Below are 72089 nucleotides of genomic sequence, written 5' to 3' on the forward strand. Positions count from 1 at the left end.
ACCTATTAAAGGATGGGGCTTGGGAGGACAGTGGCAATTAGACTCAAGTATGTAAGAGATGATAAGCATTTGTCTATTGGGAAAGCAGGATGTGTAAGGGTTACGGTAACAACAAACAATGTAGTAGGTAAAACATTGATACTAGGAACATAAAGCAGATAATTAGGAAAAGGCAGAGGAAGAAGGGTACCAATGCTTATTGAACAATGCATCCTTACATATGTGAAATTATGTCCTTATTTTATAAACCCATCAAGCCAAACCAATCAATAAGAAAATATTAATTGAGCAAATGTTATGTGCCGGGCTTCTCCTCTGCACTTCACATGATCTCATTTCCTTTCCCTAACAATCCAATGACATACTTGCTAGAATACCTATTTTGCAGATCAGAATCTCTGGAGGTGAGACCCAAGCACCAGTCTCTTTTAAACCTGCTCAAGTGATTCCAATATGTACCCTCCTAGAATTCTAATTTAACTGATCTGGGGTGCAGCATGGGCTTTGGGTTTTTAAGATATTCCCAGGTATAGTAGTTTGAGTAGTGTTCCCCCAAATACATGTCCTCCTGGAATCCCAGAATGTGACCTTATTTGGAAATAAAGTCTGTGCAAATGGAAAGCTAAGATGCAGATATTTTGCTTTGCAGATGTTAAGATGAGGTCATATTGGATTAAGAGGGGGGCTCTAAATCCAATGACTGGTGTCTGTTTGTAAGAAGAGAGGACACACAGTGATACACGCGCAGGGAGGATGGCCGTGGAACAATGGAAGCAGAGATTGGGGTCACGCATCTACAAGACAAAAAAAGTCAAGAATTGCCAAGCATCACCAGAAGTTAGAAAGAGGCAAGAAAGATTCTACCCTAGAGTCTTCAGAGGGACCATGGCCTTTCCGACACTTCAGATTTAAACTTCTAGACTTAAGAAGTATAAGAGCATCAATTTTCATTGTTTTAAGACACCAGTTTGTGGAAGTTGGTTATGGCAGCCACGGGAAACTCATATAATATGTAACTCTATTATGCAGCCGAATTTGAGAACTACTGCTCTAGTTAGCTTTACCCCAAAGCATATTAGGTCAGCTTGACTTCAACTTCTTCATACAGGTCATTAATCCCCTCTACGATGTCTCTCACAGCTGTCCTCAAGGGGGTAGAATTCTTACACAATTGTGAAAGGGAACATACAGGTATCCAGGTTGGACCCTCCCGCACTAGCTACTTTTGAAATCTCTCTTACGACTCTCCTAGGGCAACAGGGACACTCACCCTTCAGGAATCATGTACCGAATTCCCATCTGTCGCTATAGATTTGCTCCCCTTCCTTTTAAAATATTCCCTCTATGAGAATTCCAAAGAGAAGATTTTCAAAGAGAAAAGCACAATCATTACAGTTGAGAAACTGCTCTTGAAACTTATTAGCTCGTGACTCATACTCCTGAAAGGAGCTAATACCTTAATTTCATATTTCTCTGCTCAAATGCAGACCAAGGCGTAAACTGAAATGAAACTTTACACTAATGGCTTCTTAATTATACCCATCTAAAAGCAATTACCTGAGTTTTAGCAGATACAAAGTTAGGGTTGATGGGACCAGGAGATGAGAAATAAGATGAAAGGTCATCTGTGAAAAAAAAGATCAACGGAGAGAAGATAAAACACAGTGAGGAGAGAGGAGACAAAAATCCAGAGATAAGTGAAGGTTGATAAATTCCTAATAATAGTACTGCCTGGTTTCTAAAACAGGTTTGCCCCTTTCTCCCCTAACTGTTAGAAATGAGGCTAAAGAAGAAACACTTTATTTCAAGGTAGAAACTGACTAGATATGAGACTTGGATACCTGAACCACAATCACTTTATGCCATGTTTTGAGCCAAAATTTGCTAAATTGTAGAACCAGGATTCTAAGGCAAAAGTGATTGAATGAACATTCTTGGTATGTTCTCCATTAAAAAGGAGCATATATATAGCATGAGCTCAGTTTTCAAAATCACACAGAGCAGTGTGTGTGCACGTGTGTGTGCACGTGTGTGCACGTGTGTGCACAGGCACAGAAGGTTATTCACCAGACTGTTCAGATGTCATCCTCTGAGTGGGAGATCCTGATGGCACTCTAATTTATGCCATATGCTTTTCTATTCTGTTCAGATTATTTGCAATTATATTCGTTATAGATAAAAGAGAAACACTAAAAATAAGAATTAGATACAAATAGGCCAGTCTAGTGGAAAAAAGACACATTAAATTGATTGTGTTTATCTCCATTAAAAACTGAACTGACATAGATTCTAGGAGCAGGTTTGACAGGCTTCTCCACGTACATCAGGGTCTCACACTGAGACCGAGAGGCTGGAATCCATCCCCTGAGGGATGTTTTCTTTAGGTCTTCATTTTAAAATGTGAATACTTTGGGATGTACCCTTCAAGTTAATTTGCCACATTCTTCTTCCTTTCTCTGTCTGTCTCTCTGTCTCTCTCGCACACACATATACACACACACTGAGTCTATTTACACTTACTCCTTTTAATTTGCCTGACACTTGGAACATGGCTTTGCAACCCTCTGCACAGAAGGAGTCTCACTGTCTATTCTCCTCTTGGAGAGTTAAGTTAATATATACAAAAATGAAGCAGTCTTCGAGGAGAGTGAGTGACAGGACTCCCAAGTCCTCAAAGATTTTCCTACTTTTTGTCTCATACTTCAATCATTTGAGTCACTTCTTGGTTTAGAACTCCCCCTTTTTTTTTTTCAAATGCTGATATATAATCTCTGTGGCCAGAAAGCAGTTATAGATTAAGCATCTTGAACTCAATATCAACTTCCAGTTATTGATGTCCATTCAAACACCTGCATTTTTGCAATGATCCTAGATTCAGAGTCAGTAGGGAGTGTTGGTTTCCCCTCAGATAAGATCCCATGTTCTATCACAGCATTTAGATTCATTTTCATTTTTGCGACCAAATTCAAGAGATAAGAAAAGTTTTCTATCTACAACAAAATTAAAAACAAAGCTAACATAGGTTAGTTGTTTGCAATATCCCCTACTCTGTTGGTTGCTTTATCAGTGATAATTCATCTTAATTTTCACAAAATCCTCTGCAGCAAGTATTACTCTTATTTATAGGTGAGGATATTGACACTCATTGAGATAAATAAATTTCTGAAGATTGCACAGCTTTCAATGCTAGCAACAAATCAACAACCTATGTTAGTCTGATAACAAAGCGTGACCCATTTTCCAAGATAGATTCCTGAAACAGATCCCCCGACCACGGTGTGCTGGTGCTGGCTTGTGAGAGGTGACTGTGCACATTCCTCAGCTCAGTGACGTCGTGCTGGTAGCTTGAAATCAGCCATGGTGGGAATATTTACACCCTGGAAATGGGCACCTGCTAAAAATTAGGGCTTTTGGGGGGGCTGGTGAGCCACACTTACTAGTTACCACTGCTCCTAAACTAGACTGAAATTCATTTATTCAGTTTTTGTTGAGCCCCTGCCATTTGACAAGCTTGTGGTTAGCGCCAGAGAGAAAAATTGTACTAAAATGATCCCCAACTTCAGACATGCACAGATTAGCAAAATTGACGTGGAAGAAAACCAAAGATCACAATATCCAACAAACATCAAAGCCAGAAGTAGACAGTCATTTCCCTGTGCAATAAAGAATATAAGGACTAGGGATTTTATAAGTAAAGTATAGTTAGTAAAATTCTAATAGGAATTATTCAGTTAGAGCCTACTTATTTAACTCTTTAACTTTCATATTATAGAAAATACAACTCAAATGGACATAAGCAATAAAGGTCTTTTTTGTTGTTGCTTTTTGGTCTGTTTTTTTGCTTGTTGGTCACTAAGAACTATTCACTAGATTTTTCCCTCTGTCCAAAATAACTTTTTCCTCCTTAAATAGTCAGGTGTCATCTTTTAGTTCCATCTTACCTTTTAACTCTCAGAGTAAATGGCTTCTCTTCAGAAATGCATTTCACGATCACCCATACTAAGATACCCCTATAGTGTCTCTTAATCTCATTACTATTGTGTTATGAGTTGAATTGCATCCTATCCTCCACAAAAATGATAATCTGTTGAAGTCTAAACCCCCCACTGCCTCAGAATGTGTTCTTATTTGGAAATGGGGTTTTTGCAGATACAATTATCAATAGTTAAGATAAGGTCATGAGAGTGGGCCCTAACCCAATATGACTGGGTTATGTCCTTATGAAACGGTATGAAACGGGTAAACTTTGACACAGAGACAGATATACATGGAGAGAAGACAATGTGAAGATACAGGGGAAAACACCATGTAAAGATGAATGCTGAAATTGTGGTAATGTATTTACAGCCAAGGAATGCCAAAGATTACCAGGAAATCACCAGGAACTAGGAGAGAGGCGTGGAACAGATTTGTCCTCACTGCCCTAAGAAGGAACCAGTCCTGCTGACACCGTGATCTAGGACTTCCACTGTACAGAATCGTGAGGCAATAAATGTCTGTGGTTTAAGACCCCCAGCTGTTGGCAGCCCTAGGAAATTAATAGGCTCTATTTCAACTTTATCATTCTACCTATCTTCTTGTTTACTTATTTGTTAGTTCTGATCCTTTTCTTCTCACACTGGAATGTAGGGACCTCTTGCTTCATGCTATCGCTGGTTTCAGACCATTGACTGCCACATACTAAATACTCAGCAAATGATTTTGGAAACAATAAAAGAGAGTTTATTGACTCACATAGCTTAAGAAAATGCTACAAATATAATTTTAGACAAAGTTTGTTCAAACAACTTGGTGATGTCACCAAGATCTATAGTCTCCTCTCTCTCCCTCTCTCTCTCTCCCTCCCTCCCTCCCTCCCTCCCTCTCTCCCTCCCTCCCTCCCTCCCTCTCTCTCTCTCTCTGTCTCTGTCTCTGTCTCTGTCTCTGTCTCTCTCTCTCTCTCTCTCACAGTGTTCTGTCAGCTCCAGCCTAGGTCCAAGTTCTCTAGAACGAATCAGATGTCTCCTATTCATCTCAGACTCCATCACTCAGGATTTTCAGCTGTAAGCAAAATAAATCTCCTAAAATTAGAAAAAATTTCAAATGATTCTGGATGGCAGCAGATGTGATAGGTATTTTCTCCTTGGGGCTTCATGGGTCCACATTTAAATACAGCAGGAGAAAAAACATGAACTCCTCTGCTGACACAGAGGAGGACCTGGAACCAATTCTCACTTGCCCTCACTGCCCTGAACTGGGTGAGTCATGGGCATCTCCCTGACCCAATGACCACATTACCATGGCCAGGAGCTTGGGATGGGCAAGGTTATACTAATAAACTAAAGTCATGGATACTGGGGGTAGGGTCACTGTCACCCAAAACTCAAGGATTTTATACGGAAGGAATAGGGAGTTGGAGACTAAGACACAGCCAAAAACGTTCAGCACATTGTCCAAATATAGAAAGATATTTTAAACTTTGAGCCACTAGCCTTCTCCAACATTACTTAGGCCAAACAAAGAGTACTATGTCTGAACTAATGTCTTTGCTCTGTCGTTCTTCCAAGAATCTTTTGGATACATTGCTTCGTTTGCTCCACATAACTCAAATTCAAATTAAACTGACATTTGCATTACTCACATTCTTATTTTTTTTTCAAAATGATGACTCATTGAATGGATCTGAATGGCTTCAAACTATTTTCCATACCTCAAAAGCACCCAACTGACACTTTAAAGATAGGAAGCCCTATTTAAGAATAGATTCCTGAATATGGGTCTTAGTATATAAACCAATCATTAAACATGGCACTATCTATAATTCAGACAGAGAGAAGGCAAAACATTGCTCCAAATGTATTTTTTGTTATTGTTGCGGAGGGAGGATTATTCCTGTCACCAATTTGTTTCATGTTTTTTTAGTTTTCTTGATTGATGCTCTGGGTAAAAGCTTCAAATGAACAGATTTCTGCTAAAAGCTGTGATTCTCTCAAACCACTAGCATTTAAAGGCTAGAATGCACTGGTTTCTAGGGTATAGAATAAAAGGATTTAAGAACACAATCAGTAGCTTGTTCCAGCAATTAGAGCTGAGTTTAATTAGAGACTAACCTCTTGGTAGACCATTTGACAGTCAGTGCAAAGTGAGAGAAAGAGATCAGAAAACTGCTAGAAGCAGCAGCAAAAGAACTTTTCCGTGTATTTATTTTTGTTCACGTGATCTTTGGGCCTGGTGTTGCTTTCATGAGGGTAAAGGTAATATATTTCATTTTATAAAATGGTTTATCTCTTAACTTAGCAGCAGGGTTTTATTTTTGCCCGCTGTCTCTCCCACCTATCTGAGAACCAAGTTGGGATTCTGGATTTATTACTCATCTCACAGTAATGGTACCCAGTGTGTTTCTTTTCCATCCCCAGAGATACTTTTGTCTTCCTAGTGGGGAGGAGGGCACCAAGCATGCTCAGAACCGAAAATGTTAAAGCATAATGGAGCTTAAAGATCATCTGATCCAACTCAGACATATTACAGACATGCACGCCTGAGTTCTGGAGAGGCTGTGACTCACCCAAGGGCACAGAGTGGGAATGGTTTGACACCTCAGCCGGGTTTGTACAGGTTCAGTGGAACACAGTCGACTCTTTGGAATAAAGGAAAGGTTTATGCTTCCTGTGGATGCCTTGGAGTAATTTATTTTCTTCCTGTTAGCATTTCCAAAAATGGAGCCCTCAGAAAGATAAATAGGAGGCCATCCTTTCAACGCTGCATTTTTCCGCTTAAGTACCAGGACTCAGATCCATTTACTGGGTGTGCTACACTGATGCAGCTTCATGCAGAGCCCTGCTGGCCCTGTGCTCAGAGCCAATTACATTAGAGGCAGAGCCAAGCTGACTGGGAGAAAGCGTGTGGTTAAGAATTAGGGGAACTGGCATCATGCCCTATTCTGCTATTTACTAGCCCTAAGTAAGCCTGCTCACCTGAATCATTTATTTTTCTTGATTTCTGAATGGGAAACATTACTTACCCACTATTGCATTTATTCAGCAAACATTATCGAGTACCTACTATGGGCCAGAGATTATATTAGGTTCTAGTAATATGGTAGAAACTAAAGCCCCTGATCTCATGGAGCTTCTACTGTAATCTGGGAAGGCCTCTGGGCAGGTGGATATTTAAATAGAGAGATGAAGAAAGTAAAGGAATGTGTCATGTGACAACCCAGAAGAGAAGCATTCAAAGCTGAGGGATGAGTTAGTCCATGTCTGACGCTGCACAAGAAAGCCACAATTTTTATGTGGATTAAATATGTAGTGTCTGAAATAACAAGGAAAAAGTTGTAAACGTCTGTGCTAATAATATACTGTGTTACTTTTATTAATGGGAACCACAGTCCGTTAAAAGGATAGTTGCGTGGTTCATGGTTTTCTGAATTTTTCCCGATTTTCTGAAATCAATGCATAATACTTTTATAATTTATTTCTTTAAAAAGTTATTAAAATATAAAATTTGGATCCAGCAAACACTGGGTGAGATGGTAGATTCTTAAGTCTAATAGGCTGGGTAGGAATGTTGGCTCCATCATTTGCTAGTTTTGCAATTTTAAACCAGTTTTTATTTAAATCCTGCTAATCTCAGTTTCCTCCTCTGTGAAAGAGGGGCTGGAAAATATGTCCCTGGAGGGGTTTTGTAAGGATGTAATGATATACTGAAAAGCAAGGATATAGCATAGTGGTGGGTCCTGGGATGGGCTCCATAAAGGTTAGCTCTTTCAATATTATGATCAGGGTGGCTGGTGTGTTCATTTGTTCCCATTTCTCTTGTAACAATGCTCTCCATTCCAGTGGAAAAAGTGCCCCTAAGCCAATAAACCTGCTAGAATAACCACCACCCACAACCCACTTTCTTAAAAAAATTGCAAAAACAGGTTCCATTCAGCACACAGGTTTGAAGTGAACTACTGCCCAGACCCTGTTTCTGTTGCCAAAAGAGGGAGAGAATGGAGTGTCCTCCGCCACACTCCCCGATCCTGGTACAAACGGCTTGTTCCACTAACCCCTTATTGTGTACAGCACTATATGATTTAACCCAGTGGCGAAGGTTAATTACATTAGTCTGTTGAGTTGCAGGGGTGAGGTCAGAACTAGGTCGCAGACATTGTGACTTCCAATTCAGCACTTTTCGCCCTCACCTCTAATGTCAAAATTCATCATGAAATGATGGGTATCTCACTTAACACTGGTCCTACATCATTAGAATATACCACAGTCTCCTTAAAAACAAAATATACGAGCTCAATCAACTCATAAAGAGTACATCACATACCTTATTCCCAGATGATGCTTTCTGCTAAAAATAAGGCATGCCTAGAGCCCTGAGAGTTTCCTGTTATTCACAGGGAACTTACCCTTTTTAGAAGCAGAGCTTTTAGATATTAGGTCACAAATTCCTTTGAGAATCCAATTAAAGTCAGGAATGCTGGACAGTTCCCTGAAATGTCCTTTCAGGCAAACAAAAATTCACATGATTGCCTGAGACCAGAGTCACTTTCAAAACAAACTTGGCCCCTAGGGTAATAATTTCATGCTTGTAGTTTCTTGGTTTCCCATTGTCTTGGCTATTTTACTGTTTATAGGGCAGCTTGGCCTAATCTTCCAAGGGCTTGGGTTACTTTTAGCCTTGGAGATTCCTGAAGCAAACAAGTATCCTCCCCTGCTTCCCACCTTCACTGTCTACTCAGCAATATTTGCCAAGGCTCCAGAGTTCACAGAGTTTGCCCCAAGCTAGACAGCCTGGAAAACTCAGACTGAGCCTAGAGGGTTGAGCCTAGAGACGTTAGCTTGCACCAGCAGGAAGCAGGTCTGCATAGTCTCTTCCCTTTCATTATGAGGTTGTGGGGAGTGACACACACCACTTCCATCAAATATCTGCTTGTTTGTTCTAATCTACTGCGCAGTATGTAATAATTCTATTTAATTTAACAAATTTATATATCATCTGGTAGACATCAAAATAAAAAAGTTTAGCCCCTGTACTTGGTGAGTTGACAGGTAAATCAAATTATTCATATCACTAGTAATATTATTCTTTGCATTTAATTAATATATTGATAATTCATAATCAACGATAGCAAACATTGACCGAGGAAACAGGACATTGTTTAATCGAGTCCTCAAGGCAATTCCACGTGTTGGGCTCTGTCATTCTTAGATCACAGACGAGGAAAATGAGGCAGAAACAGGGTAAATAACTTGCTCAAAGTCACACATCTTCTAAATGGCAGAATTTCCAGCTGTTTGACTCTAGTCTTTTGCTTCAAACTACCAAGCTCCGTCACCATTCATACACGTTGGGATACTTTTCTAGGCAAGATTAAGTTTTTTATTTTACCACAGTAATCTTGGGCTATAGGTTTTCTTATGTGTCTCTTTTTAACAAATGAAGAAAGTATGCCTTGAGCAGTTAAATGACTTAAACACAAATTTAACCATTAATGAGAGGTAAACTCAGGATCCAAATACCAAAATCTTGGTTTTAATTTGAGCACACACACACAGAGACACACACACACACACCCCAACTGGGGAAAATGTGCAAAGAAAAGTATAAATTAGGAAATTAGAATCCAAGATAAGTAAGTGAATGAATACACTTTCCAGGTAGACAAGGGATTACAGGAAATATTTGGGACTCTAGAGATCTCAGGTCCAGTCCAGCTGCTGCCACTCTTACCATCACTACTTTCTTAAGCAGAGTGCTTTGGATGTAATTGTACCTTACCTTAGCATCTGACAGTCATGAACACTGCTGTGATTCAGCAAAGATCTCAGGATTCACCAGTCTGTGAAAAAGTATTTATTCCTACAATGACTAGCTTCAGACTGATCTGTTTTCTAAGTTCTTTTGTCAATTTCCACTTTGTTTGCCTTAGTTTCTATACTTGACAAACTCTCCATAGATCCTCCTCAGGGCCAGGAGTGGGAGGGGGAGGAGATATCCCCCAGAGGAGGGTAGTGTGTGTCTGTGTGTGTGCGTGCGCGCGCGTGTGTGATGGAGAGAGAGAGCGAGGGACTGTGTGTATAGTTTGAAAAAGAGTACACAAAACTGCCATTTTTTATGGTTTATTTATAGTGTCTCTGTTAGATTTTAGTTCTTTTCATGCTTTTCTGTAAGTGGAATTATTTGCTTTGAAACTTGAAATGATACGAATGAAGATGATAAGATTTTCATTTTTACCCAAAGGGGAGCAGGGATTACAGGACAACTGAGAGACGTCATCCAGGCAGCATCTCCAACTTCGCCCCAAATCTGCAGCCTGACCTGATTGTATGCTTCTCCCCTTCCACTTAGCCCTCAGGGAATTCTGTCTCCCAGGATGGGCCACTAGAACCTTATCAAACAAACTGTTTATGATATCAACAATTTCTTCGGGTCTGTTTGAGCTTATGGCTCTTGACTGTTTCAGGAGCCAATGTTTGGACTGAATGAGGTTGACAGAGCAGAGGCAATAACAATCCCTTTAATATATGCCCTTGCTGGGTTTATATTGTCTAAGCAACCACACCATCACCTATCCTACCTGAAACTCCTTAAAAAACCTGGAATTTTACAACCATCAGACTTATTTTTCATGTGACCTGTTATCCCTTTGGACAGATATTTTTATTCAAGGGATGGCTTAAGGGTCAGTTCTTTTGTTGGTTGAGTAGTTAGCCTGACTTCCACTTTGTTTTTCATCATCTATGTAAATGCTTTGTGTGGGCTGATATGACTTTAGATGTGCTATTTACATAACTGGCTTGGAGGAGATGCAGATATTTTCTTCCACCTGTGTAAAGTGTAAATGCACACATATGTCCTATGATCTCCTCCCAACGTTCTCATTCATTTTTAAGTGGGGAGTGGGCTAGGAATGGGGAATAGTAGAGAATAGATTCTATGTATATTTTCCGGTAGAGCTTAGATTTTCCCTGCTTCTAGCAGTGTTCTGTGATCATTGTACATTTGCTGCCATGTGGAAATAAGCATCATTTCTTCTAGGTCAATAGTGCCTCTTAAAATTCGTCTGTAAAGAGGCACTGTATCATTGGTAATGACGTGCATGCCAATTCCTTTACTAGATTTAAAGTTCTTTGAAGGCAGAGAGCTGGTTGTTAACTTTTACTCCTTTGGTAGTTGGTTCTTCTCCTCCTTTGATGGTTCTCTGGTGATGATAATTATAGCCACCTTATTCACACCTTGCATTGTCCTATTAATTTAACTTTTATCCTTCCCTTGCTTTGCTCAAAGTGCAGTGGTCAGATTTGCTTTCTTGATCAGGGAGGGAGGGATAAAAAAGAGTGAAAGAAATTACTATTACCAATCAGCTAGGCCTAGTGAATGATGTAAAATGCTTGCAGTCAAGCTATTTCTTGGCGCAAGTGGAATGGGATGATGAAAACAAGCTTTGGAACCTCACTGCCTGGGTTTGAATGGTAATCCAAGCATTATTAGCTGTGCAGCCTTGTCACATTATTTAAACTGTCTGTACCTCACTCTTCCCATCTGTAAAATGAGGACAAAAATAATGCCTACTTAATTAGTAGCTAAAAGTAGTAAAGGAAGTAAACTACGTAAATTGCTTGAAATTGGTGCTGGGCATATAAAAAACACTAAATAAATATTAGCTAGTGTTCTTTTGTCCTGATGCAACTTTGTGAGTTAAATGTTTACATATGAATACGATTTACAAATAATAGAACCCAAACTCCGACACATTAAGGAATGTAGCTAACAAATGGTCGAACCAGTGTTTGCACTCAGTTCTAGAGGTTGACAATAAGTATGATGAAGAAAGAACCGAGAATAACCACACGATTTGAGTGCTCAGTATGTGCCTAGTCATGTGCTAAAAGTTCTGCAGACACCATCTCAGTTAACCGGAAATGACAAAATGAGGTAGTTTCTATCACCATCTAAATTTTACAAATGATGACCTCTTGCCTCAGAGAGACACACCCTGTTAAGTTAGTGGTGGAGCCAGGAACTAAAGCAGGTGTGTCTGATCCCAAAGACCACAGACTTTGCTTCAAGTATACCAAGGTGCTGGAAATCCATTTCCTGCTCTTAAAGGCAAGGGGTTCACATAGCACTGGGGCGTGGTGGACGAGCTGGTAAAAGAATAAATGTAAACAGCATTTTGAAAGAGAGCCATTTATAAGCGAGATTATAGAATCCGTTTGAAGATTCCCCCAGAGGACACGTTAAAAAATGGCTCGCACACAACTTAACGAGAGGTTAGATGAAATGCACCGGGTTCTGTGGAGGCGGGATGCACACCGAAAATGAAATCCACTTTGGAAATGTTAATAAATGCATACACATGTTCCTGTTTGTAACGTGCAGCTTGTTTTTCTCATTTTCTCCATGTTAGAACAGTGAGGGCATCTCTGTTGGATCTCCCGGGACCGGCTTTTTGCCTCTGGTTGTTTTGCTTTCTCTCTCTCTCCCTCCCCACCCCACCCTCATGCCCTCTGAATGTGATTTCATAGCCTGATATGTCCAGGACCCCGTGGTGTGACTATGCACAGGGAATGAAGAAGGAGAGAAGATTCTCTCGGGGCTTCCAGACCATGCATCACACGGTAGCCATAGTGATGTTAAAACCAGTAGCATCACATCACTCCCTCACTTAAAGATTTCTGAGGGTTTCTTTTGGTGCTTCACGCAATGAAGTCCAGACACTTGTGCAAGATGTTTAAGGCTCTAGTGTGCTGGCCACTCTCCAGCCCCACCTGGCCATCGTGACTTTTCATACGCTCTACCTTTTCCCTGACGTGCCCTTTCCCACTGGAGACCTCCTTCTTCATTCTTCATAGCTAATTCAAATGTAATCCTTTTTGGTGAAGTATTTCCCTGCAGTTTCCTAGGGAGAGTCAGTAGCCCTGGGCTCTTAGTTTCTCTAGGACTTTATATCACCCTTTCTGTACCATTAATACCAATAATAACAAAGAGTCACCATTTATTGAATGCTTAACATGTAAGGAACTAGGTTGAACATCTTACATGAGCTTTCTAACTTAATTCACCTAATGTTAAATTCATTTTATTCCCATCTAAAGATGAGAACGCTGGGACTCTGAGACATTTAGAAAACTTTTTAGTACGTGCCGAAAGGTGGCAGAGAACAGAATGAATGCTCTGATCCTCCTGACTTCGGCACAGGTACAATTAACAATTATCCTTGGCCATCATTCTACGTCCTTGTATAATGGATACTCACATATGTAGGCTCACTTTACCACTAGGCTTGTATATATTTGATGGCAGATATATTTTCCTAGTCTTCTGAAGAAGGTAGGGTAGTGTAGTGGGGAGAGCCCTTATTTTAGACTTACACAGAATTGACTGAAATTCTAGCTCATTTATTACTGAATGTCTCTGAAAATCAATCTCTACCTCTACGCAATGTGGATAGCAATGCCTATTTTATAGGGCTGTGAAGAAAAGAGGTTACATATCTATAATACTGAAAATATTATAGCCACTTAGTAAGGGCTGGCTCCGTTTTCTTTTCTTTCTGTGTGTCTGCCCAAGATCCTGGCCCAGTGTGGGAACCCAATTAAGGACTTATTTTGTTTTGTATTTTAAAAAGGAAATAAAATAAAAGGTGATTTTAATCTCAAGGCCAAGTCAAGGGGAAAATATGGTCACTCCTTATACCAGCGATTTATGAGCTGAGTTCTCTAAAAATTGTGGGAGGTTGAAAACTGTGTCATTCAAGTAAGGGAGTATAGAGGGATAGAAAATGGGAATAATGTGGGTAAGGAATATGGGAAGAACTCGGCACAGATGGGAAGGAATGCAGACAGAGCACTCCTCAGGGAAAAAAGGAAGAAGTTAAACGTGCCTGGTGTTCAGTGCCAAGAGTTTGGTCCAAAAGACTCTGGAATTAAGATCTAGGTCCTGGCATGTCATCATTATGCAGACGGTGAAGATGAAGAAGGGGAGTATGCACTAGATTTCTAGAACCACAATGAGAAAGAGTGAAAAGTAGAATCTTTAGGTCCTGGATGTCAATTCTTATTCTGCCACTAGCCAGCTTTAGGACTTGAAACAATTTTTCTCCCAGAAAAAGGGAGAAATAATATCTATCTTTCTAGAGTCAAATGCAAAACAATACAAAACAAAACAAACAAACAAAAAACCTGTCAACATTTTTTTTAGTATACTACAAATACAATGGGTGTTTACTCAACACGTATTTATTTCGTTTGGTTTGGTTTTTTCTATATACCTCACTTCCTTTTTGTATCAGTCACATGCATGGCTAGAAAGAAAGAAGAACACAAATGCGTTTGCTGTTCTGTTTGAATTTTTTCCAGTTGTCAAAATGTTTTCTACCATTGTGCTTCCGTGTGAAGCTTTCAGGAGCTGTGGACAACTTCAAGTTGCCACTCTCTTACTAGATGGCAGAATGGACCAGTTCACCTTGTCTCCCATGACCATTTCCCTTGGTCACTATAAAAAATCCAAGCCCCTTGGGTCAACAGCCAAGCACAGTATCACTCACAGCATATAACCAGAGAACAAGGATAAAGAGACAGATCCATTAGCATTGTGCATCTAGTAGCAAATTTCTGATCATTCTCTTATTCATTCATGGTACCCACTCAGTGAAAGGCTGCTGGAGCTTGTGGAAGAACAAAATCCAAATAAAATGTTTCTCGTTCATACATCAGTACTTGGCGCAATTAATTATACCCAGCTTGGAATCTTTCTCTTACCTTCAGAAATACCCTTCTCCTTCTGGCTCTATGTGCCTCATTTTTCTCATTTGTAAAATGTGGGGAAATAGTATGTACCTCATAGGTATGATGTGAAGATTACAAGAAATAAATCTCAAGAAGTTGGCACTGTTGCTGGCACATAGCAATATTTAAAAAACAAAGGTTGAAATACCAGTGGTGATGACGATAGCAACAGAGATAAAAGTAATTGTTCTAGTGGTGAAATAGATGACCATTATTATTCTCCCCCATGTCTACTGCTGATTTTCCTGAGTCCTCTTTCCTGGAAGTAGTAAGGAGGCAAGTAGCCTACTGCTGAATAACATCACAGAAGAGAGATACCAACAGGGAAGCCGTCCCTCGAGAAAACAGAAGCCATCAGAAAGGAGCTTCTTCATTTCTCAATAACAAATCCACAGCACACCTCCTTTGGTACCCACCTTCTATCGAAAATCAGACCCTCTATGGGAGCTCTAGATGTTATCCCTTCTCATCTGTTCGAGGGCTTTTCCTCTATACATATTCCCTTTTGCCTCTCTTCTGTAACATCACTCTTCCTCTCTACTGAATCATTTCCATCAGTGTACATTATACAGCAACACCTATTAGGTAAAAGAAACCCTCTCTTGACCTCACGTTCTCCTCCAGCTACAGTTTCATTTCTCTCTTCCATTCCCCAACATTATTTACTTGCTACCTCAATTCCCTCATCTTTCATTCATTCTTTAATCCATTCCATTTAGGTTTCTATCACCATGATGCTAGAATATATATGGTCAAAGTCACCAATAACCTCCAAGTTGAGAACCAATGGATATATTTTGTCCTCGTCCTCCACAGCCCCTTTTAACACAGTCAGCAACTCTCTCTTTTATACATATTCTCCTCCCTCCATTTCCACAGGCAGTTCAAGCTTAAGGTGAAAAAAACTGAATTGAACAAGTTTGGGAGGAAAACTTAATACTTTTTTTTTTCTCAACGATCCTCTCTTTTGGTAAATGAGTCCAATATAGACCTGGATTCTCAAGCCAGAAACAGAATCTCTTTTATTCTAATTCTCTTCTCTCGCTCTCCATTTACTTTTCTATTTCTTGCTTATCACTCATACCCAACCCACTATTAATCCATCAGTGAAAGTAGAATCTCTTCCAAATGAATACTGAATCTCTTAATTTTTTTAACCTTCACTGCCACTATCCTCGTGAACCCTCATTGGAATACTGCAATACTTTTTAACTGCTCTCCCACTTCTTAACCATACTCTTTCCACCCATTGTCTACTTCAACTCAATCTAGGCATGACGGGGTCTTCCCTTTGCTTGATATCATTTAAAAGCCACCCATTACCCAGAACACAAGTTCAAGCTCCTTAAAATGGCATATATGGGTATTCATAACGTCTCACCTTGACTATCTCTCCACTTTCCTCACCTGACACCTTCCATTCCCTATTTTATGTTCAGACAACATGGTTTGCTTAGTGTTCTTGAGATACTCTCCAACTTCTTCCTCATTAAATCAAACTTAGCTCCTCTCCCAAGAAATCCTATGCGATCCTCTTCAAAAGGAGAGTTCATCATTACTTTGTCTCTGATACCATTGTATCTTGTGTACATTTCTTTTATTAATCATTTCTTTCTATACTTGTGTCCTTTAACATAGTGGTTCTCCAACTTGGCTGCACGTTGGAATCACTTGGAAAGTTTAAAAACAAACAAACAAATAAAAACAAATTCCTGGGTCCCTTATTCAGAAATTCTGATTTATGCCCAGGAGTATGGCCTGGGCACCAGAAATTTTTTTTAAACCTCCCAATGATTCTAATGTGCAGTCAAGTTGGAGACTCACTCCCCGAAGCTCAGGATGTTCTATTTTTATTTTTAATACTTGTATCTCAGATGTTCTACATTCTGTCTGGCATATAGTTGGAATTCAATTCATGTTGTTAAAAAAATGCACTTACCAATGGATGAAAAGTTTAGGATAGAATATGATATATAATTCCCAAATGAAACAGGTAAATCTAAGTTAAAGAAGGCAAATTTTCAGCAAGATTTGGAAAATGGTAAATGTCTGGGATAGACTTGAAACAGCCCAGTAGTGTTAACATTTGAAAAGGACAAATAAAAGTAAATGTCATGAGTAAATAGGGATGTTCATGGTTGAGTACGGAGAATCCTGAGGCCATCTGAAAAATGAATAGAAGGAAATGGAGAGCAAGAATTTGATGTGAGGGGGCTTCCCTGGTGGCGCAGTGGTTGAGAGTCCGCCTGCTGATGCAGGGGACACGGGTTTGTGCCCCAGTCCAGGAAGATCCCACATGCCGCGGAGCGGCTGGGCCCGTGAGCCATGGCTGCTGAGCCTGTGTGTCTGGAGCCTGTGCTCCGCAACAGGAGAGGCCACGACAGTGAGAGGCCTGCGTACCGCAAAAATAAAAAAAAAAATTGATGTGAGACTTGAAAAGAATGGGAATGTTAACAAGTGGTCAAGATAGGTATCCATAGTAATTTTATTAGAGAAGGTGGTACTGAATTGACATGAAGATTTAGGAGAAAGACACGTTCAAATCGCACAGCCCACTTTTCTAACTTCTGACAGTTAGTGGGGATTTGCATTCAAGTGAACAGAATATTTTTTTTTTTTACCAACTATGACCTGCGGTAATGATAATAATCACAGCTGAAGAAGGTGGGATTGTGTGTTGGTAAAAAAATATATATATATATAAGAACTTTGGAAAGCCATGACATGATTTTGTCAGTTAACAGCTGTGTGACTTTTGGCAAGTCACTTAACCTCTGCAACTCAGTTTCCACATAGGTAAAATGGGGATATTACTTATGCCTTTCTCATAAAATAATTGTGACAGATGTGTTCATTTATGTGAAGTACTTAGAAGAGTCCAGCACAGAATAAGTAACAATAAATGTTAGTTCTGTCGTTATAGATGTAGGGGATTGTCCACTATTTGGACCAAGCCGAGGCTTCGATATGAAAGTGTCAAAAAGAAAAAGTGATATTGTGTTCATTTAAGTTACAAGTATAAAAACTGATTTCCATTTCAAAACTAAATCTATAGCTATGTATAAAGATGTATTTGATCTCTCAGACAAACACACACACACACACACACACACACGCCACCTTACAATTGTAGTAAAATTACCAAATTAGTGAACATTTAAAATGATTCTCTTTAAACCCTTATTATCAAATTTATGTATAATCTCTACATATGCTAACCAACTGTTGCCTAGGAGAGGTCATTAAGGCTTCACTGATTAGATAAGAATAATTGCAATTAGCCTAGAAATTGTAGGCATGAAAATGGGCCCATCTAAATTTCTTGAGTGTTCTTTAAACTACTGTTCTCTTAGATAGTCTAAACACTCATATAACCCTATTGTTATGGCTAATTAATTTGATTAGAAAATTTTAAACTTCTCAAGATTTTTATATCAGACCTTCTGTGTTCAAATGATCACAAATTATTCCTGAAATAATTATAGTCCGGTTTAAGCTTTTCCAAAAGCCTCCACATTCCACTAAGTACATCAGATTATCAGAGACAACATATATATTTATTGTTACCAGAGTCTCTATTATTAACTCTTACTCCTTTTCTGTATCTCTGCAAATTTGCTTCAAGGCTGCCAAATGTCTGTTCCTCTGTGATGCTCATGAGGGTCTTTCTTCTTTGAAGCCACAGAAGTACTCAGAGTCTGAATCATATAGCTCAGTTTACAGAAAGAAATAATGGATCCAGATCTAGTCCTGGAGTCAGACCTTTGGTGAAATCCCTTTTGGTCATATACTACCTGTTTGATGCTATACAAGCTAATGAAATTCTCTCAGAATCAGTGACCCCATCTTAAAATGGAAATAATAAGAGTTCCTCTCCAGAAGGTTTTTGTGAGAGTCACCTGAGATCACGCATGGCATGGACCACAGTCTCAGTATATGATAACCATTATTAGCGCTTATCATGTACTTGTTGATTTTCTATAGAATAAACTTTGTTTGTTTGGATACATTGTAAGCTCTTAGAGGGAAGAACAAGTTTCTTCTGATTTGGGGTCTTCTTTCATTTCCGTAGTTCCTAGCCTGAAGCACATGGTTGACAAATATTTCTTGACTCTGCTCCAGTTTATTTCCTGTAGGTAATGCACTTTCTCGACATAATAAACGTTGCATATTTTACGTAGGATATGCAGGAAATGTGTGTACATGTATGTGGTAACGTTATATCTATATCAATCGAATGTATATTCAGTAACATATCTATAAATTACAGTTATGTATTAAATATTTGTGTATAAGCCATATACATAGATACATTTACATATCAGATTTTGTAAACAGATACACAGATGAAATATACAAAGAGATGCTTTAACTTGGTTAAGTGTTGTTAAGGTCTAAGCTTTAGAGTACCTATTTTATGATTATGTAAGAATGATTTGTAATTAGAATACACACACATAACAGACATATGTATATGTAGAGTAATGCTTTTAATGCTTCTGAGTTAAAAGAAATGGATAATCTCCATTTATCTTTTGAGACTACCCTATCTATAAATTGTCCCTATTTTTTGCCCAGCAACATAGTGAGCCAACACACATCATCACCACTGAAGAGAGAAAGGAGAAGGACCCAGTGGTTTGCCGTGGTCAGCTTAAACCAACTCACAAGCAGAATCATAAAATTTCCAGAACTTTGCAAGCCAGTTGGTAAACAGAACCATTAGTAAAAATTAAATTATATAAGCTGACAATTAAATAAATTATATTAAAAGCAAAGCTAATATATGCTCAAACCTCAACACTTCCTAATTATTATTTTTTTCTACATTTTGCTATTATCTGTATTCATGACATGATTTATGTCTATTGTATCCATGTGGTGTGGTGCCCATACTATACAACAGCATGCTATTGTGCACTTCTTCCCGTTTCTGCATTCCATGATGTCTTGTCACTAGCTGGTTAAGAGAGTATTTATACCATAGAAATTGGCCAATGCTTAAGTCAATGCCTTTTCTTTTCCTGGAGAGTCAGCCAGTTGTTAAACATTTGCTATCACACCCCTAGAAGAGCCTTCTCTCCCGTGTGTCGCATATTCTTGGAAACCTGAGGACCAGTAGCTAAATACAGTAGTTGTGAAAGAAAAGTAGCCTTGGTGTACAGATATATATGAAAAAAATAACCTACATAAACCTATTTAAATTACATCCAATACAGAAAGTATAGAGAGTGGAAGGGGAGAAGATTTTTCTGGAAACTGTCACACAATACACACACATGCTTTTGAATAACGAATTTAATTTCCAAGCTTCACAGGAAGCTCTTTTCTGCCTCACCTCTCCCATAACCTTCTCCTGCTGCCTTTCTCTCACCCCTCTACCTGAGCTTCTTACAGAGCTGCAGTGCTACCCTGTATCCTCCCTCTCTGTTATTCCACTAAGCTGTCTCCACACACATAATTAAGGCAATCCCCTCCTTCTGCCCCGTTGCTTTAATCACCCCTTCTGCAGTCCAGTGTACAGACTTTCAGCCTACATGATCTGGGTAGCAATTTCAGGGGGCCTTCCCACACTGTCCCTAAGCCCGCCCGCCTCTCTCTTCCTTCGTGTTCATGGCCATGTCTGCTGCTTACAAACCATTCTCCAACCTCTTAGCTGTTCTCCACCGCTAAGGTGTTTATCACTTTTGGTCAGAAAAAAATAAAATTTCTTTCCACCTATGTTTTTCTGTAATTGTTTAATCCAGTCCTTTTACAGGCTCCCGGGAGACTGAATCAATCTCATCAAAAATCATTCAAGGAACCGTTGTAGAAGTTGTGGGTGTTAGCACATGCTAATGCAATCCCAGCTCTTCAATATCCCTAAAAAGGGAGAGCAAGGGTGCTCTGTGAAGTCCACAAAGAAAGAACCAGAAACTGTAAATGAAAAAGCAAAGAATATGACTTCAAGTCCAAGTAAGAACAGACATCCCACTCTGAGCTAACCATTAGTGTAGGCTAATACCAAGGTAGTGAACTCTAAGACCCGGGATCACTTAGGAGCCACCACAAAATTATGCCAGCCTGGAGTAGGAGGTGGGATTAACGGTTCTGTAAAGTCCTTTCCACTCTAAAATCTTCTTGTTCCATGAATCTCTTGAGTTGTAGCCTGAAACATCAGCCATGGGACCAATATTTTTTTTTTTCTTTTTTTTTTTTTTTTGCGGTACGCGGGCCTCTCACTGTTGTGGCCTCTCCCGTTGCGGAGCACAGGCTCTGGACGCGCAGGCTCAGCGGCCATGGCTCACGGGTCTAGCCGCTCTGCGGCATGTGGGATCTTCCCAGACCGGGGCACGAACCCGTGTCCCCTGCATCGGCAGGCGGACCCTCAACCACTTGCGCCACCAGGGAAGCCTGGGACCAATATTTTGTACGAGCATACATCTCTAGTTTCTCACACCCCATGCCTTGTATAATTTATCATGTAATTTTGTATCCCTGCTTGAAAACAAAGTGAGGTTTCTTCATTACCAGGTCCCCAGTGGATTTTGGTTGGTTCCTCTTTGAAGTAACCCTACATTACTTTGTCTCTTCGAATGGAACAAAGGGTAAATTGTCCCCAGTGATATAGTTAAGTATTTCTCAAAGCAGGAAAAAAAGACAAAGTAAAATAAACCGTAAAACAGCCTTAATCAAACATTTCAGAGACAAAGGATAAAACAGAGGAGGAAGGATGGAGACTTGAACATGCAGAGGTAATAGCAGTTCTTACAACGCCTTTCATCCCGGGCTCTTAAACATCATGTGAAGCAATATTATTGCCCTCGTTTTTCATCTTATTATCTAGCATTTATATTCACAGGAAGTTTAGGGTTCATTTTTATTGGCAATCCCTCATAATCTCGTGGTGGGAAAGGAATAGACAGGGACTTCCTCTGGTTCTAATGAGATGAATGGGCCCAGACAAATTAAAGTCTTTGATCCAGTTTCTGTCAGTGGACTAGGGGCCACAGTGAGATTCTAGCACTTGAACTGTCTGCATTTTGAGCAGGGGACATTTAAGCCATACTCATGGGAGGAAGCATTGTGTTATGAAAAGAGCACTGCTTCTGGTATCTATTGCCTTGATTGACCTTAAGAACTTTTTTTCTCAGTGAACCTTGGTTGTGTCTTAAGTAATATATGGGAGAAATAAAACCTACATCACTAAATTGAGTCATTTTGAAAATACGTTAAGGTAAGACATTTGAAATAAGAGTTGGTATTCTGTAAAATTTAGTTCCCTTTTCCATCTCTTTTGATGTGTGCTTAGGGTGTGATTGTAATTCTACCAGCGTGTAGATTGAACCCCAGGCAGTATGGTAAGTGGTAAGTTCTTGGGAAGCAGAGATGCATACAGCCTGCTCCCTGCCTTTGAAGACCTGACTCCAGAGCTCCCAGACAGAGTACATCAAAGATGGGTGCAAATCTTTGCTAGTCATCCCATTGTGAGGTGGAGTCTGATAGATTTAATGATTTGTTTGACCAACTGAGAATGGAGGAAGTAACATTTCACCAGGTCCAGGACTAGCCTTTAAGAGGACTGGCACCTTCCACCTTGTCCCTTAGAATCCTGACGTTAGAGACATCATGTGTGTACACCCCAACTGACAGTCCCAGCTGAGCCCACACTTCCCACTGATGTAGGAGTAAAGCCATCTTGGATCTTTCATAACAACCCATCTGCCAACCAACTACAACCAAGTAACCTTTGTTGATCTCACATGGAACAGAAGTCTCAACCAACAAAGCCCTGATCAGATTCCTGGCTCACAAAAATATATGACATAATAAAAGGGTTGATGGTTTAAGCCATTCTGTTTTGAATAGTTTGTAACACAGCAATGGATAACTGGAACACCAGTTAAATTCCTACTGCCAAAATGGGAACCACAAGAATGGAAAATTGAAATTCCAATATTAGCCACTATCTACATTTTCCAACCTAATTTCTCTGAATACTTTGCATGCTTTGTGCTTCTCCAGAGAAGGGTCTTCTATCTGGAAGGTCCATCTGCATATCTTCCTTTCCCTATGGAAAGCTCATTTCTTCACTGAGTATTTTTTGATGACCTCTATCAGTCAGGAAGAGAAATGTTGTCTATTCTAACATACAGCACACATATCTCAGTGACATAGCACAACAAAGGCTTTTTCTCTCTCGTGTCACAAACTGATGTGGACCTGATTTTTCCCTGGAGTGCCTCCCCTTGAAGAGGCATAACAGGTCTCCAAGCCCTTACAGAACTCTTATGTGTCCACTGTCCCTTAGGGCCTTCTTGATATTTCCCACTGGATCCTCTACATCAGGCTAGAAAAAATAAAATAGTACATGAGCCAAGAATCTCATGGGAAATGGTAGCGGCCATAATTGAGAGTGACATATATGTTTCCCCCATATGCCATTATTTAGAATTAGTCTTGACCTGACTGCAGTGGAGACTAGAAATTATAGTCTTCCTATGGGCCCAGAAAAATGAAAGGCACTGTTAAGTATCCACACAGTCTCTGCTACTCCACTCTTGCCAGAGGCAATCCATTCTTCATCCTGCAGGCAGTGTTGAGTTAGAGAGAGTGTGAGTGTGTAAATCAGTCTGTACTAGATTTGTGCCGAGCCACTTTTCTAGCTGTGTGACCTGCACAGATTACTTAACTTCTCTGAGCTTCAGTTTCAGTTGTAATAAAGATAGCAATATCCATGCCATATATTGAGTAACACAAGTAAAATATAGGTCTCATAAAAAGTACTCAAAAATACATTTCACTCTTTCTTTCAACATGCCTCCTAAAACACTCCCTGTACCAAAGATGGACAATCTCTCCTTCTGTATGCTTGGCAGACATTGTTAATCAGTTATGACATTTTACTTTCTACCCATCTGTCATTGGACTCAGAATCCTTCCTAGTATGACTTTCCAGGCAGCCAAAACCAATATATTAAGAGTTAGCTTTTAAAACGCAACCTTATTTGTGATCTTTCATCTAACACATTCACTTGACAGAAAATCTTGCTCTTTGGTTTCCATTATGGTTATGTTTCTTTATAGGCATGTTTCCTTCTCCAATGAACTGTTAACTCTTTGAGGATAGAGATCCTGCCTTTATTATCTTTCCATCCTGTATGGTGCCCAACACAGTGCTTGGCACTTAACAGAATAACTGTCTCTGAATTGAATAGATAGTACAGGAAATAATAGTGTTGACGGTTGAAGGCTTTGCATGCACAATTTTATTTTATATGAAATAAAACCTTAGGAAGGAAGAACTCTTATTATGCTGACTTTGATGATGAAAAACACCTGGCCTTATAAAGGTTAAGTAACATTGCCGTAGTTATTTGGCTAACAAATGAGAGAACCTGGATTGAAACCCAGAACTCGCTGACCTCAAAGCTCATGACCCTGACCACAGGGATGTATCATCATCAAGTCTAACCACATGTTTGCCTACTTCTTTCAAGCTCACTCTTGGTTACGGAGAGAGAAGAACTGATTCAGGGGACCAGAAAGGAAATGAGGAACATGGTGGAAATAGACCACTAAAGGAAAATGAGTGAGGGTGAGGTTCACAGATCATTCTGAACAAAGGGAAAGGGAAGTTTGCCTGGAACAAAGATAGACGAGCAGAGGAGGCTATGAAAGATAGGGATTTTGATTAAAGTGTCGGGCCTGCACAAGTTGCCTTTAGACTAATATTCATTCCTTTAAAAAAAAAAGAAGAAAAACATTACAAATAAAGGTTTATTAACAAACTCAAACGTGGGTACCCTGTTTGGAGAAGGCTTTCTGCCGCTGTGATTTCTTTACGTAATATTTTTTCTTTGTCCTTGCAAAACAAAGACAAGAAACCAAAGTTATTTTTTTTTTTTTGAGGGCTGAGTATCAGACATAGAGCTCGATGCTTGTTGTGTTCATTTATTTAATTTTCAATAGAGTCCTGAAGGGTTGCTGGTTTTATCCCCAAGTGATAAAACTGAGGCTTAAAGAAAGGGTTCACTCATGCAGCACCCACAGCTAGTAAGTGAGAGATCCATGTTCTATCTGAGACTAAAGGCTGTTTGTTTTTTCCGTACATGACAGTTTTCTCTAATATTTATATCAATAGCCATCATATAATTATACGTTACTTGTTCACTCACTTATTTTGTATTCATAGAGAGAAGAATTCATCCAGAATGCTCTCTGCCTATAGAACAATTCTTGGCATACGGTAGGTACTTGATGTTAAACTGAGTGAGTATAACATCTGGACATAAATGGCTAAATGTTTTGTATGCATAGAGGAAGGGATACCTGCAAAATACCACCTGCTGTTGGACCTGAATATCTTGGGAGGTGCAAAGGTAGTAGTCAGTGGAGTGAAATTTCTTGGAGTTGATGTTTCTCAGTGTCCCTATATGTGCACACTATTCTTTAGTAGTTGGTCTGTAGTAAGTTCTTGATATTTCCACACATTATTTTAGGACTTTTTGTGTCCTATGCCTCTGCACTGTTCAGAAATGGAAGGGCAGTGCAATAGGAAATAATTAAAGGACTGGAAAATGGAACTTGGGATGGGAGATTAAAGGAATTCAGCCTGGAGAAGAGAAAGATGAGGGGCTGGCTTCACAGTCTTCAAGTACCTAAGAAGATTGTATAAGAAGGAAGGTGACCAAGTTCACATCAGAAAAGAAAAACTGGGCTTAGATTATAGCTTCGAGGACTTAGAGGGGAATTAACGAACACCTGCCTGGCTACAGGTCCTGAGGCACAAAAGCAAACTATATGGAGGAGGCTGTCTTTTTTCCCTCCTAGACAGTCATTAAGTGAACAGCTGTTCTTATGCCTGGTGTTGGGGGTACTGGTATTTTGTAACTACTTCATGAATTACTTGTACCTCTATTCTGTGCCAGTCATTGTGACACACTACGATAGGCATTTTTCTTGCTATTCACTCAGAAAAGAAGGGTTATCTCCTTTTTTACAAATGAAGAAGCTGAGACTTAGACGTAGAAAGTAATTTTCCTAAGTCAGACCTGCCAATAAGTGACAAGGTCGGGATTGAAAACCGGGTCTGTCTGGCTTCAAGTAACAATGACAGAAATGACAACAATGATAACAGTTAACATTCATAGATGACTTCCTATGTGGCAGGTACATCATGTTAAGGGCCTTTGTGCATTATGTCATTTTTAACTTCCCTACAACCTTATGTAGAAAGGTTTTCACTCCACAGTTTTCAAGTGAGGAAGTACTGCAGAGTGGCAATGTGACCTGCCCAAGGTAATACACAGAGTAAATGAAAAGCCTGGATTCAGACTCAGATCTGTCTTGTTCTCAAGACCTTGCTCTTCTTTCTACAACATGACACAGCCCACCAGCTTATATATGAATACAGTTAAGAGTCTCCAATGAATACTAATCAGTACCTGATATATAATAGAGTGATAATGTCATATAGGATGGAGAGAACACTGCTTTCTGGAAAACACCAGACAGAGCATAATGGAAGAAATGACATTATAATGGAGCATTTTAGGTTGGGTGGGATTTCCTCTCAGACACAGGGAAGAAAGAAAGGAGAAAGATTAAGGAAGACGTACCAACTGCAAAATTAACAATACTGAAGGGCTCCCCTGGTGGCGCAATGATGAAGGATCCGCCTGCCAATGCAGGGGACACGGGTTCGAGCCCTGGCCCGGGAAGATCCCACATGCCGCGGAGCAACTAAGCCCATGAGCCACAACTACTGAGCCTGAGCTCTAGAGCCCAGAAGCTACAACTACTGAGCTCATGTGCCACAACTACCAAAGCCTGCGTGCCTACAGCCCGTGCACCGCAATGAAGAGTAGCCCCTGCTCACTGCAGCTAGAGAAATCCTGTGCACAGCAACGAAGACCCAACACAGTCGAAAATAAATAAATAAGTAAATAAATAAATAAATAAATGTATGAAAAAAACCAATACTGAACTTCAAGGAGCTAAGAGGGTGATAGAACATAAACTGTGTTGAGTTGGAGCATGTCAGGTAATATGGGGGACAAAGCGCAGAGAACTTCACAGTGACTAGTATGGGTGAGACAGTGGTACATACGTTTCCCTTTTCTCTTAGGCATGAAGAAAAACCACATTTCCCAGCCCTCTTTGTGTCTGGATAGGATAACATGACAGAGTTCTGGCCAGTGAAACGTGGAAAGAAGTGATACGTGCCCCTTCTAGATCCATTCACGAGATGGCTCGGGTGCTTTTCTAGCTATGGTCTTTCTCTCACTGGCGAGAAGGGAAGGTCTCTGAGATAGCACAGCCACTGGATAAAAGGAACCTGATTCCCTGAGCTCACAGACTGTTGAGATTCCTGCGAGAGCCCACCAAACAAGACTTTCTTGCGTGAGAAATCAACCATTGAGCTATAGCGTTGGTAACGAAGGAGGCACATCTAGCTTGAGAGCTTATGTTTTAAATAGGCATTTTCAAAAGTGCATTTGCCATAACACTCATCATAGAAATGCTTCACCCTAAATGATCTTTTTTATTGTTGTTAAATATGTCTGAATATTCTATATATTATCAATACATCTCTTAGACACTCTAACTCGCCAACATCTCTCTAAGGAAGGGGGAGTTGCTAATCTGATTCAGAGTTCAAAACCTTGATTGACCCATGCTCACTTGTAGGAAGGGTCACTCTGTATTCACATAATGGTCTTATCCAGTAGAGTTCTTGCTTTCTACATTACAGCTCTAGAGGAGCTTGGCTTTTAGGTCAAGTGGCCAAGCGCTCTCGTTCTCTCTCTCTCTCTCATACTAGGTAAGAATTACAAGAATTTCTGACAATTTCAATTCCACAATTCGTATTTTGAAGGAAGGGGAACAGGTAGGAGTAGGAATTACTTCCTAGGTGAGGTCCAAAGAGGTAAATGACTTCTCTAAAGGCATTGGGTAAGCTAAGCTGCTGAATTCCATCATCCCAACACTTGTCCCTTAAAGTTTCATCTGAGGCAACCACTTAACTTTGTACATGGTCACGGTGACACAACATCCCCCTCAAGGACTCAGCAAGCTGTCAATTTCCTCTTTTTATTGATACTCATTTCCCCAAGATTACAGTAAGAATCAAATATGAAAGAATTTTATTGTCTTTATCATTAACATTTTCAGATATTCAACTCACTATGTTTTGCCTGCTTTCAAATAAAGCAGTCTTCCTCCTGAGTATATGTCCAATGATAATTAAAGCAAATTGGAGGAGTCATAGCTTACACATCTGTCCTCTTTGTTACACTTTTACATGAGGCAATATAACATTGTCAGTTTCATTCTTTTTAAATATAAATGATTATGAGATACATTAAGCCCAATTATGGAAAAGATTCATGTATTAGCAGAAGCTGGGCTACATAATGATAATAGCTTATGTTTGCAAATCATTTTTTGCATACATTGTCTCCTCTGAACCTCAGATTAACCTGTGAAAGAGAAAGGGCAGGGAATCATCCTATATCTGCAGATGAAAAGGTCAATATATGGGGAGATACAATGATTTTCCCAGGGTCACAAAGCCAGTAAGAGGCTGAGAAAAACCTACACTCAGGCTTCTTAGACTCATGCTCTTCCTTCACCATCATAGCTGAGTCCAGCCTTTGGTGTATAATCAGGTCCGATGGTAGATTCTCTGGCTCCAGCTCTACTACCTCTGTGCCCTTGGGGAAGTCACTTTACCTCTCTGAACCCCTATTCACTCAACTTTAAAATCAGAAAAAAAGAATACTCACTTCCATTGTTTCCAGCATTAAATGAGACATCATATGGCCAAATGTTTGGCCTATAGAATGTTCTCAGCACATATTAGTTCTCTTGAAATGTTGTCTTTGGAAGAATTCTGATTTTACTTTTAAGGGGAAATGAGCCTCATTCTGGTTGGCTCGAGAAAGACAGAGGTATTATGTTGCTTAAAATCTTTATCATGAATGGATAAAGAAGACATGGTACATGTATACAATAGAATACTACTCAGCCATAAAAAAAGAATGAAATCATGCCATTTGCAGCAACATGAATGGACCTAGAGATGATCATAGTAAGTGAAGTAAATCAGAAAGAGAAAGACAAATACCATATGATGTTGCTCATATGTGGAATCTAAAATATGTCACAAATGAACTTATCTACAAAACAGAAATAGACTCACAGACATAGAGAACAGACTTGCAGTTGCCAAGGGGGAGGTAGGGTGGAGGAGGGATGGATTGAGAGTTTGGGATTAGCAGATGCAAACTCTTATATACAGAATGGATAAACAACAAGGTCCTACTGTATAGCACAGGGAACTATAGTCAATATCCTGTGATAAACCATAATGGAAAAGAATATGAAAAAGAATGTCTATATGTGTATAATGGAATCACTTTGCTGTATAGCAGAAATTAACACATTGTAAATCAACTATACTTCAATAAAATAAACATTTTAAAAATATCTCCATTGCCAGGTACTGAGCATGCATATAGAGAGTACTGAGCACATAGTATTTTTGAAGACTGAATGGGAGAAATGGTGGTAGTATCTTCTTCAATGCCTGCTTAGTCTTATTCATATTATGATGTGTTGTTCAAAGAGCTATGTGGATAAAAATAAAAAGGCCTCAAACAAGGTCCTTGACCTCAAAGCACTCCCAGGGAGCTTGTGATGAATTGCAGGTACAATTATATCAGCACTCAAAGGCATATGCCAAAGGGGTGGCCCAACAGGAACCCAGAGCATGACAATTCAGCCATCTCTGTTCTTGGAAGCACCTGCAGAACCACTTTTTAAAAAATAAATAAATAAATTTATTTATTTATTTTTGGCTGTGTTGGGTCTTTGTTGCTGCATGCGGGCTTTCTCTAGTTGCGGTGAGCAGGGGCTACTCTTTGTTGTGGTGCGCGGGCTTCTCATTGCAGTGGCTTTTCTTGTTGCGGAGCACGGGCTCTAGGTGCGTGGGCTTCAGTAGTTGCAGCACGCTGGCTCAATAGTTGTGGCACATAGGCTCAGTAGCTGTGGCACACTGGCTTAGTTGCTCTGCTGCACGTGGGATCTTCCCAGATCAGGGCTTGAACCTATGTCCTCTACACTGGCAGGCAGATTCTTAACCACTGCGTCACCAGGGAAGTACCCAGAATCAACATTTTAAGAGGCCTCATCTGTCAAGATCCCTGGCCTGTCCCTCTGGAAGCTGTCTCTCTTGAAACTTACTCCAAAGGCAAGTCCAAGGACCTCAGCATTCCAGTCTTTGATAAATAAGCCCCTCTCTCTGATAGCCTCAGCGACAGATAAATCTGTCCACCCAAGGACGTTTCCCAAGCGGGACGGGCTGTTTAAACTCCTTACCAGATTGCAGCTGGCACCCGCCACGTTGATTTTTCCCTCTCCTTATAATCATAATGGGATCTCAGCAATAAAGATGGATTTGTTAATTTCCATCCCCTTCTCACTTTCTCTTTTAATCACTGTCGAGCATAAATTAATTTCAGCTTAAAGAGCTCTCAACAAGATTCCGTCATTGTCTAGGGCAGTAAAGGTCAAAAAACAGGAGCCTCTGAAAATACTCATCAGCTGTTTGCCAGGAATAAACTTTAGTTATTGACACTTCATTATTTCTCTTTGTCCATGGCAAGCTGGAGTCAGCAAGAGAGATAGAAAAGGAACCAGAGAGGGAACAGGGAAGGAGGGAGGGAGGGAGAGAGATCAAGAGAAAGATGCTATCCAGTTTGATCACCCACCTGCTGGTTTGTTGAGTGTTACATTTTCTCCTGAATCTTTGATGAAGCAGACTAAAGTTTCAATGTCAGGCTTGAAATTGTTTGTTTGTTTCCGTACAGTAAAATAAAGAGTCAAGTGTTAGGTCACTAGATCTGTTTAAATCCCAGTTCTGCTAGATATCAGCTGGGCTGGGATGCCTGGGGAAAAATACTTAAGTTCTGGAATTTTACCTGTTAAAAATGCAATAATTGTACCCGTCTTTCAGAATCATCTTGTGGAATGGATGAAAGAAAGGATGTAAAATGCTAATTACTGAGCCTGGAATGTCATAAATATCCCACAACGTATAGTTACAATTAGAAGTATTTCCTTTATAGGTCTGTCACTTGAGAGTCTACTGTGAGCCAGGGACTGTGATACAGGCAGAAACATGTGGAAGCACATAGGATCATTAAGTAATGCTTCTTTTATTCCCCACCATGAGTGGAGGAGGGTCAGGAATGTAGTGTAAAAAAGTCTTCCAAGTGACCTGTAAATATAGACAATCTTCCATGTTCTTTAGTGGGTTACTGGTGTGAAGTTCGGAGTTTCTCAGATCAGGCTTAATCCCCATTTCTGCCACATACTAATTATGTGGGATCTTGACGAGTTAATTATATGTGTGAACCTTAATTTTCTCAACCCTATAACAGGAAAAATACCTCCTACATTTCATTGTTGATGAGGATGATAAATGACATGATATATGTAATCAATGAACTTGACATATTTAGAAATACTGATAGCACATATATTTTATAATCTATGTTGTTAAAGAATAAAATGATAAGAAAATTATTAATAGTAATATTTAATACACATATTGTGTTCCTTGTGTTGGAGACATCTCTAAGAATTTACATATAATAACTTATTAAAATGTTACTAAAACCCTACAATAAGGGTATCACTACTGTATTCATTTACAAATGAGTAAATAGAGGAGGTCAGAGGGATTATTTAACTCGCTCAACACGATACATACAGTAAGTAGTGGAGCCAGGATTGAAAACAATGCATTCTGGATCCAGGGTCTGATCTCTTAACCATTTTGCTACACTGCTTTGATGGGGCAGAGGAAGGAGATGGTATGCTACTTATTAGATACTAATAAATGGTGTGTAATCCCCATATATAAACACTGGTATCCAGTTCATGGCCAAGAAGTACGGAGTGTAATTATAATTTAAAAAGCATGGATTGGGAACTTCTGGGACCCGGCCATACAGCAATGTAAAACTCTGTGCAGGCCTTTAACAACTGCAGGGGAGGAACTGCATGATTTAATCCTCATGACAACCCCGGGAGGTGGGTATTAATAATACCTGCATTTTGCCTATAAGGAAACTGCTGCTTAGAGGATTGAGTCACTTGTATAAGAATATACACACGAAGTGTTGAAGCTAGTTTTGGGACTCAGGTCTGTCTAGAGCAGGGCCTGGGGATTTTAAAGCCCTGGCTATATAGCATATTGCTTAATTGCAGCATTTATTCACACAAAAGCCATGGAGAGGGAGGATATTTCAAATAGTTGTTCTTAAGCCTTTAAAAATAAATTTTGTCTTTCTAATGCTTTTTCTCCTCAACCTTGGCACCATTTCACCCCCTGCATACACCTACTATCTGGAGATTCCAGAGTAAGCATTTTCAAACTATTTCTAGATATGCTTCCAACTCAAAAGTGTTGGGCACATGCATAATTTCTCTCAAGAACCTGTAAATAAGGATGTGTGGGATGGAATCTATTTCTCTGGAGCTGGTGGGGCTGGGGAGATTTATGGAAAGTGGAGATGAGAGCTTCAAAAAGGGAAATTTAAATAGTATATGGTGGTTTGGGGGTCATTTGTTTTGGATCTATCTAGACTGGGCTGGTTTTATTGAACCAGAGTCCACTGGAGAGTCCATTAAGGTTTTTAATGAATAATATACAGCATTGACATTTGGCTCAGACCAGTAAGTTCAGAATTCTAAGCCAGCCTTCTAAGGTATGTTTGGGTGATGGCCATATTCTACATTTCTGTATATGGTAAGGGTTGGTAACAATTTTTAGAATTTAAAACCTGTGTTCACATGCATTATCTTATCTTAGTTCATTCTCACAACCTTGCTGGTTGCTTATCATCATCTCCACTTTGCCAATAAACAATAAGAAAATTGAGGGACTTCCCTGGCAGTCCAGTGCTTAAGACACAGTGCTTCTACTGCAGGGGGCACGGGTTCGATCTTTGATCAGGGAACTAAGATCCCGCATGCCATGCGGTGTGGCCAAAAAAATAAACAAATAAAAGAATGAGAAAATTGAGACCACTGGCTTTTTTTTTTTCAAAAATATACTCTGTCAAACATTAGACACTGTGCTAAGCCACTCCAGGGGCCACTGAAGAAAGAAAATAGGGGTGAGTGGCTGAAGTTTCCCACTTCAGTCTCAACCAGAGTCACCCTAGTTTAAGCTTCAAGCACTATTTATTAAGTATCTACTATATGACAGGCGCTATGTGGAATGTTGAGGATAGAGTTTTGACCAAGATAGAATTGTGGGTCCTTTCCACAATTTCAAAAGTCTTTTGAGTGGGTATTAAAAAAATAGAGAAATATAGTGGAAGAAGTGACCAATCTGTGCAGAGTGTTTGCATAGAGGTTGGAATATTCCTTCAATTCTTTGAGAGACTGATGAGGGTGTGAGATGTGTAGGAGAACATTCTAGACAGGGAGACAAGGGTGAGCAGAGATACTAAGGCATATATGGGAAACAGTACAGAGGGGACAAGAATGTGGGTTGGTTAGGGATTTGGGACTTTACTAGGAAATGAAATGTTATTAACGCTTTCATGAAGTTATATGACTTACCTATGAGAATTCTTTTAAAAATATTTGAAAAACATCTGTGTGCAATTCAATGATAAATACCTTTTGGATCATTTATATAATCATCAAATAATCAAGCATCCCCACACTATTTCAATTCTTTTATTTTATCATCCTGTTTATGCCAAGTTGGTGGTGAATGATGATGTGACATGCTGTAGAAAACAGGAATTTTTGATATTTTAAAAAGAAAAACAGGCAAGGTAAAATTGAGTTATCCTATTGTGCAAATCGACTCATAATGAGCCCAAAGGTTTAGTCAGAATGATGGTCACATTTTAAATATACATATAATCAAAACCTCTTTATATGCATCAGTATTTCATTAGAAGGAAGTTAAGTAGTAAAAGTGAAATAAGATTTTTTTCTTTAAGCATAATTAATTTCTTTTTAGTTTTGTGGGAATTTTATTATTTTGATTTGGTCCTTCTATATGATTGGATATTAAAGATAATATTATATATCGATCAAGATGGCAGAGTAGGAGGACATGGTACTCACCTTCCCCCATGAACACAGAAAATATTCACCTACATGTGTAACAATTCTCACTGCAAACCAAATGGAACCTGGTAGAAAGACTCCCGTACAACCAAGACTGTAAGAAAGATCCAAATGGAACTGGGTAAGAACATAAGAGAAGCAATCAGGTCAGGACCTATGCCCCTGGGAAGAGTCTCAGAGGGAAAGGAAGATTACATGGCTGGAGATCCGCCCTGGGGAGTGAGCGGTTCAGACCACATATTGGGTGTCCCAGTCCTGGTGTCCAACACTGGGAAGATGAGCCGCCTAGGCTTGTTGGAGTGCTACTGGGACTGAAAGGAGCACTGTGGGAAGCCTGGACTCTACTCACGAGGTGCACGTGCTCTGGCTTGCTCCCATGGCGGGGAAGAGAGGGTGGATGGAGGACTGCTACAGTGGCTGCCCTGTTTCCTGTGACCAACTCAGCATGTGCCCCAGCCTGAGCAGAGCAAATGCTCCAGGCCCACTTACTTCATGTCACAGCTCTGCACAGGAGTGAAGGCTGCAGTGATCGGGGAGAGGATGTGAAGAAAAGGGAACCCTTGTACACTGTTGGTGGGAATGTAAATTGGTGTAGCCACTATGGATAACAGTATGGAGGTCTCTCAAAAAACTAAAAATAGAACTACCATATGATCCAGCAATTCCACTTCTGCCTCTATATTCAAAAAAACCCCTGAAGATACATGAAGCATTTTTACAGTAACCAAGATATGGAAGCAACCCAAGTGTCCATCAAGAGATAAATGGATAAAGCAGATATGATAGATAAATAGACAGACAGACAGACAGACACACACACACACACACACACACACACACACACACACACACACTGGAATATTACTTAGCCATAAAAAAGAATGAAATTCTGCCATTTTCAACAACATAGATGGACCTAGAGAGTATTATGCTTAGTAAAATAAGTCAGAGACAGACAAAAACTGTATATTATCACTTATATGTGGAATCTAAAAAATAAAACAAACAAATGTATACAACGTAATGGAAACAGACTCACACATATAGAAAACAAACTAGTGGTTACCCGTGGGGAAAAGGAAGAGGGGAGGGGCAAGATAGAGGTGTGGGATTAAGAGATACAAACTACTACGTATAAAATAGATAGGCAACAAAGATATAGTGTATAGCACGTGGAAATATTGCCATTATTTTGTAATAACTCTAAATGCAGTAAATCTATAAAAGTATTGAATTCCTGTGCTATATACCTGAAACTAATATAATAGTGCAAATCAACTATACATTGATAAAAAATAATACTAGAATTTAAAAGAAAAAAGCTAACAACAAAGACTCAAATGATGATCTATCATAGCAAAATCCAAAAAATAAAATCTGTATGATAAAGTAGAATTTATCACACAAACACTTCTTTCTACTGGTAAATCCTATGTTGGTAACAGATTTCAGAAGAAACAATAATCATGTTGACATTTTTTTCCTTTTGGTTTTACCATGTTGTTTGGGTTTCATATATAAATATGATTTGGTAGTAAATAGGTAAAAGCACTATTATTTTAAAAAGTATATGCCTAGATTTATGCTTGACTAGCATTATGATGAAAATAACTGAAGCATTCATGGGTGGTCCATGAAAATATTCTTTACTCTTTCAATGAGAAGTACATATTACTTTAATTTACATTTAATAAAGGAAACCACTGAACAATTTCTGGTGGAGAAGAGGGTAAAATAAAATCTGTGCTTAAAAATAAATACTTCAACCATCATTGGGATGACAGATTGAAGGAGAACTAAGGGGGACAGGGAGACCAGATAGAAGTAACTGTATTATCTGGGCCAGATAATACAGGGCCTGAATCAAGATAGGAGCAGTTGGAATGGAGAAGTAGACCAGAGACACTAGAGACATTTTGATGCAATAACAAACCCTTCTTACTGGTAATGATGATGATCATTTAGCAGCAGAGAGGTTGCACCCCTGTGCCAGATGTTTCTAGTAAAGTGCTATATTGTCAAGCTCTTTGCCTTGTAATAGTTGTCCTCAGTGGGTATTGGCTGATTTGATGTGATTACTTTGTGTGGAGTACAACCCAGTGAGGACTGGTAAATGGTGAGCAGGTGACCAGCCAGAATTCTATTTCTCCTAATACTGGCAGGTCTGAGAACTACAGAGAGAGAGAGAGAGATCACCAAAGGGAGCGGTTGCTTCCTCTTCACAAATATGAGTGAGTCAATGGCAATTCCTGTTCATTAAAGTTCTATGGCGATAAAGAATGAAAATTTGTAGCTAATTAGCCAGTTTCTCTATCTGCAGAACTCAGCCGAGCATAAATAAAGGCTAATCTTGCTATGGATGCATGTGGTCGTCACTTACAGATGGAAAAATCTGCTCATCACCATTGAAGAGCACTTTTCACGTCATCTGCTTTGAAGCATTAACAGAAATACACAATTAGAAGGAAGGATGCTACTTCTCTATTCACTGCCCTGACTTTCTTTTTTTTTTTTTACGGTACGCGGGCCTCTCACTGTTGTGGCCTCTCCCGCTGCGGAGCACAGGCTCTGGACGCACAGGCTCAGCGGTCATGGCTCACGGGCCCAGCCGCTCCGCGGCATGTGGGATCCTCCCGGACCAGGGCACGAACCCGTGTCCCCTGCATCGGCAGGTGGACTCTCAACTACTGCGCCACCAGGGAAGCCCTGCCCTGACTTTTGCCTCAGATAAAGCACAATCAGAATCGCTGCTATTTTCTCCAATTTTGAAAATAGAGTGGCAAGAGTATAAAGATCTCTGCCATGATCACTTCTAAACACCATGTCCTTATTAGTAGGTCTCAGGGCCAAGATGACCCCAGAATGAAAAGGTAGTGCCTCATTAATTTCAATCTAATCTCAAATTTGTAAAATGCCATGCACTTTCCCAGTAATATCATAACTGTGCCATGTATAATAATCAAATCTTCACAAGAGAAGGGGAGCTTTGGCTAATTCTGTGAGAGTCTCCACTCTTGATATCTTGCTTTTATTGTTTGACTCACAAATCTATACTGGGCTCCTGCTTAGTTTTCAACCTTGGCCACATCAAGATGATGTATTTTATCTGAAGCCACCTCTGGTATACCTGTTGGTGTTAATCATTGCCTTCTCTGCACTCTCAAAGTTCAAAAGTTATTGCAGACGCCTTCCAATTTATTGTTATTATTATATCTTGGCTGCTAAGAAATTGAAGGCAATGGTGGTACCTTGTCATTTTTGATTCTTTTCTTGGACACTTCCCGGCTGCAAAAGCTCAACAAGTTTTCCTGCTAACAGAGGTCTTTGGTACACCTTTTGCTTCATTTGATTCTTTCAGAAACTCTATAACACACCAGGTCAGCTATGATTTATTCCAATTTAAAAATGAAGATATAGGAGTCTCCAAGTAGTGTTATAAACCACCCCAATTTGCATAGTTTATGGGTAATATGGTAAAATAACAATTAAGTTTGTTTGATGCCAAGATGCTAGTACTCTGTCCTCTACACACTTTGTGGGAAGTTGAAAATGTGAATATCAATGACACCACAGATTTGGGCCTCTGCTTATCTTTCATCAGGTCTTTTCCAGTTCCATTACTCAGAAAGTTCAAGAGGTCTTTTGTCGTTGTTATGTAATAGGGCACATTTCATCTTTTGTATGTCTGCAACACTTCCATTTTCTTGAAGTAAGAGTTGGCATGTGTTTATTTAAGAACAGAGATAATTATATGGTAAAATTAAGATGGATCATTTAAGAGGAGTGAAGTCCTCTCAAACGCTTAGAATCAGGTCTGAGAATCACAGTTCTAATGTTCTAATATCCACTGTACTGTTTAGGATTATTCAGAAGCAAAGATACTCCAAAATACAGAGGTTTAAATAAGTTATTTCTTTCTCACAGAACATTAAGAGGTCAACAGGTGCCAAGTCATCCTTCCAATTTTCAACTTACATTTCCAAATGTTGTGATAGTCATTGCTGTGATACCACACTAGACAAGTGGGGCAGTGTAAGCTCTCATCTATGCAATGTAGAATCCCTCATCATAAAGACTTCTTGAGAATCAACTGGGATGACATTGGTAAAATACTTTTTTGGTGCTTGACACCCAATGGGCATTTGATAAACTTATCACTTAGTTTCAATGATTTTATTTGTTATAGTAATGATGGTGGTGGTTGTCCCTACCTCTTTTTTCTTCTTCTTTTCCTTCTCTATCTTTATACTTTCATTTCTTAAAACCCAACTAGATAATATACTTTCCTAGTTAAGGACTGTAGCATCAAAGACAGAGTGAGGCGTTCGATTAGATACTCAAGAAATTCTTAGTCAACTTTTACTTGAGTTTCCCACCTACTCCATCTCATAATAGGCACTACCCAGTATGTTTAGAGCTTTAGTAACTTTAATATCCAACTGGTTAGATTCTGCCTCTTTTACTAAAATCATTCCTATAGCCATTCTTCAATACTTGTTTGTTTTTAAAAAAACACACACAAGCTGTCAAAGTCAGTAAGGTTCAAGGTACAAGAGACAGTTACACATTTTTTGATTACATACTGCTTGTTCATCCAATGTATAATCACGCTGGGTTCTTCTTCCTTCCCTATATAAACCCATCACACACACAAAAAGATTTTTTTTTTAACATCTTTACTGGAGTATAATTTCTTTACAATGGTGTGTTAGTTTCTGCTTTATAACAAAGTGAATCAGTTATACACATACATATGTCCCCATATCTCCTCCCTCTTGCGTCTCCCTCCCACCCTCCCTATCCCACCCCTCTAGGTGGTCACAAAGCACCGAGCTGATCTCCCTGTGCTATGCGGCTGCTTCCCACTAGCTATCTATTTTACATTTGGTATTGTATATATATCCATGCCACTCTCTCACTTCGTCTCAGCTTACCCTTCCCCCTCCCCACGTCCTCAAGTCCATTCTCTACATCTGCGTCTTTATTCCTGTCCTGCCCCTAGGTTCTTCATAATCTTTTTTTTTATATTTCATATATATGTATTAGCATACGGTATTTGTCTCTCTCTTTCTGACTTACTTCACTCTGTATGACAGACTCTAGGCCCATCCACCTCACTACAAGTAACTCAATTTCATTTCTTTTTATGGCTGAGTAATATTCCATTGTATATATGTGCCACACCTTCTTTATCCATTCATCTGTCGATGGACACTTAGGTTGCTTTCATGTCCTGGCTATTGTAAATAGAGCTGCAATGAACACTGTGGTACACGACTCTTTTTGAATGATGGTTTTCTCAGGGTATATGCCCAGTAGTGGGATTGCTGGGTCGTATGGTAGTTCTATTTTTAGTTTTTTAAGGAACCTCCATACTGTTCTCCATAGTGGCTGTATCAATTTACCTTCCCACCAACAATGCAAGAGGGTTCCCTTTTCTCCACACTCTCTCCAGCATTTACTGTTTGTAGAATTTTGATGATAGCCATTCTGACTGGTGTGAGGTGATACCTCATTGTAGTTTTGATTTGCATTTCTCTAATGATTAGTGATGTTGAGCATCCATTCATGTGTTTGTTGGCAATCTGTATATCTTCTTTGGAGAAATGTCTATTTAGGTCTTCTTCCCGTTTCTGGATTGGGTTGTTTTTTTGATATTGAGCTGCATGAGCTGCTTGTAAATTTTGGAGATTAATCCTTTGTCAATTGATTCATTTGCAAATATTTTCTCCCATTCTGAAGGTTGTCTTTTCATCTTGTTTATGTTTTCCTTTGCTGTGTAAAAGCTTTTAAACTTCATTAGGTCCCATTTGTTTATTTTTATTTTTATTTCCGTTCCTCTAGGAGGTGGGTCAAAAAGGATCTTGCTAGGATTTATGTCACAGAGTGAAACTAGAACACTCCCTAACACCATACGCAAAAATAAACTCAAAATGGATTAAAGGGGCTTCCCTGGTGGTGCAGTGGTTGAGAATCTGCCTGCTAATGCAGGGGACACGGGTTCGAGCCCTGGTCTGGGAGGATCCCACATGCCGTGGAGCAACTAGGCCCGTGAGCCACAACTACTGAGCCTGCGTGTCTGGAGCCTGTGCTCCACAACAAGAGATGCCACGATAGTGAGAGGCCCGCGCACCGCGATTAAGAGCGGCCGCCGCTAGCCACAACTAGAGAAAGCCCTCACACAGAAACGAAGACCCAACACAGCCAAAATAAATTAATAAATTAATAAACTCCTACCCCCAACATCTTAAAAAAAAATGGATTAAAGACCTAAATGTAAGGCCAGACACTATAAAACTCTTAGAGGAAAACATAGGCAGACCACTCTATGGCTTTAAAAAGTTTTTAAATTAACTTAGTATCTCTTGTGTAGTTTTATCTGTCTTCCCTAAGAATGCACATTCTAACCTCTGTCTATACCATTTTCTCCACTGCGCCACCAGGGAAGCCCTCTGGACTTATTTTTTATTCCCTTCTATTTAGGACTAATGGCATGCTTTCTTAAAATGAGCCACTTCTCTCTCTCTTTTTTTTTCTTTACAATAGCTGTCAACTTTATACAATAACTGCAGTGTCATGGAACCCTGAGCAAAGTTTAGGTTAAGATAAAGAGGACTGGAATCTTACTCTGGTATTTGTTATGACCCATGAATTTCCAGGGACTCTATAAGTGGTTTCTTTTGAGAACCATCCATTTATGAGTATCTACTTCTAACTCACTTCCCCTTGCCAAAATGTCAGGTGTCATTTACCCCCAACTACAAGATAAACAAGTTAAGATTCTGCCATGTGATACTGAAAATAGTTTTGTTCTATGGACACCCATATGCCAAATGAAGGCATCTTCCTGATTAATGTTTATCTCTAATAATCGACAACAATTGATAAATAGTAGGCATCTAGTAAAAGTCTCATAATGAAATTATATATAAATTACAAACAGGATATTCAACAAGCTGTAGGTTCTCATGGTTCTCCAGCAGTGGTGTAGGTAATTCCATGACTTAATGATCTCTCGTGAGAAGTGTTCAAGTTAAGATTACAAAACCATTTCCCAAAAAGCCCAGATAATCCCATTATATCTGTCATTCTCAAATTATGGTACATAATTCATTGGTGGGCTGCAGAAGTACTTTTGGTGGGTTGTGAACTAAAATGAAAAATCATTTTCATTTGCTACTTCAAGGTGAAGGATAAACAATTTCACACTTTTTAAGGTTGATTTATGAATTATCTTCTGAAAGGTGCAATGATGGTCACCAATATTTGATCTTGGTAAATTAAAAATTAGTACCTAGCTAAAACTTACTGAGGACTCTACTTTATTGCTCTATAAAGATGTCTGGTGTCATGTGACCCCTTGCAATGTTGAATATCTCCCAGGCACATGAGCACACCTGGAGAGCTAGAGTCTCCAGAGTTTTGAAAGAGATATCATTGTGTCACTGATGTTATCTTAAATCAGGTGTGGCTTTCAACTGCTGCTATGTTTACCATTAAGTCTGGGTAATTTTGAGTTTAGCTTACTGTGAGTTGTTACTTAGCTATCTTTATATAGTGCAGTGGCATATATTGAGTCATGCATTAATTGTGGTTCAACTAAGATCACCCATTTACCTCTTGGAAGATCTGGTTTCTAATAACCTTCCCTTTCATACTCCTTGATCGCCTACCTATTCTCTATTCAACTGACCTTCCAGTTGGTTCCTGCCTGGAGTTGGTTTTTCTAAGAAAAGGAAAAAAGGGATTGGGCCAAACATAAACAGACCATAATCAGTATCTGTGAGCTACTTTATCCCCCCTTTATACATTCTTCTTTCTCAGAGCAGGTACACTGTCTGTTCTTGCTTCTTTAGTGTTAGACTAGTGCTCAGCACATAATAGATTTTCCCAAAAATATAGTAAACAAATTAATAAATATAAGTTATAAAAACAAATACAGGTACATATTTAAATATATATATTATTAACTAATTTACACACTAAAAATTCTTCTAATCCTTACAGCAACCTTAGATACTTAACAATGCAGCTAATGTTATGATTATGTACATTTGCAGATCTAAAATTGAGAGCTCAAGATAATTCCCCAGGTTGAAGAATCTATTTAGTGACAGAGCTGAGACTCAAACTCAGATTTTCCTAGTCTTCTTTTGGTAGCTCTTTTCACTGGCTTCCTCCCACATCTCAGACTTAGTGATTCAAAGTGGAACCCAGGATGCCTTGCCGAATCCCCTCGGCCCTACCTCCTCTCTCTGGTCCCCTCCAAAGACATCCTGGGCCACCGCTGAGCTTCCTCCAACCAGAGAATCCTTAAGTGCTGAAAAACACAGCACGGCTGAGCTGACTCCTCAGCCAGTTGGCACTTTTTCAAATGAGCCACTGAATGGCAAATGCACAGATAACATTGGGATAAAATGAGCTCCTCTTATTGATTCTTCCAAACCAATATGGCACGGGTGCTCCCTCTTTGTGCCATCTCCTCCCTCTGCCTGGAGGCATTCTCCGCCCGTCCATCATTTTAATTAGACATTACACCTGGCACAAATGCTGAGTTGATTAACCTTAAAGGAGCTGAATAGGTTCTCTGATTGTTAACACAGGGCCCCTGACATATTATAACTCATGTTAACATGTGCTGTTGCACAAACTCACAGCTTCTTCAGCCCACTTTCCAAAGCCGCTGGGGAGGGTAATAGCATCTACAGAGAACTCTTCATGAAGCGTGCTCCCATAATAACGCCATGAAAAGTCAGATTTAAAAGGTGGATTGGTGTGGCCTCTGCAGATACCACTTTTTCATGTTTATATAAAAGCACCTTCTGTGTCAAGGGGGGTTCTGTGTCAAGGGGGGTCCTGAGGAATGGTCCCTTGTGTTAGAGTGTTGTAAAGGAGGGAACGCTGCTTTGGGGGATGAAAAACATGGGGTTTCATCCTGTGTTGCCTATGATCTTTGAGTCTTTCTTAATTTCTTTGGATCTCAAACTCCTTATATGGAGAATGCAGATTGAAAGGAATGTGAGGGTGTCCTTGTGTTGTCTATAACTGGGGGCCATCAGCATGCCTCTCTCCTAGGGTGGGGATCCCAGGGATAGGGCACTGAGACACTAGAACAGCCTTATTTTTTATTGCTGGTTAAGTAGCTGCCGATTCAAATAATTAATCCTTTGCTGGTGAGATAGTTAGTATGCCATAAACATATAAAAGAGTTCTCTTTCTTCTTCTTTTTCTTCTCCCAGATAAGCTACACAAATCAACCCTTACATGTTCTTCCCATGGGTCCTGACTTAATACTTTCACCTCACCAAAGCTAAAACATCACCCTAATAGAAGCCACACCTGCACCTAATCTCCCATTGTATCAGGATGGAGAGAGAGAAAGATAAGCCCATGGGGAAGAAGAAAGAAAAATTTTAAGATCCTTTCCCTTTCTCATCAAAGTTTGCTCCTTTTAGTCTAAGAAAAGAATTATTTTTCGATGGGACATCTGGGATTCAAGTCATGGACACATCCCTCTGGTTTGCTCTGAGGGTCAAAATGACTGGTAAGTTGGACTGTGACCATCACGATTTAACTGATTTATTTGGATTTAACTGATTTATTTGGTACCGCTAATGCTAAGAACAATGCCACATAGACAACAGACACAAAGTATGTGCTGACTGAATTGCTTAAAATCATTGGAACTTGAGGAAAAAGCAGAGACTGATGGTAAACATGTCTGTGTCTGAATGTTTTTATTCCTCAAATAGCATTATTTTGGTGGCAAGCTATTCACGTATAATTATCTTGCGGGTAGGAGAAGGGATTCATTTCTGTGAGAGGCCGTCTATCCCACTAGTTAGGCTTGAGCACTGTTATCAGACCTGGGTTTTCTTAGCTGTGTGACTTTGGTCAAGTTACTCATCTTCTCTGAGCCTTATTTTCTTCCTTATTGCATTGTGAGAGTTAAAAGAGCTAATATGTATAACGTTCTTGGCAAAGAATCTCACACAGTCAGTATTAAGTAATTAGCACTTCATTTTAACAGGCCAAAGTGAAAAGAGAAAAAAAGAAGATGGAGACAATCCTTTGAGTTGCTGTCAATCAACGTTATAAATAAGCAGAGGATAGAAAAAGGTTAAGTTCCTCTGCTTTGCCTTAAAGTATAAGGAGAAATCAGTCTCCTAGGAAGTTCCTGGAAATAAGAATTTTTGTTCTGACACAGTGATCTTATTTCTTATACTCTTGTCTGGGAATCAAAGGCAAGGCCCGGAAGATAGGCCTCTGAGCTCCTCTTTTCATCTCCTGAAACTTAAGGACTTCAAAGATGTCCCACTTAAACAAAATCCCTGACCTCCAATCTTTGTCCCTTTCTGTAGAAAGGTCAACCTGTCTCTGGCTTGTGGCAAACGAAGTACATCCAGTCTTGCAGGGAAGCTTCATAGATTGGCGCCTGTGCTGTGCTGAGTTACTAGGCTTCATCTTTGAAGAGTACAGGAACTGGGGTTTCTTAAAGACCTGTCATCATGCTACCAACCTTGCTAAAGAAATGCCCACTTTTCCTCAGTTGCCACAGTACACAGCCAGGACCACAGCGATGGTGTCACCAACTCAGGATGCTCTCCTTGGCATCTACCCTGACCTTCCTAGGTAACGTGCTCTGGTGTCCTCCTTAGCAAATTTTATACCTCTGCTTTACACTTGCTGTTTGGCTGTGACCATCTAGCTTCTTTATGCATCCCCGATTTGACTGTAAGCTGGGACTCTTCCATATTTTATTAGTCTTTGCCTTACTAGCACCAAGCACAGTGTTTGACACTGGAGAGACTCCCGAGAATGGAATTTTTTTTAATAACTAAAGAAATGAACAAATTAACCAATAAAACAAGACAGTGCATTGGGGAAGACACCCTTTTCACTAAAGAAACACTGAATTCATACACTGGCTCTTCTACCAACTGACTGTGTGACCTATGAAGCTACCAGTTCTCTCCAGATCATAGCTTTATCATTTGTGAAATAAGGATAAATATACACACTATACTAGTTATTAAGCTATTGTCTCTCAGCTTGGAACCTACTATTCTATACTGTGCAAAATACGTGTCTTCTTTGCCATCTGGGGGTGGGAGTACTGGAGGGAGGCACCATGACAAGAGATGGAGGAAAAGACACAGTGCATCCTATTTTGTTCTTATTCCTTTTAGTGTAACTCAGCAACACGTATTCAACCCTGGCTGGAGCAGTTTGTTCACACAGCAGCAGCTGACTGCTGTTTTTCCCATACTCTCAGAAACAGTCTTACATTCACTCTCAGAGATTCCAGCCATTGCCGGTCAACGGTTCCTTCTCAAAGGCCTGGATCCCAGCTCTGTGGAGCCCATACTCCAAGCTTCTCAGCTTTAATAATTCTGACTTCCTTCCTTTTGCCCTTGCTGTAGGAGAGAAACCTCAATCTTATTTTATTTTTTTTATCCTCTTTTCTCCTTTTCAGTTCTCCATAATATGATTAACAATTTTTCATATTAAATTCTCTCTTTTTAAGTCACTGGTGCAGTTTCTATCTCCTGATTGGACCATGACTGATATACCACCTTGTAGGATTGTGGTATATGTGAGAGGCCACATTCATAAGGCACTGAATGCAATGCTCATCATGGAAGAGTGACTTACCAAACAGGTTGTATTATTGCTATTTATTATTATTTATGTTGGCTTGCTTTTTATTATGATAAAATATACAGAACACAAGCTTCACCATTTTAAGCACTTTTGAGTGTACAATTAAGTGACAATAATGATTGACATTGTTGTATAGCTACCGTCATTATCCATCTCAAGAACTTTTCATCTTCCCAAACTGAAACTTTGTACCCATTCAAAAATAACTCTTCATTCACCCCTTCCCACAGCTCCTAGTAACTACTATTCTACATTATTTCTCCATGAATTTGAATATTCTAGGTACCTCATCTAAATGGAATTATATATTATTTGTCCTTTTCTGTGTGGCTTACTTCAATTAGCATAATGTCTCCACATTGTAGGATGTATCAGAATTTAGTAATTTTAAGGCCAAATAATATTCCATATTTTTGTTTATTCATTCATCTACCAGGGAACATTTCAGTTGCTTTTACCTTTTGGCTATTGTGAATAATGCCGCTATGAATATGGGTGTACAAATACCTGTTCAAATCCATGTTTTCATTTCACTCCTAGAAAAGGAATCACTGAATCATAAGGTAATTCTAGGTTTAACTCTTTCAGGAACTGTCATACTCTCTTCCACGGTGGCTACACTATTTTTCACTCCCACCAGCAATGCACACAGCTTTTGATTTCTTCAGCTCTTCACCAATGCTTATTATTTTCTGTTTTTTGGACGACAGCCACTCTAATTTGCGAGAAGTGGTATCTGATTGTGATTATTATTGTTGTTATTATTAATGTCATTATTTCTAATTCACAAACACCTTGAAAAGAACAATCTCCCATATTAAAACTATGCACAGATGCTGTCATTTCAGTCCTGGAAAGACCAGGTGAAGAGGAATGGTTTAAATGATGGTGTTATCACCCTAAATCGGACACCACCACAATTATGTTTGTTAGGAAGGCACAAACCCTTTCTTTTGGCTCCATTTGTATAACATAGATAAGCATATATAAAAAATTCTCTGGTAAGATCAAGACAGTGGAGGAGGAGGCGGCTAGGCTCACCCCCCCTCACAAACACATCAAAACTACAACGGCATATAGAGCGACTCACTGAAATTGACCTGGGGAAAGGAAAATAGTTCTTCTGCAACCAAGGCTGTAAGGAAAGACCCACGTGGAGTCTGATAGGAAAGAAGCGATCTGGCTGGGACCAGCACCCCTAGCGGGGGAAACACAAAAGGAGGGGAATCGCACGGGCTTAGAGATCCTACCTGGGGAAGCAAGGGGTTTGAGCCACATATTAGGCACCCTGACCCTGGGGTCTGACCCCAGAGGACAAGCACCCTTGACTAGTCTGAAAGCCAGTGGGCCTTACCACCGGGCCCTAAGAAACTGAGGCTGTACCCTTAAAGAGCACGCACACAGAAGACTTGCTTGCTCCCATCACAGTGTGGAGGCAGCAGATTGAAACTGCCTAGGCCTCTGACTGGCTTGCCAGGACCACCCCAGCATGCCCACCAACCCACTCCACCACCGCTTCAGCACCTCTTGCTCTGGCACTGCTCCCCACTAAGGCTGAGTTTGCCTGTGCCAATGAGGGTACGCACACTAGGAGGGAATGGAGGCAGCTCAGACTCCGGCCCTGCATCTGACCAGGACAGAGGCAGCCATTGCCAGCTCGCGTGTCCCTGCACACACTCCAGGGCAGAGACAGCCACCATCAGTGTGCACTTGGGAGGGGGCAAGGTCAGCTCAGTGGTGTGGCACCAACTCCTCTGGCCCCAATCCAGCCTAAGGCACACACTCCAGAAGAAAAAGTAGAACCAGCACAGAAATGCAGCCCCAAGCCCCAAGGCCCCGGCCACATCCCAAATCAGGGTGGAGACTGTCATCACACCCAGGAGAAACTCAACTCCCTCAGGGCCCCTGCTCTAGCCCCACAGGCCCTGACCCAACCCCTGATAGGGCAGTGATGGCTACTGAGCATAGGAGAAGCCCGACTTTAACCTGGCTCTGGCTCCAGCTCCTTCAACTCCAGCCCTACCTCCTACTAAGGTTGTGGCTGCCAGCACACTCTGGAGGAACACGCAGCCCATGCTCACTTCAGATACAGCTCTCCCACCAAAGCCACTGGCACATGCAGATGGCATAGGGACACTCCCACACAAGGACAACCCTTCAAGATGTCAATAGGTAACTGTTTCACCTAATTTCATAGAGACAGAGAAAGTTAAACAAAATGAGAAGACAGGGGGATATGTTTCAAACAAAAGAACAAGAAAAATGATCCTGAAATAATGCCATTTGCTGCAACATGGATGGACCTGGAGATTGTCATACTAAGTGAGGTAAGTCAGTCAAAGACAAATATCATATGATATGGCTTATATGTGGAATCTAAAAAAATGGTACAGATGAACTTATTTACAAAACAGAAATAGAGTCACAGACTTAGAGAATTAATTTATGATTAACGGTGGGATGTGGCGGCAGGGATAGATTGGGAGTTTGGGATTGACATGTACACACTGCTATATTTATAACAGATAACCAACAAGGACCTACTGTATAGTACAGGAAACTCTGCTCAATACTCTCTAATAACCTAAATGGGAAAAGAATTTGAAAAAGAATAGATACATGTATACGTATAACTGAATCACTTTGCTGTACACCTGAAACTAACACAACATTGTTAATCAACTATACTCCAATATGAAAAATAATTTTTTTAATCCTGAAAAAAACCTAATAATCCTGAAAAAAGCCTAATAAAATGGAGATAGTTTACCTGTAGTTTACCTGATAAAAACTTCAAAGCAATAGTAATAAGAACACTAACTGAACTTGAGAAAAGAAAAGATGAGCACAGTAAGAATTTTAGCAAGGAACTAGAAAATATAAAAAAAAAAACAGTCAGAGCTGAAGAATATAATAACTGAATTGAAAAGTATGCTAGAGGGAACTAACAGCAAATTAGGTGATGCAGAGGAATGCATAAGTAATCTGCAAGAGAGAATAATGGAAATCACCCAATCAGAACAGCAAAAAGAAAAACAAATTCTAAAAAGTGAGAATAGTTTAAGAGACCTCTTCGACAACACTGAGCACACTAACATTCACATTATAGTGGGTGCCAGAAGAAAGAGAGAGAGAGAGAAAGGGTAGAAAATGTAGCTGATAAAATTATGGCTGGAAACTTCCCAAAACCTGAAAAAGGAAACAGATGTCCAGGTGTAGGAAGCAAAGAGAGTCTCAAACAAGATGAACCCAAAGAGACCCACACCAAGACATATCATAATTCAAATGGAAAAAGTTAAAAATAAAGAGGGAATTCTAAAGGCAGCAAGAGAAAAACAAAGAGTCATATACAAGAGAACCCACATAAGGCTATCTGCTGATTTTTCAGCAGAAACTTTCCAATCTAGAAAGGATTTGCATGATATATTTACAGTGCTGAAAGGGAAAAACGCCTACAGCCTAGACAATTCTACCCAACAAGGTTATCATTCAGAATTGAGGAAGAGATAAAGAGCTTCTCAGACAAGCGAAAACTAAGAGCCCATCAATATTAAACCAACCTCACAAGAACTGTTAAGGGCCTTACTAAGGGAAAAAGAAAAGGCTACAACAAGAAATAAGCAATTATTGGAAGTGAAAAATCTCACTGGTTAAGGCAAATATATAATAAAGGCTGTGGTTAAACCACTTAAATAAGCTAATACAAAGGTTAAAAAGTCAAAATTTGTAAAATCAACTATAACTACAGTAAATAGTTAAGGGATAAACATAAAGATGTAAAATATGACATCAAAAACACAAAACATGGGGGGAGGAGTGCAAAATATAGAGCTTTGAGGATGTGTTTGAACTTAAATGACTATCAATTTAAAACAAGTAGATATAGGTCAACATTTATGAACCCCATGGGAGCCACAAGTGAAAACCCTACAATATATATACAAAAACTAGGGAGAAAGAAACACAAACATAACACAAAGAAACCACATCAAACCACATCAAACCACATCAAACCACAAGGGAAGAGACTAAAAGAACAAGAACAGAATAAAGAAGAACTACAAAAACAAGCAGAAAACAAATAACAAAATGGCAACAAGTACATACCACTCAATAATCAGTTTAAATATCAAAGGACTAAAATCTTCCATCAAAAGACATACAGCGGCTAATTGGATAAAGAAATGAGACCTACCTAGATGCTGCCTACAACAGAATTCAGACCTGAAGACATACACAGATTGAAAATGAGGGAATGGAAAAAGATATTCCATGAAAATGGAAATGAAAAGAAAGGTAGGGTAGCAATACTCATATCAGACAAAGTAGACTTTAACACAAAGTCTATAATAAAAGAAAAAGAAGGGCATTATACAATGATAAAGGAATCAATACAAGAAGAGGATATAACATTTGTAAACATAAGTGTACCTAATATAGGAGCACCTAAATATGTAAAATAAATATTAACAGACATAAAGGGAAAATTTGACAATAATACAGTAATAGTAGGGAACTTTAACACCCTACTTACATCAACGGGCACATCAGCCAGACAGAAAATCAATAAGGAAACAGTGGTCTTAAATGTCACATTAAATCCGGTGGACTTAACATATATCTACAGGACATCACACCCCAAAACAGCAGAATACACATTCTTTTCAAATGCACATGGAATGTTTTTCAGGACAGATCACATGCTAGAACACAAAACAAGTCTCAACAAATTTAAGAGGATAGGAATTACATCAAGTATATTTTCCGACCACAACAGAATGCAACCAGACATCAATTACAGAAGGAAAAACGGGAAAGCACAAACACGTGGAGACTAAACAACAGGCTACTAAAAACCTATGAGTCAACAAAGAAATCAAAGAGGAAATCAGAAAATATATCAAGACAAGTGAAAATAGAAACACAACTTTCCAAAATCTACGGGACACAGCAAAACAGGTTCTAAGAGGGAAGTTTATAGTGACACAGGCCTTCCTTAAGAAACAATAAAAGTCTCAAATAAACAACATAACCTACCTTCTAAAGGAACTAGAAAAAGAAGAAAAAACAAGGCCAAAAGTCAGCAGAAAGAAGAATATAATAAAGATCAGATAGAAAATAAATAAAATAGAGGCAAAAAAATAGGAAAGATCAATGAAACCAACAGCTGGTTTTTGAAAAGATGAACAAAATTGATGAGCTTTTAGCTAAGCTCATTAGAGAGAGAGAGAGAGAGAGAGAGAGAACCCAAATAAACAAACAAAATAAATGAAAGATGAGAAATTACAACAGGTATCACAGAGAAACAAAAAATAATAAGACTACTACAAACAGTTATATGTCAACAAATGGTTAACATAGAAGAAATGGATACATTTGTAGAAACATTCTATTGTTCTAGACTGAATCAGGAAGAAATAGATAATATGAACAGACCAATTATTTGTATTGAAATTTAATAAGTAATCAAAAAACTCCTAACAAACAAAAGTCTAGGACCAGACAGCTTTACAGGGGAATTCTACCAAAGAAGAAGAGTTAATACCTATACTTCTCAAACTATTTCAAAAAATTGAACAGGAGGGAACATTCCCAAACTCATTCTATGAGGCCAACATTACCCTGATACCAAATCCAGAAAAACACACTACAAAAAAAGATACAGGCCAATATTCCTGATGAATATAATGAAAAGATCACCAACTAAATATTAGCAAACAAAATTCAATAAAGGATCATACACCATGATCAAGTGGGATTCATTCCAGGCATGCAAGAATGGGTCAATATCTGCAAATCAATCAATGTGACACATCGCATTAACAAAACAAAGGATAAAAATCTCATGATCATCTCGATAGATGCAGAAAAAACATTTGACAAAATTTAACATCCAGGAGGAGCTTCAAGCTGGTGGAAGAGTAAGACACGGAGATCATCTTCCTCCCCACAAAAACATTAGAAATACATCTACATGTGGAACAACTCCTACAGAACGCCTACTGAACGCTGGCAGAAGGCCTCAGAGCTCCCAAAAGGAAAGAAACTCCCCACGTACCTGGGTATGGCAAAAAAAAAAAAAAAGAAAAAGAAAAAGCAGAGACAAAAGAATAGGGACCGGACCTGCACCAGTGGGAGGGAGCTGTGAAGGAGAAAAGTTTTCCACACACTAGGAAGCCTCTTCACTATCGGAGACTGCGGGTGGTGGAGGGGGGAAGCTTCGGAGCCACGGAGGAGAGCGCAGCAACAGGGGTGCGAAGGGCAAAGCGGAGAGATTCCCGCACAGAGGATTGGTGCTGACCAGCACTCACCAGCCCGAGGGGCTTGTCTGCTCACCCGCCAGGGCAGGAGGGGGCTGGGAGCTGAGGCTTGGGCTTTGGAGGTCGGATCCCAGGGAGAGGACTGGGGTTGGCTGCGTGAACACAGCCTGAAGGGGGCTAGTGCGCCATGGCTAGCCAGGAGGGAGTCTGGGAAATAGTCTGGAGCTGCCGAAGAGACAAGAGACTTTTTCTTGCCTCTTTGTTTCCTGGTGTGATAGGAGAGGGGATTAAGAGTGCCACTTAAAGGAGCTCCAGAGACAGGTGCCAGCCACGGATATCAGCATGGACCTCAGAGACGGGCATGAGATGCTAAGGCTGCTGCTGATGCCACCAAGAAGCCTGTGTGGGAGCATAGGTCACTCTCCACAATTCCCCTCTCGGGAGCCTGTACAGCCCGTCACTGCCAGGGTCCCGTGATCCAGGGACAACTTACCCCGGAGAACACACGGCGCACCTCAGGCTGGTTCAACATCACGACGGCCTCTGCAGCCGCAGGCTTGCCCTGCACTCCATGCCCCTCCCTCCCCCCAGCCTGAGTGAGCCAGAGCCCCCGAATCAGCTGCTCCTTTAACCCCGCCCTGTCTGAGCAAAGAACAGGCGACCTACACGCAGAGGCACGTCCAAATCCAAAGCTGAATCCCGGGAGCTGTGAGAACAACAAGAGAAAGGGAAATTTCTCCCAGCAGCCTCAGGAGCAGTGGATTAAATCAACACAATCAACTCCATGTACCCTGCATCTGTCAAATACCTGAATAGAAAACGAATCATCCCAAATTGAGGAGGTGGACTTTGAGAGCAAGATTATTTTTTCCTCTTTTTGTGAGTGTGTATGTGTATGCTTCTGAGTGTGATTTTGTCTGTATTGCTTTGCTTTTACCATTTGTCCTACGGTTCTGTCTGTCAGTTTCTTGGGGTGTTTTTTTTTTATTATGTAAAAAAATTTTTTTTCTTAATAACTATTTTTTATTTTAATAACTTTATTGTATTTTAATTTAATTTATTTTATTTTATCTTCTTCTTTCTTTCTGTTTTTTCTCCCTTTCATTCTGAGCCATGTGGAGGACAGGTTCTTGGTGCTCCAGTCAGGCGTCAGGGCTGTGCCACTGAGGTGGGAGAGCCAAGTTCAGGACACTGGTCCACAAGAGCCCTTTCAGCTCCATATAATATCAAACAGCGAAAATCTCCCAGAGATCTTGATCTCAACACCAACACCCAGCTCCACTCAACAACCAGCAAGCTACAGTGCAGGACACCCTATGCCAAACAACTAGCAAGACAGAAACACACACCATCCATTAGCAAAGAGGCTGCCTAAAATCATAATAAGGTCACAGACACCCCAAAACACACCACCAGACGTGGACCTGGCCACCAGAAAGACAATATCCAGCCTCATCCACCAGAACACAGGCACCAGACCCTTCCACCAGGAAGCCTACACAACTCACTGAACCAACCTTAGCCACTGGGGACAGATACCAAAAATAACAGAAACTACAGCCCTGCAGCCTGTGAAAAGGAGACCCCAAACACAGCAAGTTAAGCAAAATGAGAAGACAGAGAAACACACAGCAGATGAAGGAGCAAGGTAAAAACCCACCAGACCTAACAAATGAAGAGGAAATAGGCAGTCTACCTGAAAAAGAGTTCAAAATAATGATAGTAAAGATGATCCAAAATCTTGGAAATAGAATGGAGAAAATACAAGAAACGTTTAACAAGGACCTAGAAGAACTAAAGAGCAAACAAGCAATGATGAACAACACAATAAATGAAATTAAAAATTCTCTAGAAGGGATCAATAGCAGAATAACTGAGGCAGAAGAACGGAGAAGTGACCTGGAAGATAAAATAGTGGAAATAACTACCGCAGAGCAGAATAAAGAAAAAAGAATGAAAAGAATTGAGGACAGCCTCAGAGACCTCTGGGACAACATAAAACACACCAACATTTGACTTATAGGGGTCCCAGAAGAAGAAGAGAAAAAGAAAGGGACTGAGAAAATATTTGAAGTGATTATAGTTGAAAACTTCCCTAATATGGGAAAGGAAATAGTTAATCAAGTCCAGGAAGCACAGAGAGTCCCATACAGGATAAATCCAAGGGGAAACATGCCAAGACACATATTAATCAAACTGTCAAAAGTTAAATACAAAGAAAACATATTAAAAGCAGCAAGGGAAAAATAACACACAAGGGAATCCCCATAAGGTTAACAGCTGATCTTTCAGCAGAAACTCTGCAAGCCAGAACTGACTGGCAGGACATATTTAAAGTGATGAAGGAGAAAAACCTACAACCAAGATTACTCTACCCAGCAAGGATCTCATTCAGATTTGATGGAGAAATTAAAACCTTTACAGACAAAAGTTGAGAGAGTTCAGCAAAAGTTCAGCAAAAGTTGAGAGAGTTCAGCACCACCAAACCAGCTCTACAACAACTGCTAAAGGAACTCCTCTAGGCAAGAAACACAAGAGAAGGAAAAGACCTACAATAACGAACCCAAAACAATTAAGAAAATGGGAATAGGAACATACATATCGATAATTACCTTAAATGTAAATGGACTAAATGCTCCCACCAAAAGACACAGATTGGCTGAATGGATACAAAAACAAGACCCATATATTTGCTGTCTACAAGAGACCCACTTCAGACCTAGAGACACATTCAGACTGAAAGTAAGGGGATGGAAAAAGATATTTCATGCAAATGGAAACCAAAAGAAAGCTGGAGTAGCAATTCTCATATCAGACAAAATAGACTTTAAAATAAACACTATTAGAAGAGACAAAGAAGGACACTACATAATGATCAAGGGATCGATCCAAGAAGAAGATATAACAATTGTAAATATTTATGCACCCAACATAGGAGCACCTCAATACATAAGGCAAATACTAACAGCCATAAAAGGGTAAATCGACAGTAACACACTCATAGTAGGGGACTTTAACACCCCACTTTCACCAATGGACAGATCATCCAAAATGAAAATAAATAAGGAAACACAAGCTTTAAATGATACATTAAACAAGATGGACTCAATTGATATTTATAGGACATTCCATCCAAAAACTACAGAATACACATTTTTCTCTAGTGCTCTTGGAACATTCTCCAGGATAGATCATATCTTGGGTCACAAAGCAAGCCTTGGTAAATTTAAGAAAATTGAAATTGTATCAAGTATCTTTTCTGACCACAACACTATGAGACTAGATATGAATTACAGGAAAAGATCTGTAAAAAATACAAACACATGGAGGCTAAACAATACACTACTTAATAATGAAGTGATCACTGAAGAAATCAAAGAAGAAATAAAAAAATACCTAGAAACAAATGACAATGGAGACACAACGACCCAAAATCTATGGGATGCAGCAAAAGCAGTTCTAAGAGGGAAGTTTATAGCAATACAATCCTACCTTAAGAAACAGGAAACATCTCGAATAAACAACCTAACCTTGCACCTAAAGCAATTAGAGAAAGAAGAACAAAGAAAACCCAAAGTCAGCAGAAGGAAAGAAATCATAAAAATCAGATCAGAAATAAATGAAAAAGAAATGAAGGAAACAATAGCAAAGATCAATAAAACTAAAAGCTGGTTCCTTGAGAAGATTAACAAAATTGATAAACCATTAGCCAGACTCATCAAGAAAAAAAGGGAGAAGACTCAAATCAATAGAATTAGAAATGAAAAAGGAGAAGTAACAACTGACACTGCAGAAATACAAAAGATCATGAGAGATTACTACAAGCAACTCTATGCCAATAAAATGGACAACCTGGAAGAAATGGACAAATTCTTAGAAATGCACAACCTGCCAAGACTGAATCAGGAAGAAATAGAAAATATGAACAGACCAATCACAAGCACTGAAATTGAAACTGTGATTAAAAATCTTCCAACAAACAAAAGCCCGGGACCAGATGGCTTCACAGGCGAATTCTATCAAACATTTAGAGAAGAGCTAACACCTATCCTTCTCAAACTCTTCCAAAATATAGCAGAGGGAGGAACACTCCCAAACTCATTCTACGAGGCCACCATCACCCTGATACCAAAACCAGACAAGGATGTCACAAAGAAAGAAAACTACAGGCCAATATCACTGATGAACATAGATGCAAAAATCCTCAACAAAATACTAGCAAACAGAATCCAACAGCACATTAAACGGATCATACACCATGATCAAGTGGGATTTATTCCAGGAATGCAAGGATTCTTCAATATAGGCATATCAATCTACGTGATAAACCATATTAACAGATTGAAGGAGAAGAAACATATGATCATCTCAATAGATGTAGAGAAAGCTTTCAACAAAATTCAACACCCATTTATGATAAAAACCCTGCAGAAACTAGGCATAGAGGGAACTTTCCCCAACATAATAAAGGCCATATATGACAAACCCACAGCCAACATCATCCTCAATGGTGAAAAACTGAAAGCATTTCCACTAAGATCAGGAACAAGACAAGGTTGCCCACTCTCACCAGTATTATTCAACATAGTTTTGGAAGTTTTAGCCACAGCAATCAGAGAAGAAAAGGAAATAAAAGGAATCCAAACCGGAAAAGAAGAAGTAAAGCTGTCACTATTTGCAGATGACATGATCCTATACATAGAGAATCCTAAAGATGCTACCAGAAAACTACTAGAGCTAATCAATGAATTTGGTAAAGTAGCAGGATACAAAATTAATGCACAGAAATCTCTGGCATTCCTATACACTAATGATGAAAAATCTGAAAGTGAAATCAAGAAAACACTCCCATTTACCACTGCAACAAAAAGAATAAAATATCTAGGAATAAACCTACCGAAGGAGACAAAAGACCTGTATGCAGAAAATTATAAGACACTGATGAAAGAAATTAAAGATGATACAAATAGATGGAGAGATATACCATGTTCTTGGATTGGAAGAATCAACATTGTGAAAATGACTCTACTACCCAAAGCAATCTACAGATTCAATGCAATCCCTATGAAACAACCACTGGCATTTTTCATAGAACTAGAACAAAAAAGTTCACAATTTGTATGGAAACACAAAAGACCCTGAATAGCCAAAACAATCTTGAGAACGAAAAACGGAGCTGGAGGAATCAGGCTCCCTGACTTCAGACTATATTCCAATGCTACAGTAATCAAGACAGTATGGTACTGGCACAAAAACAGAAAGATAGATCAATGGAACAGGATAGAAAGCCCAGAGATAAACCCATGCACATATGGTCACCTTATCTTTGACAAAGGAGGCAGGAATGTCCAGTGGAGAAAGGACAGCCTCTTCAATAAGTGGTGCTGGTAAAACTGGACAGGTACATGTAAAAGTATGAGATTAGATCACTCCCTAACACCATACACAAAAATAAGCTCAACATGGATTAAGGACCTAAATGTAAGGCCAGAAACTATCAAACTCTTAGAGGAAAACATAGGCAGAACATTCTATGACATAAATCATAGCAAGATCCTTTTTGACCCACCTCCTAGAGAAATGGAAATAAAAACAAAAATAAACAAATGGGACCTAATGAAACTTCAAAGCTTTTGCACAGCAAAGGAAACCATAAACAAGACCAAAAGACAACCCTCAGAATGGGAGAAAATATTTGCAAATGAAACAGCTGACAAAGGATTAATCTCCAAAATTTATAAGCAGCTCATGCAGCTTAATAACAAAAAAACAAACAACCCAATCCAAAAATGGGCAGAAGACCTAAATAGACATTTCTCCATAGAAGATATACAGACTGCCAACAAACACATGAAAGAATGCTCAACAGCACTAATCATTAGAGAAATGCGAATGAAAACTACAATGAGATATCATCTCACACCAGTCAGAATGGCCATCATCAAAAAATCTAGAAACAATAAATGCTGGAGGGGGTGTGGAGAAAAGGTAATCCTCTTGCATTGTTGGTGGGAATGTAAATTGATACAGCCACTGTGGAAAACAGTATGGAGGTTCCTTAAAAAACTAAAAATAGAACTACCATATGACCCAGCAATCCCACTACTGGGCATATACCCTGAGAAAACCATAATTCAAAAAGAGTCATGTACCAAAATGTTCATTGCAGCTCTATTTAGAACAGCCCGGAGATGGAAACAACCTAAGTGTCCATTATCGGATGAATGGATAAAGAAGATGTGGCACATATATACAATGGAATATTACTCAGCCATAAAAAGAAACGAAATTGAGCTATTTGTAATGAGGTGGATAGACCTAGAGTCTGTCATACAGAGTGAAGTAAGTCAGAAAGAGAGAGACAAATACCGTATGCTAACACATATATATGGAATTTAAGAAAAAAAATGTCATGAAGATCCTAGGGGTAAAACAGGAATAAAGACACAGACCTACTAGAGAATGGACTTGAGGATATGGGGAGGGGGAACGGTAAGCTGTGACAAAGCGAGAGAGAGGCATGGACATATATACACTACCAAACGTAAGGTAGATAGCTAGTGGGAAGCAGCCGCATAGCACAGGGAGATCAGCTCGGTGCTTTGTGACCGCCTGGAGGGGTAGGATGGGGAGGGTGGGAGGGAGAGAGACGCAAGAGGGAAGAGATATGGGAACATATGTATATATGTAAGTGATTCATTTTGTTGTAAAGCAGAAATTAACACACCATTGTAAAGCAATTATAATCCAATAAAGATTTAAAAAAAAAGAGAATCTAATAATCATTTAGTTGACAAGATGAAAACAGCATGGAGTGTAAAACAAGGCCTTGGTGGCATCACTTAGACACCTATATCCAATTATTTCTAAGCTGGATCCACCCCCTTGCAATTCCCAGCTACGAGAACCAATAAATTTCCTTTATTGGCTCAAACTGGCTTAAAATGGACTCCCAACATTTGTAGCTTGAACGGCGCTAATGAGGACGCTGAACCTCTCATAGATCCTTGAAGCTCTCTTGATGATTCTTGCCTCAGTGCTCTTGCATATGTTATTTCTAACCCTCTAGAAGGTGATTTTTCCTTACTAAGTTTTTGCCGCATAACAAGCCCTTCCAATATTTCGCGGCTTGAAACAGCACTCATTTATTTGCTTCATGATTCTGTGTAGAAATTTGGAATGAGCTCACCTGGATGGCTCTTCTGGTCTCGGCTGGGATCATTGATGCAGTTCTGCAGCTAGGCTCTCTGCTTCTGGAGGTGGGTGGCTATTATCTGGAGTGGTTGAGCCACATGGCTTTTGTCATCCAGCAGACAAGCCTACACTTGTTTGTACGGTTGTCTGAGGATTCCAAAGAGAGAGTGGAAGCATGCAAGTCCTCTTGAGGTTGAAACTTAGAACTGATACAACATTACTTCTTCTGTAGTCACCTGGCCAAAGCAAGATCTGGTGGCCATCCCAGATCCATGGAGGGAAGAGCAAAGTAGGAAAAAATGTAGACTTTACTTCTTCATGAGAAGAGATACAGAATTAATTTCAGAGTCTCAGATACAAAGGAACAACTGCAGACATCTTCACCAATTATCTACCACAGAGTCCAACTAGTAAAGTTCTCTTCACCCTTGAAAACACTGCTCAGTTGCGTTTCTGTCTTCAAAATCTTTCCTGATCCCACATCTGGGCACAACACCATTTTGTTTGACACATAGTTAGCACTCATGAAATATGTGGTGAATGAACAAATGAATGAATGAATGAATTTCTTCTCTGTGAATCCTTACTCGTACTATTGTTGTACACATAACCTTCCACTGCAGTCATCCCTTTAGAATGGAGAGCTTTTTTTAAAAAAATTAATTAATTAGTATTCATTTTTGGCTGCGTTGTGTCTTCATTGCTGCACGTGGGCTTTCTCTAGTTGCCGCGAGCAGGGGCTACCCTTTGTTGCGGTGCATGGGCTTCTCATTGTGGTGGCTTCTCTTGGGCTCTAGGTGCGTGGGCTTCAGTAGTTGTGGTGCGTGGGCTCAGTAGTTGTGGCTTGCGGGCTCTAGAGGGCAGGCTCAGTAGTTATGGCACATGGGCTTAGTTGCTCTGCAGCATGTGGGATCTTACTGGACCAGGGATCGAACCCACGTCCCCCACATTGGCAGGCGGATTCTTAACTACTGCACCACCAGGGAAGTCCATAGAATGGAGAGCTTTTTAATGAAAAAGCCCATATCTTTCTCATATTTCTATCCCTGGTACTGTTGTGTGCGGAGTAGGCATTCAAGTGTGCCCGGAGCAAACTTTCCATTACCTTCCTTACCAAAAATGACCTGGTGATGTGGCTGGAGACTCTGTTCACTGACAAACTGGATTATAGTGTTTCAGAACCACAAAAAGTACAAAACTCAGTTAATCATAAATAAATTAGCTCAGTGAGTCTCCATCTAAATCAAATCAAATATCCATTTTGTAGGCTTATGAACAGATACAATCATTCTTGCAACCAAAAGAGCCAGGGAGAACGCAAGTGCCAGCGAGGATGTGAAAGGGCTGATGTATCTTTATGTGTCACCAGGGACTGAGAGGTAAAATATAAATAAAGGCCCACATAAATTAATTGCAGTGGTTTGATATAACCTAATCAATTTGTGACTGGGTGGATGATGGAATTCAGTAGGCTGTGCCAGAGAATGGACAGAAATAAATAAATTCTTTCACTTCAGATGAAGAAATTATCAGAGATAAATGAAATCTGACACGAAACTCAGCCAACAATGTGTAGAAATGAATTTTCTCTTAGCTTATTCTTTGGCATATGTATGTGGGTATATATACATAAACACATAATTAAAAAACATATAGTTAACTGCTTTTTAATTAGGTCCCTATTTTGACATTTATCCAACATGAAAAGGATTCTTCAAAGAGTTCCTACATCTTTGTTCATGTGTGTGGGAAAATGGCAGGGTGGAAATTGGGAGTGGGGCTAAGTGAAGCTGTAAGGTTGAGGCATTCTTTGGACAAGAAGAGAGGTGATTTCAGATATCAATGACCTCAGTAAAGTATTTAGCGTTCACTCTGTGCTGCACACTGTTCAGCCTCAAGGATAACAAATAAATCTTGGCTCTTTTCTTTCAGACTTGAAGACGATGACCTCCATTTTGTGGTAGACTGCCAACACAGAAATCTGGGACACCAGTGCTAATGTTAGAGATCCCCCAACTTTTATTACCCATACTGGCATCTGTATTAATTATAGTAATCATAATGACAATAACTAAAATCATCACTCCAGAGGTTACCAAATATTTTCATAAATTGCACTTTAATGCTCACTACTGTGCCATGTTGAGATCAATATACCCATTTTACAGTTCAGAAGAAAAATGAGCCTAATTGACACAGCCAAGATCACAGCACTACATTTATGGAAATAACTGATCCACACAACAAGCTGCTTTAGTCTAGGTGGTACAATTAAGTACTAGAAAAAAAGAGTTTATTGGGACATTAGACTATATGTCCTCAAAATAGTGTTTTTCTACACTTTGTTTCCTATCAGTTCAATTCAATGAAAGGCAATTCATCTAAAAATTTACAGAGACTGACTTACTTGCTATCATCTCTTTACCTTCCCTTCCATACATTCTCTATTGCCATAGTGATCTTTCAAAAATGCCTATCTGATCATTTCTCCTCACTGGTTAAAAATATACAGTGGCTTCCAATTAATTTTCTAGAGATTAACAGTTCAATTTTCCTAGCAGGGCATTTAAGATCTCTTAATTATTTCTTTTCTCTAAACTAGCCGTACTGTTTCTCAATTCCTTGATTTTGGAAGCTTCATCTCTCTCTTGTCCACAGGACAAATATCTAAGCTTCTTTCAGGTTTCCACTTGAAAATTTTATTTATATACTCATTCAGTCACATGTTCATTCCATCATTTATCCCTTCATTCATCGAACTAATGTTTATTGAACACCAACTACATATGAGGCACCAATGTATACGGTGTACAAGTACTAGGGATGTAGTGAAAAGTGTAAAGACACAGACTGTGATATTGCAGAATTCCACCCTGAAGCCATCCTTGGCTCCTGTAACTCCCTCTTTTGAGTAACATAATCCTAACAATTATTAACATATTTTACCATAAGAAGAAACTTTGTGTAAATGTTTCTCCAACTCTAGACTGTCAACAATTTCAAAGGATATTGTGACTGCTTCACCTGTTAAGCATCCTTACTGTCTAGCATTGGACTGTTCATATATTAGAAGTTATGTAAATGTTCATTAAATGAATGAATTGTGAAATTGACTCAGCCTTCATATGTTCAGGTCCTCAGGTGGGCATGATGTGGCTAAGGGTTCAGGCTTTCAACTGAGGCATCCTAGGTTCAAATCTGGACTCATCCATGTACTAGTTGTATAACCTTTACTGTGTTATCGAACCAATGCAAGCCTCAGTATTTTTTATGTATAAAGCAGGGGAAAATAGCACCACCTCATAATTCTTTTAAGCAGATTAAATAAGCTATTCAATATGTGATTTTATCAGTATATTTGATATAAAATATACATTAAATAAATGGTACCTAATATTACCAAAGAAAAAGAACCATTTATGCATTATCACAAGACAGATTTTAAAATAGTAGTTGATAAATATCACGCATGTGGGTGAGGAGTAGAAAAATCTAGATTTTCGTTTTTCACACAAGCAAGGCTTTTGTTTTTTCTCTTCACATATGTGTTCTAGCTTTGTTTATCTACTTAAGACTGAGAACTCTTAGTGTACGTGGGAGTCCTCCACATAGCCCTCCTCCTGTCCCACCCTCATTTCCATAACTCAGTTTTAAGAGGCCCATCTTAAATGCCATGAGACAGTCAGTGGAGTGATGGAAGTAGGTCTCATTAGCAGAACAGTCCAATTATGTCCATCCTTCCCCACACATAAAAGCAGCCTGTTTCATGGGCTAAACAGAGATGTAGGGGTTTTCAGGATTACAAAAAAAGATATTTATGTTCAGGGTCACTGGAAGAGGCTTTAAATGGGAAATATCAAAAGAAGGGAGATCTGTGAATGCTTTTCTTTAACAATATCCTTGGGCTCCCATTAAATGATGACTGTGTATAATTAAAATGAACAAAGTATATGACAATGTTCCATCTTCGCATTCACAGCACTTTCTCTCTCCCTTTGTTTCACTGCTTTGTTCATCTGAAACTGGTGTTAAAAAATAACAGAAATAGAAGTCAAACATACTGCTACAGGGCTGTATTTTTAGTAGATCATCACTTTTCAGAAGAGGCCCGGAGGTTGCAGAGTCTAATTATGAACCAAGGAAGTGGTGTTGGGGAGAAAATGGGCACCGGAGTGAGAATGGAAAGGAAGGGCGTAGGGTAGGCTTTAGTGGGTGGTCTGCTTCCTGCTAAACTCCCACCAGAACTAACCACAGGCTCCCTGGTGAGTGGAGGATTAATGGTCAGGAAACAGGAAGACACACTGGGTTTGTACATCCCTAGCACAAGTTTTGATCTACAAATTTTCTAACTGGTTTGAAGAAGAAAAGCAACCTCTCCTGTTCCCCACCCTCAAAATGATATTCCATAGTAAGCTGCTTCCAGGGTGAGATGAAGCAAGATAAAGCAGTCCATCAGGGAGACGGTAAACAGCATGATGACTAATCGTGCAGACAATGATTGGGAGGTGCTGAGAGAGTAACAACAGAGAGGGTGTTGAGGATGAACTTTTTATATCTTTATTGATGATCACAAAGAATTAAATAGCACTTGAATGCAATTTATTATTGGTATTGATTTATAAGTTAGCATGTATATTTATAGCTCTTTTATATCTGCCAAGTTCTTCACCATCACCATTTTTAGTGTTTTATGTTTCAAAGACACTACAAGGAAAGTATTCCGGCAGGCAGTGAGAGGTGGATGTCATTCATCATGTTAGAACTTTGTCTATGGGTAAACTGAGGCATTTAAGTAGTGATAAGACAGTCTGCAGGGAGATTCTGAATTAAGAACTAAGATAAAATAAAGTAGGTCAAATGGAAGAGAAGTAAAAAAAGAAAAAAAGGTCTCTGTATTGATCAAAGCCTAAGAGGACAGAAACAGGCACTAGGAAATGTGCAAGAGATGCAGCAAAACAAACCAAATTACAGCTGGACCAATGATGAAGAAACACAGGTACTGAATGGGTGAGCAGGGTTTTGGTCAGAACAGCCACGACTCGATAAAGTCAGCAAGTCTTTTAATGCCAGATGACAAAGGTGCTTTATGCTAAAGAAAGCACCACTGTGCCCCGCTTTCTCTAGCTGATTCTAAAGTAAACAGATGCCTTATTATAATAGATCATATTTAAAGTCCCAAATTATTACTTCTTGCTTGGTCTATTGCAGATGCAGACTCAGAGTAGGCATTTATCATATGATTGTTCAATGAATGAATGATGCAAAAATGAAATAGGCAGCATGAAAAAAATGTGTTTTTCCTATTGCTCTCTTTATAGCTAACTTATCTATTATCGCACAAAAAGCCATTCTAAGAAAACTGATGGCTGAAAACAAGCGACAACCATTTAATACTGCTCATGAGTCTATGGATTAATTAGGCGGTTCTGTTGATCTAGTTAAGTTTGACTGGTTTCAGTTGGGTTTACTCATGTCTCTGTGGTCAACCTCAGCTTGGGTAGACAGGCACTGGCCTAAGGCCTCATGCTCACATTTGATAGTGACTGACTGTTGACTTGTGCTACAAGGGTGAGTGGGCCACATGACTCTTATCCTGCAGGCTAGCCCAGGTTGTTCATGGGGCAGAGGCACAGGACTAAAAGAAAGTGGAAGTGTGCAAGGTCTCTTGATGCTTAGCCTCAGAACTGGTGCAACATAATTTCTGATACATTAATTGTCCACATAAAGTCACAAAGCCAGCTCAAATTCAAGGGGAGTGCAAATAGACTCCACTTCTTGATGGGAAAAGCTGCAAAATCACGCGGCAAAGTGGCAAGGAAGTGGGTAAGAAAAAATTACTGTCTTTTTGCAAACAACCTACTACCACACCTGGGTTGAATTTCTTGACTCTTAACTAAGTGCTCATGAAGATCATTCTGGTAAAACATTTCTATATGCCACAAACAGAAAGTTAGACTGAGCCAAAGTATGTATCAACTGAATTATGAAATAACTGAATGCATACCTTTATGTATGCACTCTAACACGAGCTATACGATTAAGAACAACTGAAGCAGAATATGCAAGGTTACATGCACAGTATTTGAAGCCTTACAGCTTAAATTGGTTTTCTTCAGATTCACAGACAAAGAGAACAGACTTCTGGTTGCCAAGGCTGGGTCGGGGAGAGATGGACTGGGAGTTTGAGATTAGCAGATGCAAACTATTATATATAGAATGGATAAACAACAGAGTTCTAATGTATAGCACACGGAACTATATTCAATATCCTGTAATAAACCATAATGGAAAAGAACATGAAAAAGAATGTATATATATGTATAAATGAATCACTTTGTTGCACAGCAGAAATTAACACATTGTAAATCAACTATACTTCATTAAAATTAATTTTAAAAAAAGAAAATTAAATTGGTTTTCTTTACCATTCATTAGCTCTTACTTATCCTCTCTAATTCTCAATTTCCTGGTCTAAAAATGGTAGTCATACTAGTACCGGTCATATGGGGCTAACATGGAACATTACATGAGATAATGCCAAATGAATTATACTTTTAATCCCAGTGAACTGCCCAGGGTAAGTGGCCAATATGTATTGGTTATCAGTATCTATAAGGATCATACTTTAAAGACAATAGAAGAATGATGTTCTTATGGACATTGATATGATAAGGTGCATTTTTTCTTTATTGCAATTTTATTCACCTTAATGATTTATACACCAAGCAAGTTAAAACTTCTCTAGGTATTTCGAAAGTTATCAATATCCTTCTCAAATTTTAAGGTCTATAACCACTCTTATGAATCTAGCCAAATTGATAAGTTTCTAGAAAAAGAAAAGTTGTCCTTTTTTTCTTTTTTAATATTTTTACTGGAGTATAATTGCTTTACAATGGTGTGTTGGTTTCTGCTTTATAACAAAGTGAATCAGTTATACATATACATATATCCCCATATCTCTTCCCTCTTGCGTCTCCCTCCCTCCCACCCTCCCTATCCCACCCTTCTAGATGGTCACAAAGCACTGAGCTGATCTCCCTGTGCTATGCAGCTGCTTCCCACTAGCTATTTATTTTAAATTTGGTATTGTATATATGTCCATATATAATCTACCACTCTCTCACTTTGTCCCAGCTTACCCTTCCCCCTCCCCGTGTCCTCAAGTCCATTCTCTAGTAGGTCTGCATCTTTATTCCCGTCATGCCCAGGGCATCTTCATGACAATTTTTTTTTTTTTTAGATTCCATATAAATGTGTTTTTTTAGATTCTATATATATGTGTTACTATGATTGTGTTACTGTCGATTTCCCCTTTTATGGCTGTTAGTATTTGCCTTATGTATTGAGGTGCTCCTATGTTGGGTGCATAAATATTTACAATTGTTATATCTTCTTCTTGGATTAATCCCTTGATCATTATGTAGTGTCCTTTTTTGTCTCTTGTAATAGTCTTTGTTTTAAGATCGATTTTGTCTGACATGAGAATTGCTACTCCAGCTTTCTTTTGATTTCCATTTGCATGGAATATCTTTTTCCATCCCCTCACTTTCAGTCTGTATGTGTCCCTAGGTCTGAAGTGGGTCTCTAGTACACAGCATATATACAGGTCTTGTTTTTGTATCCATTCAGCCAGTCTGTGTATTTTGGTTGGAGCATTTAATCCATTTACATTTATCGATATGTATGTTCCTATTCCCATTTTCTTAATTGTTTTGGGTTTGTTATTGTAGGTCTTTTCCTTCTCTTGTGTTTCTTGCCTAGAGAAGTTCCTTTAGCAGTTGTTGTAAAGCTGGTTTGGTGGTGCTGGACTCTCTCAGCTTTTGCTTGTCTGTAAAGGTTTTAATTTCTCCATCAAATCTGAACGAGATCCTTGCTGGGTAGAGTAATCTTGGTTGCAGGTTTTGCTCCTTCATCACTTTAAATATGTCCTGCCACACCCTTCTGGCTTGCAGAGTTTCTGCTGAAAGATCAGCTGTTAACCTTATGGGGATTCCCTTGGATGTTATTTGTTGTTTTTCCCTTGCTGCTTTTAATATTTTTTCTTTGTGTTTAATTTTCAGTAGTTTGATTAACATGTGTCTTGGCATGTTTCCCCTTGGATTTATCCTGTATAGGATTCTCTGTGCTTCCTGGACTTGATTAACTATTTCCTTTCCCATATTAGGGAAGTTTTCAACTATAATCTCTTCAAATATTTTCTCAGTCCCTTTCTTTTTCTCTTCTTCTTCTGGGACCCCTATAAGTCAAATGTTGGTGTGTTTTACGTTGTCCCAGAGGTCTCTGAGACTGTCCTCAATCCTTTTCATTCTTTTTTCTTTATTCTGCTCTGCGGTAGTTATTTCCACTATTTTATCTTCCAGGTCACTTATCCATTCTTCTGCCTCAGTTATTCTGCTATTGATCCCTTCTAGAGAATTTTTAATTTCATTTATTGTGCTGTTCATCATTGCTTGTTTGCTCTTTAGTTCTTCTAGGTCCTTGTTAAATGTTTCTTGTATTTTCTCCATTCTATTTCCAAGATTTTGGATCATCTTTACTATCATTATTCTGAATTCTTTTTCAGGTAGACTGCCTATTTCCTGTTCATTTGTTGGGTCTGGTGGGTTTTTATCTTGCATCTTCATCTGCTGTGTGTTTCTTTGTCTTCTCATTTTGCTTAACTTAATGTGTTTGGGGTCTCCTTTTCCCAGGCTGCAGGTTCGTTGTTCCCATTGTTTTTGGTGTCTGTCCCCAGTGGCTAAGGTTGGTTCAGTGGGTTGTGCAGGCTTCCTGGTGGAAGGGACTGGTGCCTGTGTTCTGGTGGATGAGGCTGGATCTTGTCCTTCTGGTGGGCAGGTCCACATCTGGTGGTGTGTTTTGGGGTGTCTGTGACCTTATTATGATTTTAGGCAGCCTCTCTGCTAATGGGTGGGGTTGTGTTCCTGTCTTGCTAGTTTTTTGGCGTGGGGTGTCCAGCACTGTAGCTTGATGGTCGTTGAGTGGAGCTGGGTCTTGCAGTTGAGATGGAGATCTCTGGGAAATTTTTGCCATTTGATAATACATGGAGCTGGGAGGTCTCTGGTGGACCAATGTCCTGAACTTGGTCTCCCACCTCAGAGGCACAGACCTGACACCTGGCTGGAGCACCAAGAGCCTATCATCCACATGGCTCAAAATAAAAGGGAGAAAGAAAGAAAGAGGAAAGAAAGGAAGAAAGAAAGAAAGAAAGAGATAAAATAAAATAAAAAAGTTATTAAAATAAACAAAAAATAATTATTAAAAAAATTTTTTAAGTAATTAAAAAGAAAGAAGAGAACACCCAAACCAAAAAACAAATCCACCAATTACAAGTGCTGAAAACTATAATAAAAAAAAAAAGAAAAAAACCCGACAGACAGAACCCTAGGACAAATGGTAAAAGCAAAGCTATACAGACAAAATCACACACAGCAGCATACACATACACACTCACAAAAAGAGAATAAGGGAAAAATATATATATATCGTTGCTCCCAAAGTCACCTCCTCAATTTGGGATGATTCGTTGTCTCTTCAGGTATTCCATAGATGCAGGGTACATCATGTTGATTGTGGAGATTTAATCCGCTGCTCCTGAGGCTGCTGGGAGAGATTTCCCTTTCTCTTCTTTGTTCGCACAGCTCCCGGGGTTCAGCTTTGGATTTGGCTCCGCCTCTGCATGTAGGTCGCCTGAGGGTATCTGTTCTTCGCTCAGACAGGACGGGGTTAAAGGAGCAGGTGATTCGGGGTCTCTGGCTCACTCAGGCCGGGGGGAGGGAGGGGCACGGAGTGCGGGGTGAGCCTGCGGCGGCAGAGGCCGGCGTGACGTTGCACCAGCCTGAGGCGCACCGTGCGTTCTCCTGGGGAAGTTGTCCCTGGATCCCGGGAACCTGGCAGTGGCGGGCTGCACAGGCTCCCAGGAGGGGCGGTGTGGATAGTGACCTGTGCTCGCACACAGGCTTCTTGGTGGCGGCAGCAGCAGCCTTAGCGTCTCATGCCCGTCTCTGGGGTCCATGCTGATAGCCGCGGTTCGCGCCTGTCTCTGGAGCTCGTTTAGGCGGTGCTCTGAGCCCCCTCTCCTTGTGCATCCCGAAACAATGGTCTCTTGCCTCTTCGGCAGGTCCAGACTTTTCCCCGGACTCCCTCCCGGCTAGCTGTGGCGCACTAACCCCCTGCAGGCTGTGTTCACGCCGCCAACCCCAGTCCTCTCCCTGCGCTCCGACCGAAGCCGGAGCCTCAGCTCCCAGCCCCCGCCCGCCCCGGCGGGTGAGCAGACAAGCCTCTCGGGCTGGCGAGTACTGGTCGGCACCGATCCTCTGTGTGGGCATCTCTCCGTTTTGCCCTCCGCACCCCTGTTGCTGCACTCTCCTCCCTGGCTCCGAAGCTTTCCCCCTGCGCCACCCGCAGTCTCCACCCGCGAAGGGGCTTCCTAGTGTGTGTAAACCTTTCCTCCTTCACAGCTCCCTCCCACTGGTGCAGGTCCCGTCCCTATCCTTCTGTCTCTGTTTTTTCTTTTTTCTTTGGCCCTACCCAGGTACGTGGGGAGTTTCTTGCCTTTTGGGAGGTCTGAGGTCTTCTGCCAGCGTTCAGTAGGTGTTCTGTAGGAGTTGCTTCACATGGAGATGTATTTCTGATGTATTTGTGGGGAGTAAGGTCATCACGTCTTACTCTTCCACCATCTTGTAGCTCCTCCAAAGTTGTCCTTTTTAAAGATTGGGATGTTGTTTTCCCATCCCAGACTGGAGATTAACCCGATTGTAAGGAAGAGTGGCAATGTATGGAATTCCACAGACCTTAAACTGCATCTCCTTCTGTTTCTATCTATCTGCTTTATGTGATGTGACTTCCTCGCTCCACAAGTAAGAACAGGCACATTGAAGAGGCTCAAATCCCATCTGCCCACAAGTCCAGAGATAAAAAAAAAAAAAAAAAAAACAGAAGGGAAGGAGGAAGCAGAGGGAATCACCAAGGATTTGAAGAATGATGAGAGTGATTGTGTTTTCCAGTTTGTACCCATGTCATCCATGATTCCAAGATACACAGGCATTCTGGAAAAAAATCTAAATTTTCTGTCTCAGTAAGTAATTATTTAACAAAAATAGAATCTGGAGCTCTGTGATGTCAAGTAACTTGTCAAAGAAAATATACCAAATCTGTGGCAGAATCATGTTCCTACAAATCCAGAGTATCAACTTCAATCAGTGTAAACAAAAAATTATTTTAAAAAATTAGTATTAAAGAATTTGTCTTTTTATTTCCTTATCATTGCAAAGCTTTTATCAATGCTTTGGACATTTTTTTTTTACTGTGTATATATATATATATATATATATATATGCATGCACATGTGTGTGGTGTGTACTGTGTATGTGTGTGTTTGAGAGAGAAAGCAAGAGAGAGAGAGAGACTTTCTAACCATGTGACTATGTAATATAATTGAAAGGACATTACTTGAGAATCTGAAGATCTAGATCTACACCTTACTAGATTTACCATTTTAGTAATTACTTGGACTACTCTTATCTTCATACTCCTTTTTGGGTGGAGATGACAAGGTAGGTGGATTTAATTTTTTTTAAGTTATGTACATTCCATCTTATTACCTTATAACATTGTTGTAACTATTAATAATTCTTAATATTTTGAGAGACAGTTAACGTACATGATTATTTTATATAGACCAGAGGCTGAACCAATGGCAAATGGTGATTTTGGTCTACACTCTAACAGCTCAGAGTGTAGCCTGTGGATTTTGATACCATCAGTGGTTTCCTAGTGATGTAGCTTCTCAAACCCCACCTCTGGTCTACTGAATTACAATATGTTCATGTTGACAAGATTCTTGAGTAGTTAGTATGCAGGAGAAAGGAGGCACCTGTGTATACCACATGGATGCCCTAAATGAACCCCTAGAAGTGTGTGCCGAGCCCTGTTGGTGTGCTCATAGAAGTGCTCTTCCTGGCTAGCAGGCCTATTGCACTCATATGCTCTCAGAGAGGTCTTGGAAGCAGAAAATATCTAAGAACCAGAACTCAGCTGCTTTTTAATTGCATGAAGATTTTCAGAGTAATGGAGAAATCTTAATTTTGTTCAATATTTAATGGGGATTGTTGTCACATAAAAGAAACAAAAGAAGGAGGAGAAAGAGAGAAAGGGATGAAGAAGGATGGGGAAGAAGAGGAGGAAGAGGTAGAGGAGGAAAAGAAAGGAGAAAAGGAAAAGGGGGAGAAGGAGGAGAAGAGAAGAAAGAAATGGGGAAGAGGAAAAAGAAGTGGAAGAGCCCAGATAGTCTACCCGCAGCCCTTGAACAAATGGTGAATGTGATGGAATTTAGTTGAAAGGACGCAGGAATGGGAAGCTAAAGGCCCAGCTTAGAATCTTGCCGCTAAGCAAAAATCTCTGTATGACCTTGGAAAAGTCACCTCAATATCCTGGAACTCAATCTCTGCTTCTGCAAGATAAAGATGTTTAACTATGTCATTTCTAAGATCCCTTTCACCTTTAGGATTATGTACATGCTTTCTACCCTCACTAAGCTGTCAGCCAAGACTCTAGTCCAGAATCCAAGGTTTGTCTCCTTCCCACTGCTAGAACAGAGATGGAAAGATAGACTGTTCCCCCAGAATTTGATCATGGATTTGGAGTGACTATATTTTAACTACAGATAGATATCAGAATATGTTTTTTTTGAGGTGGGGGGGGGAATAGAAAGTTAAAACTAGAAGGAGAAATAGTTAAAATATTCTGAATTAAGAAAAAATGGAGAAAGGTTGTAGTTTTACTTATCTAATTGTGGCAGGAAAGAACGATCAAATTTCTCCCTGAGGTGTTGTTAGGTTTGGGACAAGGAGACAAAAAAAAGTTTACCAAAGCAAATGTCCATCGACAGAGGAATGGATAAAGATGTGGTACATATATACAATGGAATATTACTCAGCCATATAAAAGAATGAAATAAGGCCATTTGCAACAACATGGATGGACTTAGAGTTGTCATACTGAGTGAAGTAAGTCAGACAAAGAAAGAGAAATATCGTATGATATCTCATATGCGGAATCTAAAAGG

This window comes from Globicephala melas, chromosome 6 (assembly GCF_963455315.2).
Source record: "Globicephala melas chromosome 6, mGloMel1.2, whole genome shotgun sequence".
NCBI classification, from domain to species: domain Eukaryota; kingdom Metazoa; phylum Chordata; class Mammalia; order Artiodactyla; family Delphinidae; genus Globicephala; species Globicephala melas.